The sequence below is a fragment of the Myodes glareolus genome, chromosome 25 (assembly GCF_982192425.1).
Source record: "Myodes glareolus chromosome 25, mMyoGla1.1, whole genome shotgun sequence".
NCBI lineage: Eukaryota > Metazoa > Chordata > Mammalia > Rodentia > Cricetidae > Myodes > Myodes glareolus.
This window is the reverse complement of record NC_142050.1, coordinates 15,703,715-15,775,803: the sequence shown is the minus strand read 5'-3', so window position 1 is coordinate 15,775,803 and position 72,089 is coordinate 15,703,715. Positions and strand designations below refer to the sequence as shown.

General features: G+C 39.8%; 1 protein-coding gene and 1 long non-coding RNA gene across 2 annotated transcripts in view; one reads left to right on the top strand and one right to left on the bottom strand.

The window, feature by feature from the left end:
* Nucleotides 1-15,177: 15,177 nt before the first annotated feature.
* On the bottom strand, nucleotides 15,178-55,738 carry Capza2 (capping actin protein of muscle Z-line subunit alpha 2). Its single transcript, XM_085683707.2, has 10 exons — nucleotides 55,581-55,738; nucleotides 39,145-39,208; nucleotides 38,326-38,377; nucleotides 34,482-34,545; nucleotides 31,254-31,460; nucleotides 30,497-30,576; nucleotides 27,306-27,384; nucleotides 24,916-24,987; nucleotides 16,907-16,969; nucleotides 15,178-16,673 (listed from the first exon to the last, which is right to left on the bottom strand). Exons 1-10 carry the CDS (start codon nucleotides 55,617-55,619, stop codon nucleotides 16,533-16,535), a joined length of 861 nt encoding a protein of 286 aa, XP_085539833.1. The 5' UTR covers nucleotides 55,620-55,738; the 3' UTR covers nucleotides 15,178-16,532.
* A 13,322-nt stretch (nucleotides 55,739-69,060) lies between these two features.
* The window catches only part of LOC146889708 (uncharacterized), a 5,262-nt gene continuing 2,233 nt past the window's right edge, over nucleotides 69,061-72,089 (top strand). The window contains exon 1 of the long non-coding RNA XR_014999963.2: nucleotides 69,061-69,224. This is a non-coding gene — a long non-coding RNA (uncharacterized LOC146889708). The remainder of the gene's footprint in view (nucleotides 69,225-72,089) is intronic.

Here is a 72,089-nt window from a genome sequence, read left to right as displayed (position 1 = left end):
TGAGCAGAGTGCATTGCCAGCACGGCACATCCTGTGGAAGCTGACCTTTGCTCTCCGGTCTCCCTCTTTTCCCTAATGGTCCATGGACATCCCCTGTGCGGTGCTCCCCTTCACAGCACCGTGCTCTCGTGGTTAAAGAGCATCCGGTCTGTGTGACCACAGTCTCTTTCTTGGGAACTCTGGTTATCATCTTAATCTCCCCAGTCCCTCAACTTGACTCCAGTGCGAGGCTTCTGCTAGTCTTAGACTCCATAGCTCCAAAGGGCTCAACTCATTTGATTCCCAGCCTCCACTGTCTGTCACTGTTCCTCGTGTTTAGTGTTTTGAGAATTGTTGTTTGAAATGTATTTTGTTGTTCTGGGTGTAAGGGTAAATGAAGTAGAGGTCCATCAGAATACTCCTAAAACAACAGTGATACAGCTGACAAGTGATACAGTGCAAGGCTGGTCAAGCAGCATAGTGACGTAAGACCGTAGGCGGCCACCATGCGTGACCACCTGAGCGCAACCCCAAGAACCAACATGCAGAACCCACTCCCACAAATTGCCCCCTGCCTTCTTACACGCACTGTGACACATATGCACATACATGCATGTACACACACATAGACACATGAATGCACACACAGGCACCCGAGCACACATTTAGACAGAAAGTGCAAGGAATTTTCAAGAGAGAAAGTCACACTTAGAAAGCTTGAGGGGGTTTGCATTAGTCACTTTCCTATTGTTATAGGCCTGGCACCCCAGCAACATCTGAGAGCTCATATTTCCATCCACAAACAAGAAGAGCTAGTTCAAAATGGTGTGAGCCTTGAAACCTGAAAGCCCGCCCCCAATGACAGATTTCCTCCTGCGAGGTCACACCTTCTAGTCCCCAGATAGTCACCAATGGAGACCAGGCATTCAAATGCACAAAGCTTACAGGGAACCACACACTCAAACCGCCACAGGTGTGCTGGTTGTTTTTTCTGAACTTGATACAGGCTGGAGTCATCTAGGAAGAGGAAACCTCAATTGAGGAACTGACTACCAGATTGCCCTATATGTGTCTCTGTGGGACTTTTCTAGTTCTCTCTTTTTAAAATACTTATTTATTATGTATAATATGAATGTCTGCATGCCAGAAGAGGGCACCAGATCTCAGTACATCAGGGCATTAGATGTTTGATAGTTACTGGGAATTGAACTCAGGACCTCTGGAAGAACAGGCAGGGCTCTTAACCTCTGAGCCAACTCTCCAGCCCCTTTATTTCTCTTTGTACTTAAAATTTTATCGTAAAGAATCTTTTCAAATAAGTTAGGAAGGTAGTGCACGCCTTTAATCCCAACACTCTGAAGGCAGAGGCAAGTGGATCTCTGTGAGTTCAAGGCCAGCCTGGTCTACAAAGTGAGTTCCAGGACAGCCAGAGTTGTTACACAGAGAAACCCTATCTGGAAAAATAAAAAAATTAAACACTCGAATAAAAAGCTTTACTTGGAAATACTAGCCAGACTCCAGGTCTGTACTTCTCCATGCACATCTGTGTAGTTAGGGCATACATCCTGAAAAAATGCAGCTTCACACTGGGTTTTCCACTTTTACTGTCAATTACATTTTTATATATTTATACCCCTTACTAATGATGGAGGGAAGCCCACTGTGGGTGGTAAGGAGCAAGCTGAGCAAGCCATAGAAAACAAACCAGTAAGCCGGCATCCTCTGCTTCAGTTCCAGGTCTCCAGGTTCCTGTCGTGAAGTCCTTCTGTGCTTTCTCCGGGTGATGGACTGCAACCTGTAAGCCAAATAAACTGTTTCCTCTCTGAGCTGCTCTTGGTCAGCCTTTAATCACAGCAGCAGAAAGCAAACTAAGACAAGAGGACAGACAGCCTTTGTATCAGGGCACAAGGCATAGGGGGGGATCTGAACTTGAAGACAGGGACAGAGAAAGGGGAAGGCTAAGCACAGAGGCAAATAAGACAAGGGAAATGGTGCAAGAGAATGAGCCTTGCCTGGGAAGTCTATTCTATTAAGTAGAATTCACGACTTAAGCAAGTGTTGCTACTGAACAAATGGCTAACAAGACAGCTCCCGGGAAAACTAGTTGTGATTCACGACTGGACACTGCATCATGGTGGAGGAAGCATGGTGGCAGCAGCTCTCAGCAGTGGTAGCAGGATCTCAGGCAGCTTGGAAATACCCAGAAGGGTCAGGAAACTATAAAGCTCAAGGCCAGCCCCATTGTGACCGACTTCTTCCAGCTGGACCCCACCTTGTAAAGGTCACAGAGCCTTCTAAACCAGCAGTCAGGTAGGGATCTACTGTACAGACACACGATCTTCTGGGGGATATTTTGCATCCAAATTATAACAGAAGTATTCATCTTTTCTGCATGAAATGATCTATTTTTATATTTTGCTATAATTTGGATTTGATTTGATTATGTCCAAGGGTCCATTGTAGGAAAGCTTGAACCTAAGGAAGCCCTATTGTGAGGTGTGATGGAACCTTCAAGAGGCAAGATTAGTAGAAACTGTTTTTTAAAGTAATTCCTAGAAGAACCTACCTTAATTCCTTTTTGAAAGATTTATTTTATTTTTGTTTGTGTCTGTTTATGTTTGTTTGTATGTGGGCACACGCATTCATGCTATCATGTGTGTTCATGTGTTTATACATGTGCGTGCATGTACTTACAGGAGTCAGAAGAGAGTATTGGATCCCTTGGGGCTGGAGTTATAAATTACTCAATGTGGTTGCTGGAAAACAAACCCCAGCCCTCTGCAAGGGCAGCAAGGCCCCTTAACCACTGAGCAATCTATCCACTCCCTGACTTGGTTCTTACAAGTTATTGTAAGAGACAAAGACCTGCCTTTCTCCACTGTAAGGTTCCTGTGTTTTCATTTAATCACTCTCAGAGGCATCTTCACATCAAGCCATCTGCCATGAGACCCTTGCTAGAGACAGTACCACAAGGTCCAGACTTCTCTTCTCTACAGTTGTGAGCCTCCTAGACTCAACTATTTTGTTATAGCAAAAAAAAAAAAAATGCTAATACACATTTTAAACAACAACCATTTATAATTTACTTACTTTATATGATGTAATTATACTGTTTTCCGTTCCAGATGGTTCATTTATTCTTCAGGATATGTTTGTTGAGTACAGTTTAGAAGTCTATGTGCATGAGCTACACTGATGAATAAAACAAAGACCCCTGCCCGGTGGAGCCTACAACTTAGGACACGTGGGCAATAGGAGGATGAAGGGAAGGGGCAAAACGACAGTAACCATGATACAGACAGGTCCTTCCTAGGTGTCTTCATTGTGTTCAAAGAAAATCTCTACCTTTATTTTGAAATAATATAAAGATTTAACTTTCCAAATGACTTGCACATATCCTGCTTCTTTCCTTCTTTAGATTTATTATTTTATGGGTGTGAGTATTTTGCTTGCACAGATGTATGTGTGCCATGTGCACGCCTCGTGCCCAAGGAGACCAGAAGATGGCATCAGACTCCCTAGAACTAGAGTTACAGTTAGCTGTGAGCTGCCATGTGGGTGCTGAGAAGCCAACCTTTGTCCTCTGCAAAATAGCAAGTGCTCTTAACCACTGAGCCATCTCTCCAACCCAAGCCTGTTTCTTATTTAGTCATGGCATGCCCTGAATGTCCAGACTTTCTTTTTTAACTTAAATGTTTTAATTTTTGAGAATCTCATATATGAGTACTATATTTACATCATTTCTACCGCTCTCTCTCCTCCAATTCCTCCTGTGTTCCCCAACACCCTCTGAAAGTATGGATTTCTTCAATTATTGTTAAATATATATACACATCCATCCACCCATACATACATATACATACACATACATACCTACACACACACACATATACATACATGCATAAACACAACCCACTGAATCCACTTAATGTTGCTTGTATGTTCATGTGCTTAGGACTGACCATTCGTGATTAGATAATCTATCAGGGGTTGTCATAGTATAAGACAGTTTCTCATTCTCTCAGCAGCCACTAATTGCCTGTACCTTTTCAACTAGGGATGGGGCCTTGGGAGGGTGCCGCATCCATGTTGGGATGTACACTGGTATTGCCAGTGTGTTAGTGTTATTTAGCCAACGATATTGTTGAGATTTCATGAATACAGCGTTCCTGTCATGTCTAGAGGACTCTGTCTCAAAGGTCCTCTGGATCTTATAATTTCCTGCCCCTTTGTCCATCACATTCTCTTAGGTATAGAGGTAGTACTGAAAATGTCTCCAGTGGGGATGGGCACCCTACTGTCAGTTGTTCTCAGCATCTGACAAAGGCTGTCTAGTTTGTTTTCTCACACACTTCTCACTTCCTGGCTCTTGTTCTGTTTTGTCTGTTTGTTCTGTTTGTCTCTTGCCCAGGCCAACCTCCAACTTTCTTCTTTCTTTTTTATTTATTTGTTTTTTGAAACAAGGTTTCTCTGTAGCTTTGGAGCCTGTCCTGGAGCTGCTCTGTAGACCAGGCTGGCCTTGAATTCACAGAGGTTCACCTGCCTCTGCTTCCTGAGTGCTGGGATTAAAGGCGTGCGCCACCACCACTGCCCTGCTTAGCCTCCAACCTGCCATGTAGCTAGGAATATGAACTCACTGATCCTCCAGCCTCAGCTCCCTGGTGTTGGAGTACTAGTGTGCATCACCATGGACTGTCTTATGCTTGGCTGGGAACTAGCTCTGTGGGAGCTAGGCCAGTGCTTTGTCAATTGCGTCACACCCTCAACCCTTGCTGACATTGTGTGGTTGACAAGTACAGCACACGTCTCTTCTTCAGCTAACAAAAAGACCCCTGCTGTGCAAACGCTCCTGTCTTCCCACCCGTTTGGAGCCCAAAGAAACCCGGAAAAGTCTTGCCAAGTAAGTAAACCTTGCTGAAAATTTCACAGTAGAAATGCGCTAAATTTTCTCCCTTAAAATATTTGAGAATGACTCAGACTAGGAAGATTGAATACGAAGCCCATGAGACCCAAACTTGTGAGAAGGTGAGTGGGTATTGTAAGAGTAAAACAAAAACGGGGAAGAAAGGAAGACAGGAGGGAGGTAACGTACTTACATGAATGCATTTTTCTGATGAGAGGGATGGTAAGTTCCCAAACGTGAATTAACTTCAAAGCAGGTAAGAACCTATTTTCAAACTTTCTACAAATATTTGTAGAGGTATTGCTAGGTATTTCCACATCCGCATGACCTTCTCTTCGAGTGCTGTGGAAAAAAAGCCTTTGTGCTGATCAGCAGCCAAGTTACAACAGGCTCAGTTATTCGGCAAGGATATGTACAGGACCTCATGGCAGGGTGTCCCAGTCAGCCGAACTCACATCCGATCAGCCTGGAATGGGGACAGCGACACCTGCTGGCAAGTCTCGAGAATTGCACCGTATTCATTTTCCTGCTGGACTTTTTCAGAATCAGCTCATCATCCCACTCAAATACATGTTTATAATCACAAACTGCTTTCCCTTTAATGCAGAACTTTGAAACACTTAGTGAAGCCCTGAACGGCATCTTTAGCAACAGAATCTTCAAAAAATAAAATTAATAGGTAAAAGGCAGAAGAGAAAAAGTGTGAAACCCCTAAGGGGTTCAGTGAATACTCTGTAGAATATTGTTTTGGTTACTGTTCTATTGCTAAAAAGCCCTCATGACCATGAAAACTGTTATTAAAAAAAGCATTTCATTGGGATCAGCTTGCTGCTTTGGAGGGTTAGTTCATGATGGCCGGAAAGAGACAGACATGGCACTGAAGGAGTAGTTTAGATCTTTATTCCCTAATCTGTGGGCAACAGGCAGAGAGAGAAAGAGAGGGAGGGAGGCAGGGAGGGATAGTGAGAGAGAGAGAGAGAGAGAGAGAGAGAGAGAGAGAGAGAGAGAGAGACTGAGCCTGGTGTGGGCTTTTGAAACCTAAAGGCCTACCTCCAACAAAGCCACACCTCCTAATCCTTCCCAAACAGTCCCACTAACTGAAGACCAAGCATTCAAACATAGGAACTTATGAGGACCATTCTTTTTCAAACCACCACAAATACTTAAGACATTTTGTAATGGAAAATTTCAATGTGGCCCCCCAAATGACTCAGCGAGGAAAGGTGCTTGTCACCAAAAGTCATGACCCGAGGTTAATTCCCCAAAACCACCTGGAGAAAGAACAGACTCCAGCAAGACTTCCTCTGACCACATTCCTGTAGTCTCTCTTTCACTAGCAAAATCATTTTTAAAATATATTTTTTATTTTTGAGAGTATAGTTATATCATTTCTTCCTTCCCTTTCCTCTCTGCAAACCCTTCCGTATACTTCCTCTTGCTCTTTATTTCAAATTAATGCCCTCTGTTTTCATTGTTATTGCATGCAATATAGATAGATAGATAGATAGATAGATAGATAGATAGATAGATAGATAGATAGATTCTGAAATATAACTTGTTCAGTCTACGTCTATTACATGTCTGTATGTTTTCAAGCCTGGATAGCCAAATTGGTGTGCTCTTCCCTGGGGAAGCCTGTGTCTCCCACTCTCAGAACTCCTTAGCCACCTGTAGTTCTTGTGTAGGGTGAAGCCTCATGGTCTTTGGCCATCCGAGTTAGCACATTAGGGTGTCTGTTGTCCTTGTTGAGCCCATGCTTAGGCAGTCATGCTGGTGAGACTTTATGGTTGTAACTTCTAGAAGACCCTTTTTACTAGAAGACACTTTTTAAAAAAAAGAAATAGTAAAAGTCTTGAAAGAAGACAAAACCTTTTTCAATCTTTTTGTTTATATTTTTAAATGTTGTTATCGGAATAAAGCTTATTAGGTTTAAAATGTCCATCACGTGACTGAACTAGATCTTAAATTCCATTAGGTGGGTTTTTCATTTTTTCCTCTTAATTATCAGATGGGATGGGGTGAGGAGAGAGTGAGATTCTATTTTTAAGAATAGCTTAAGATACATAAGACGGGAAATTAAGGCCTGCCTGTTCCAAATCTAAGTAGATGGCTCAGCTGGTGGGAAACTTCAGAGAGGAAAAGACGAGGTTCAAATGCCACTTGTGCCAGAACCTTATGAGAGCAGAGAACATTAATTTCAGGCAGTCTGTGGGACACAACCTGGATATGATAGGCAATGATAAGGCTCTGACTGTGGGGGTGACCCCCAAAGCTGCCCCATGCTACCCCCACCTTCCTTACCCACCCTTAACCGGTACATAGCCACTCGTAGCTCTAAAGCAAATAGAAAGTGTCTCTGTTCTGCAAGGGGAGACAGATTTCAAAGGAGTTGATACCAGTTTGTGCCACAGAATACCCATCTGACCTCTGTGATACACCCTTCCTGACACACATTGATGGTGTGTTCACCCCCATCGCCCCCAAGACCCAGACTCAAAGTCTAAAATGCCTGGTGAGTACATGTCTCTTTACCAGGAAAATAAAAAGTGTTAATGTAGAAGTGAAAAGATGTTGTCTGCCCCCACACCATGCAGAGTAAAGGGAAGCTCCCTATGCCATTCCTGCCCAGATCACCGAAGAAGCAGCATGTGAGCTGACAGCTCAAAAAGGTACCAAGCCATATGGCTAACACACACAAGAATTATGGGTTACCATAAGATGTAAGAATTAGTTAACAAGAAGCCTGACCTAATGGGCCAATCAGTTTATAACCTAATGTAGATTCTGTGTGATTTTCTTTGGGACTTGCCAGTTGTGGGGTACCGGGTGGGACAAAACCCCAACAAGCCAGCTCTCAGGTTACAAAGGTGAAGGAATAGGATTACAATTCATAGTGAAATAAAATAGAAAGGGCATGACATCTGTGATGGTTTGAAAAGAAATGTCCCTGTTGGCTTATCTGAATGCTTTCACCAGCGAGTGGTACTGTTTGAAAGGATTAGAAGGGTTAGGAGGGGTGGCCTTGTTGGAGGAAGTGTGTCATTGGGGGTGGATTTTTAGGTTTTAAAAGCCCTTGTCAAGCTCAGTCCGTCCCTCCTCCTCTCCCTCTCTCTCTCTATCTCTGCCTCTCTCCCTCCTGATCAGGAAGTAACTCTCAGCCACTGCTCCAGGGCTGTGTGTGCCACAATGCCCCCTGCCCCAATGATAATGGACAACCCCTCTGAAAATGTAAGCAAGCTCCCTTTGAAATGTTTCCTCTTAGAATAGCTGACTTGGTCCTGGTGTCTCTCCACAGCAACCGACAGTGGCGAAGAAAACACATTGGTTGGTCCTGCCGGGGTGCAGGAGGAGAGGAAGCAGGACCCACTGCACAGCAGGATTTATGGTTGACAGTTAATGGGATAGTTCAAAACAGATGGCAGGGAGGATTTTAAATGTAAATGTTCCCAGAACAGAGAAATGATGTTTGAAATGACAGACATGCCTGTTACCCTAATTCGAACATGACACATTATATACATGTCTCGAAATACCACACTGTATGCCAAATACATTCAATGGATACAAGCCAGTGAAAACATAAAGAACCTGTGTCTTTAAGAAGTTTAGAGTCTCCCAACTCTGGCAATTGCAGCTCTTAGGGTCATAGAGCAGCTGTGCTCTGGGAAGAACTATCCCCAACTATCATGGACTCTCTGCTTTTAAAGTTCACTGTAGTTTATTTGTGTGATCCCACATCACAGCTTCCCCAGGCCAGTTCCCGTTTATATTTGGTATTTCAATATAATTATTTAAAGCTTTTTTCCTCTTAAACTTATTTTGTAATTGGGCAATAAATATGATAGTCACTTTGTTCCTGTATTCAATTCCCAAGGGACTGAATTTTACCAACAATCCCATGAACCTGTAAGAGGAATTCAAGTCTCAGATGAGACTGCAGCCCACAGACAGTCCCTTTATTTCGGTCTAGAAACACCACAAAGAGAAGATCCTGCTAACACCACACCCCTGGATCAATGGCGATGGATGTAAACTTGTGTCAGGACACTGGCCTTGAGGTCATTTGTTACACGGTAATAGGAAATGGAGACAACGGCCTTGGGTCCGAGCCGATGCTTACTGCATTCCCTTCAATATTATGTGTTATAGATGGTATCGCTTTGGATATGAAGCCTGGAGGTGAAGGAAGTGAGGGAATGAACAGTTCATTCAGCCTGGCTCAGTAGCTTCGGGGACACGTTTGGATCAGTGAAATTGGTATGTGACAATCCTTGAAAGATTTGATTTTACAAATTAAAATAAGTTTAGATGTTTCTTTGAACAATTCAGAGAGTGATCCAGAGATGACTTCCTATCTGCACAGAAATTAAAAGGTACCACTATGTGTGGCGATATTTTGTTTGTTTCTGATAAATAAAGCTTGCCTGGAGATCAGAGGGGGGAGCTAAGCCACTAGTTAACCATAGAGGACAGGCAGTGGTGGCCCACACCTTTAATCACAGCACTGGGGACACAGAGGCAGACAAATCTCTGTGAATTCAAGGCCACCCTGGGCTACACAATAACAATCCAGTAAAAGAGAATCAGCGAGGCAGTGGTGGCTCACTCTTTAATCCCAGCACTAGGGAGGTGGAGATAAGAGGGGTGGTGACAGGAACTCAGTGCATTCGGTCTGAGGACTTGGAGAGGTAGGAAACCCCATTCCATCTGAAGATTTAGGAGAGGTAGGATACCCCATTCGGTCTGAGGACTTGGAGGGGTAGGATACCCCATTGGGTCTGAGGATTTGGGAGAGGTAAGAAGAATCTTTAGTGGTTGCAGCTCTGCTTCTCTAATCTTTCAGCTTTCACCCTCAATATCTGACTCCGGGTTTTTATTAATAAAATTGAGCTACAATTGTGCCAATTTGTCTAGGGGCACAGGAGACACATGTATACAACCACTGGTAGACACAGCTTTTAGCTGGTGCCATGTTTTCTTGTCTGCAGGACCCCGCTTCTGTCCAAATGGCAGTGGCATAAGCAAGGAGTGTTTATTTCTCAGTTAGGTCCAATTAGCTCAAGACCGGCCTCAAATTAACAGAGATCCATCTGCCTCTGCTTCCCAAATGCTGGGATTAAAGGTGTGCGCCACCACCGCCTAGCGATGAGAATTTATGTCTTTTACATCAACTTCAGTTTTCTTTGTAAAGTGAGTATATATGAGCAGGGACTTTTTTCCTCACCATTTTTTCCCTTGCAATATTGGATCATAAGAACCACTAGTATTTTGTGGTCTATTTGCACTCAGAGATCTGCCTGTCTCTGCCTCCTGAGTGCTGGGATTAAAAGCATGCGCCATCAACCCTGGGTGTGTATTTGCAAAGAATTAGTCTTCCACTAGAGCTGAATTACTACCTAAGAGGGCGCCACTGCTGGGTGTTTTAGTGTTTGGGATTCAGGAGTCAAGCCCTCACATATGTCAAAGCTGTGTATTCATAATGTGTCTGCACATTCAGCTGGGAGTTAGCAGGTTAGCAACGAAAAACTTTGGGGTGCCTTAGCACTACTACACCCCCCTCCTTGTGACTAACTAATCACGGGTGCATTGGAGCTTTGAGTACTTTCCCTTGCCTTTGTAATCTTTCTTCCATAGACACAGGCCCTGGAACTGGGGTGAGACGACCTACAGGTGTTCCTGCACGTAATCACCATAGCATTGATTAATTAAAGTTAGCCAACCGATAAATGAACTAGTCAAAATGGTAGACAAGTGATTTCTGGACTTTCCCTTTGATTCTGTACCACCCTGTACCACCCCCTCCCTAATTCTGTGATTTTCCCTTTAAAAGAACCTGTAATAGACAAAGCCGGGGTCCTTCTCCTCTCGAGGCTGAGGGACCTCTGCCATGGCAGAATAAAAATTCCTCTTGCTATTGCATCAACCGTACTGAGAGTGTCTCTTGGGGCAACCTCCTCCTTGGTGGGTCTTTAGGGCCCAACAGCAACACATGATGCCCAAGAGGAAGGAGATAGCATGTGTTGCTTGCTCATAAAGACTTTTGGGGTATTCAGATTTGTTTAAGAACTGGATGTTTCAATCCTAGAGAACTTAGACAACAATGAGGACACTAAGAGAGACTTACATAGATCTAATCTACATGGGAAGTAGAAAAAGACAAGATCTCTTGAGTAAACGGGGAGCATGGGAACTTTGGGAGAAGGTTGAAGGGGGGAAGGAAAAGGCAGGGAGGGGAGCAGAGAAAAATGTAGGGTTCAATAAAAATCAATTTAAAAAAGGAAATATATAAACAGAAAAAAAAAAACACCAAAAAGCAAAAAACCTGGGTGTTGGAGGCCATGTTGGCTCCTGGGGTTATACAGATCAGGGCCGACTGTACTGCCTGGCACAATGGAGACGTCTGAGCCCAAGCCGTGGCTGGGGACCATTTGTCTATCCATGGCCCTGCCACAACCAGTCTGTGTTGAGGTTCGTGGCTCCTGCTGAACCACCACATGGGGCCAGGTTGGAGCCCTGGGACAACCTGCTGTTGGGCCCATCCAGATCTGAAAGGCCTGAACTGTCACCTGTGGCCATGGTGACATCCAGTCCCAAACTGCTGCCCATGACCATGTCTGGGTCCGCGGCCCAGCAGCAGCGGAAATCTGTGTGGATATCCGTTGCCTGTGTTACCACAGGGGTCTATGAGAATGCTGAAGTACAAGGGCCTGCTCTGTTCCCCTCGCAGGAGAGCCGACCTGAATCTCCTCAGCCTTGGGATTATAGACCCTGAGCGCTGCCTCCTGTCTGCCTAGGGAAAGCTCGCCCCACCCCAAATGGAAGAGCTGGCCTCACACTTGGAAGGGTTCACTCTACCAATCACCATAGCCTGGGAGAGTTGGCCCCGCTCCTCACCTGAGAACGGTGTCCCAGTTCCACGGACTGAACAGCTCAGCTGCTCTCTGGTTTGGTGCACTTAATTTCATATTTCGGAACGTTTATGGCATTCTCATATGAGAAACCTGTTACCTGTACTTGAATGTTTCACTAAGATCCCAGAGAATTCAGCCAAGTAGTGTACAAACCATCCTTTCCAGAGAAAGCCGCCCTCTGGCTATCTTCAAAAGCTACCTTTGCTGAAGCTTGGTGTTGTGCGCGCATACTAACCAGAAGCTGATACTGGGCGTTGTCTACCACTTTCCATTTTACTGAGGCGGGTCTCACTGGATCTGGAATGTCAATTCAGATAATCTGGTTGGCTACTTGGCCAATAGTTGGCCCTGTCTCTGCCTCTCAAGGATTAGGATTATAGGAGGCTGCCATGCCTGCCCAGATTTTTATGTGGATTCTTAGATTTGTGCATCAAGCAACAAACTTTTATTCAGCCATCTCCCCGCCCTCCTAATTTTTTGAGGTCTCTTACTAAACATGGAGCTCACTTACACAGACTGGTCAGAAAGCCCCATGGGGGTCCTCCTGTTTCACTGATGATACCTGGGCTCTTCTTTACTATTTTTTTTTTAATGTGATTGCTAAGTATCTCAATTCAGGTTCTTAAACTTGTGTATCATTCACTTTCAGTAAGGGAGCCACTTCCCAGCTCCAAACCCTTAATTATTATCTGTGGTCCATCTTCCTAAATGGGTTCCAAGTGTATCGAGATCCTCTTAACTGGCCAAAGACCAGCAGAGCCACTATTCCCTGCAGTGTGCCTTATAAGCACCAGCATCTCTGAGTATCTGTAATGTGCCAGAGGTCACAAAACATTAGGGATTCCATGGCCTTAAAAATGTCTCATGGTTGACTAACTCCAAGTATCTCTACATAGTTTGATTAATCTTGAATACTTAACATTAACCTCTACCTCTCTCCATTTTCATCCTGACATTAATTTTCTTAAGTCTAACTGGTCATTTTAATTGATAAATTAATTTTCATTCTTTAATAGGTAGCACTCAATCCTGGCTGGTCCTGCAATGCTTTTGCATAATGCTTGAAACATTGAAAGGGGCTGCCTTAAAAAAAAAAAAAAGTCTATTTCAAAAAGCCAGTCATGGCAGAGGGCACTATTTTAAGTCCAGCATTCGGGAGGCAAAGGAAGGCAGAGGCAAGCAGATCTCCAAGCTTGAGGCCAGTCTGGTAGACAGGATTGGGGGGGGGGGCAGTGCTAGACAGAGAAACCCTGTCTCAAAAACACCACGAGCACCACCAGGGGGCTGGAGAGGTTAAGATGGCTCAGAGGTTAAGAGCACTGGCTGCTCTTCCAGAGGCCCTGAGGTCAATTCCCAACAACCATGTGGTGGCTCAAAACCATTTGTAATTCGATCTGATTCCCTCTTCTGGCATGCAGACAGAACATTGCATACATAATAAATTAATTAATAAAAAAATACCACCACCAAAATCCAACAAAAACTTTCAATTTTAAGTCTCCAAATCTATTGGCTTCATATATTCATGATTATAGAATATTCTGTCTTTAAGTAATATTCCTTAGAGATGTCAGGGAACATGCTAACAGAAATACATGTCTTTACTGGGACATTTATACATGGATACATGATAAAGCTAGCTGCTGTGTATTCTGGGCTAAAGGTATCATTAACACCCAATGATTGGCAAGGGCACAAAATGGAAAATCAGTATATAAGACCTGTTGAAAGTTTCAAAACTTCCATTACTTCAAAACTTTCACTGTGGTTATCAAACACTGTTTTAAACTCAGAAACCACTCAGATCTTATATTGCTATCTATAGGTGTTCTTGATAAACTTTACTAAGAATTTTACTTTTTAAGAACACAAGCCAGAACTTTTTAAAGCTTTGTTTCTACGTTCATTTCCAAAATCTAAAATAAAGCCTCAGGAATTCATGTTATCACATACATGAGACAGAATTCATGTCTGAAGATGTGGCAGAAATACATTGCAAGTCTGAAGAATCTGTACAATCTGTGAAAATAGTGCTTGTGCCACACACCTAACAAGTTCTGGCTTCAATATCCACTGCTGTCCTTCCGCCCCAAATTCCATGGCTGCTTATGCCCCCCCCTGCTTCCCCAGCTACTCATTGCCTCTGCAGTACTTGTTAGTCACTAGCCCTCCTCTGTCTCAATTTTTAGCATTCTAGAGTAACCATGACTTATATACTGATAGTTAATTGTTTCATGGCCAGTGGTTCCCAATCTTCCTAATGCTGCGACCCTTTAATACAGTTCCCCAATGTTGCGATGACCCCCAACCAAAAAATTATTTTCATTGCTACTTCATAACTGTAATTCTGCTACTGTTAAGAATCATAATGTAAATATTTTTGGAGATAGAGGTTTGAGAACCACAGTTCTAGCCCGTGCTCCAAACAGCTGTGATTCATTGATGGTACTGTTTTCCTTATATTTTCTCTTGGGTCATTTCCTTGCTACATAGCTTAAATCCCAGACCGTCACCGCACCTTCCTCCTTTTCATTGGTGAGTCATGCAATCTTGGCAAAGCAAGCTCCTTGCTTAAATTCAGCTCATCGACTCTGCCTACACCCAGTGCTGCTTCACATCGATTCCTATCACCCCAAGGGACTTTTCAACTGGCAACTATTTCCCAGACTTGCTTTTCCATTCTTCCAATGTACAGCATTTATTTTGTTTTCTTTCAGTAACGGCTATCCATTTCCTATAAAATCTAAAACCAACCCCCCCCTGGCCAGCCTCCTGGGTCCAAACACCAAACTGGCTGGCCTAACCCTAATTCCACAAGGTAAAAACACCTCATGTCTCCCACCACACTGGCAGCCACTATCACTAACTTTGCCTCCTACTACACGGCCTTTAATGTTACCACCCATGTCCAAGTCAGCGTTTTCTTCCACCTGGACCACTGTAGTAGCTTCCTAAATCCATCGATTCTCCTGGCTCTCACGGAACATGTCAATTTCCTCAGCAAGTACCAGATGAGCCACTACAGCTCCCATGAAAACAATCCTCAAATTTTAGGTATTCCAAAGTTTCAATCTTCTTTCAAGTTAACAAAATATTCAGACTCTAAAATTGTACAATCACTATCTTGGTATGACTGAATTTTTGGAGGAATTTCATGTTTCACATGCCAATTTAAAAGGTTGTATATATTTTCAAAAATATATTCTAGACTCTAGAACAGAAAAATACAAAATAACTGGCTGCCATGGATATAAACCCATGTTAGTTCAATTCATACAACTTAGCAAATTTAAAAGCCAGAACAGAAAATTAATGTTATCAGTTCATTTTCCTTAGAAATCCTGATGTCCCAACTTAAAAACTAAAGAAAAAATTAGCCAAAACTGTGACAATGTCATATATTTGCAATGCTTTCGAAGCCCAACAGTAATTTTAAAAAGAAATTAAACATGCTCTCATTGAATTTTTAAAAATCTATACAATTCAAGCTAATGAAATATTTTATTATACATAGTAAAAGTGGCTTTTTTTTAAAAAAAAAAAAACATTTTCAGGCCCAGATGTCTGCAGGAGTACATGAGGAATGGATTCCACTCGAGTATAAGCAGCAAACTACTGAATGAAACCACAAATCCACCAACTCCTCATAGCAAATGCTAACATTCACCAAGGCTTGAACTCCTGTGGCGTCAGTGATATATTTTAAAGGATCACAAACATGCTCATGATGCATAGGAAGATGGAGAACCAAAGATGCAGCTGCACACCATGTGGACGCCCAAATTTCCTAACTTACAACTTGTTAAGAAGGACAATATACAAAGAAAGTATTTTAAAATAGTGTGTATGATTCACTGGCAAATGACGTTTTTACTCAAATAAATACCAAATTTTGCCATTTTAATGTCACAATGAAATTCAGTTTCAATCCAAGGGGAGGGAGAATCAACTGAGACATGGTCATGAGTTTAGGATTATATATATATTACAATCTGCCTTATAATACACTTGTGGCTTTGTGATAAAAATAACTCAGGGACATATGGAATTCAAGCTAATTTGCATAACTGTCACAAGAAAAAAAGCATTAAATGCATTTCTGAAATAAGTATTCTCATTTAATTTCAGAATCTCAAAACAGCAACAGACCTTGGCCTTGTTTTAAAAAAGTTTAGTTAGACACTAAGCTAGCTAAATAACCTTACTGCGAAGGTTTTAACATAACAGGTATAGAAAATGCTTTCCCTCTAATCTCAATCTGACATACGTGGAAGAGGTGGAAGGAAAAGGTAGACAATTTCTTTAGCAGCATACATGGCTAAGTCCATCAACCACCTTAACTAGAGTGTCTGTTACTGACCCCACTAAAAATACCTGGGCTAACATCAAAAGTTGCCCCTTTCATAAGCCAAAGACAATTTCAGGGTCCTGGTAATTAAAATACTTTTGAAATATTTCAAAACCCTTTAAACATAACCCAGAGGAATCACCTCTTCACTGTAAGGAAGGAGGAACAGAGTAAAAGACTCATACTAAACTCATTTCCAACTCTCAGAACAAAAGCAATGAAAACAATGGCGGATTAGCTAAGCTCTGTGCTCTAACCAAACTAGTCAATTACAGTGATTTAAGTGGCAACAGCCCATCTGACTGGGCAGCCTGACAGTTCAGAATACTTTTCGCAATAATTGTTTTTTTAACGTAAAGACACTAAAACAATCTGGTCATGCAACTTTCATTTATGCATTCTGCATCTCTTTGCCAATCTTGTAGCTAAGGATCTTGTTCCAGTCGATCTTAGTACGTGTAACTGGCAACTGTCGACGTAAGGCTTTGAAGGTAGTGTCCGACATCGTCTGGTAATTCTCACTGATGGCAGTCTACAAAACACAAAACCCCCAAACCCCAAAAAACAGCAGTTAGACATTTAAAGCAAACCAAAGAAGCAACTTCTTACAACATAGGGTGTTCTCAGAATAATATTAAGCAGTCCGTTTCACTGTCTAACAATGAATTAAAAACCCCAACATGGACGGACTTAAAAGCTGTTTTAAAGTAGCTATTGAATTTCAGAACCAGCCTCAGTGAACACAGATACTTTTGATAATCATACCTGGTATTCATTTTCTGCAGCTTCTACAATCTTTATAAATTCTTTTGCTGTTTGCACCTCATTCTGAAACAAAAGAAAATGTAAATAAAAACTGAACCGTTACTTTTTAATTTACTTGTTTTCCTTCACTGCTGGTCTTGAACTCAGGAATTTGTAGATGTTAGGCAAGCATACTACCTGCCACTAACCCACTATTTTTAAAGCCATGTTTAAGTTATTTAATAAATAGTGCAGATGAAGATTCTAACAAGCAAAGAAGATAACAATGTGGCTGGAGAGATGGCTCAGAGCTTAAAAGCTCTTGCTGCAGTCAGGCATGGCGGACACGCCTTTAATCCCAGCACTAGGAGGCAGAGGTGAATGGTTCTCTATTAAATTGAGGTCAGCCTGATCTACCTAGTGACAGAGATACATAGTGAGGCCCTGTTTAAAAAATAAGAATAAAAATAAAAAGAGGTCTTGTTACACAATCAGGAACAGCAGAGTTCTGGTCATAGGAACGAAGTCACAAGCTGGTTGTCCTACAAACATCCTCAATTCCAGCTCTAAGGGAGCAACAATTCTTCTGGAGTCCACACTCACACGCATATATACCTTCATGCAGAGATACACACACAAATACACACACTTAAAAAATTTATAAAATTGATTATACTCTATGTCCAAGGAGAACTAGGCAAAAATATTTTTAAAGGTCACAGAATACGACTAGTCTCAGTATTTTTAATTAAGTGATGTTTTAGTAATATACAGAAGAAAAATCCAATTACAACATGTTATAGATTCCTAGTTAATCATGTTTGCCTAAATATTTATTGTGCAATATTTACCATGACTTTTAAAACCCTAACAATTAAGAAGAGCATTTTTAAAACTGAAGTACATTTATTCTAAATATTTTCAAAAACAAATTTTATCATGTAAATATATGGTTGTGCTTGTTTTTCTAATAGTGACACAAAGCAGGCTTGAAGGACAATGAAAATGACTCACTTGGTCATAATCAACAGCTTATAAAACCAGCAACTGAATCTGGAGGATTCTACTACTGGTTTAAAAAAAGGAAGGGGTGAAGAGAGGGGATTAAGATTCTTATCTCTTAACACTGGAGACACAAAGTTCATAAAAAGATCAACTATCTAAATCCTTTAAGATTGTTAATTATCTGGAAGCTCTCTGTTAAACACAAACAAACAAAAGCACATACCAATATCCCCTCTATTAAGTATCAATGCAAATGGGCCTGTCAATCAACCAACAGAAAAACCTTGAAGAGAAGCTCTGTTCTAAAGACTTTAGAAATCCTATGAAGTCTACCCAAAATCTATGTCAGCACAACTGTCTATTGCCACTGTCCATTCATACCTACCCAGGGGTAAGTATGTCATGTCAGTCTCTTTCCCTAGAGAATCCTCCACTCTGCTCTGGAGTACACTATCCTGTCTCACTAGCTGACTGGAGTCCAGACAAAAATTCAGGTGGTAATAAAGTATCAATAGCTATCTATGTTTTTAAATGAAATATCACTGTCAAATTCTCTAATATAGTAATATGTGAATATGCTGTATTTATTTGTATACATGCACTTATATAACAATGAAAAAACATTAAAACCTCTTAAACACTTAGAACTACAATACAAGTGATGTCTGATTACTATGACTAATTCATGTAACACTAGCCTATGAGTTTTGCACAAGTTTTTTTGGGGGGGGAGTGGGGGTAGAGATTAGGGTTTCTTTGTATTGCCTTGTCTGTTCTGAAACTCACTCTCTAGACCAGGCTGGCCTTGAACTCACTGCGATTCACCTGCCTCTGTCTCCCAAATGCTGGGATTAGAGGTGTGTGCCACCATAGCCCGACTAGTTTTTGCACAAATCTTACAGTAATTTTCCATAATCTCAAACTACCCAATAATGTACCATGTATCTTTGTTATCAAACTCTCCAATGATGTAGCATGTCTTTGTTTTTTGATCAATATGATAATTGCAAATGGCAATTTCCCCAACTTCAAGGAAATAATATTTTTTTGGAGTATAGATAAGTTGATATGACTGGTAAAGTTTATAAAAGCATCAGCATTAAAAGTAGAAACTACCTAAACAATAAGAAAAAAACAAACAAACAAAAAGGAGTTAGGTCTGGTAACCACACTAGCAATTCCAACACAAGGTAGGCTGAGACAGGAGAATTTGGAGATAGAGGATAGCTCAGAATACACAAGAACCTGTATCAACAGATATTATTTTTCTTCTCTGGTAGCACCTGGCCTAAAAGAATCATAAATGGTTTTTTAAAGCTAATGCTTCTGTAAAATTAATACTAACACTACACTGGTACTTTAGTATATAAACACAAGTGTCTAAAGGAAAATGTCACTGTTAGTATCTTAGAAGTTAAAAAAATTCAGCAAGAAAATAGATGCAGTCAATTAAATGAACAGTGAAAGAACTCTGGGGAGAAATAAAAAACAAATGTAAAACTCTTCAATTTGAAGGAACTTAAAACATACAGTATGGTTTCAAAGTTAGGTACAGGGTCATGTACTTATCTCCATGACCTTGGTTTAGGCAGTAGTTTCTGTTACTATAACAAAAAGCACAAATGATAGAAGAGAAAATGAATACAGTAAGACTAAAGTTTTGTTTTGCAAATGACCTTAAATTGAAAGATTAAACACAGAAAAGTGAAAACATTTATAAATTACCTGATCCCAGACACACATCTAAAATATACATAAAATTTACAACTCAATAGCAAAAGCAGAAATAAGCAATTAAGAAATTGGCAATAGGGGCTGTTGTGGGATATTTGTACACAGTGTGAAAATGCATTGCTGTAATAAAAAGCTGAATGGTCAAAAGCTAGGCAGGAGGTATAGGCAGGACTTTCAGCACAGAGACAGGAAGTAGGAGGAAATAATCCAGGTTCAGGGAGATGTCAAGAGACATGGAGGGAGTCAACCATACAGAATGAAAGAAAGGTAAAAAGCCACAAGGCAAAGCAGAGATTACCGTAAATACTGTAAATGGGTTCCTTTAAGTTATAAGAGCTGGTGGAGCAAGTCTACGCTAAGGTCAAGTGTTCATAATCAGTAAGTCTCATGTTGTCATTTGGGAGCTGGCTTGTGGGACAGAGAAAGACTTGTTACAAATGACACCTAACAAGGGGCATACATTTCCACTTAAAACCTGAGAAAGCTTTAAAAAAAAAAAAAAGTTCCAGCCAGATAGTGGTGGCACACACCTTTAATCCCAGCACTCAGGACACAGATATAGGTGGATTTCTGTGAGACTTTGAGGCCAGTCTGGTCTGAAGAGCGAGTTCCAGGACCGGCTCCAAAGCTACAGAAATCCTACCTTGAAATAAGTTCTAAACACACAAAGTAAAATGCAGCTTCCTAGTTCTGCAGTCTCTCATGAGGGCCATGGTAGAGAAAGGTGTCTCCTGATAGTTTTCTGTCTGCTCATTCAGACAGAAAATGTTACAGAGATGCAGTAAAGCAGGCTCAAATAGAAAAAAATCTGCAGTTTAACGATGTGTATAGGTTTAAAAAAAGAAAAAGGGTATAGATAGTCATTAAAAAATAAATAGTTCAAAACTAATAAAGTCTTTAAAGAGAGAATAAATTTAAAAAAAGAGAACAAGAATACACCACACAAGGATGGAAATACTATAACAGGGAGTTTGGAGTGTATATGGTGCTTTATTGATTTTGGATGTTTTGAATGCTAATGAATAGAGAATGACAGCTGCTGAGAGACAATGGATTGTGGAAGGGACTGCTGAGTTAAATCAGCTTACATACTTGGCTTCAAAATGGAAGTCAGATAACGTGCTGCATTGGGGGAAAGGCTATGCCTTTGTTTACATAGGAAAAGAAAAAGTATGGTTCTCTTCAAAATTAGTAAAGATCAAATTTCATTGGAAGAGACCCCCTGAAGATCTTGGTTGGAGACATGAGGGAAAACGTCAAGAAAGACTGGTGCTGGGTAAACTGATCCCTCAACATGGAAACAGCTGAGACTGGATGATACATCATAAATCTTGTTGACTATAGAGTCCTCATGACTTATTATTACATGCCATCTTTTCATACGACATGGATAGAGGTTTGGTTATATAATCCAATGGACGTAAAAAGTTGACAGATGCCTTGTACCTGCTCAAAAATGGAACAAAAAAAATCATCTTTTAGCTGACTAGTGCACACCACACATTTCACACTTGTGTTAATAGCAGATATGTATGTTACCTTTAAAAGCTTATGTTTTCAGAAAGGAAAAAAGGACACCAATAAAGACAAGTTGCTCAGGTGATTTACCTTCTCAAAATGCCTTTCTTGAAGTTTCCTCAGAGTTCTGCATTCAGAACATTTCAAAGCTGCTAGCTGAGATGGTCCAGCATCACAGACTACTCTAGCCAGGACTTCAAATAAACCCACCATATAGAGACTGGACAACAAATGATACAGCTAGCTTTCCCAGGACTTGATCATTACCCCCAATTTTTTCAGGGTCCCCTAAAGATGTCACTCCCACCAGACAATAGGAAGCAGTCTACAGAACACAATGTCCACATCCCCAAGAGGTAGGGTGGGTGTTTTTGGTCATTCAGTGCATTAAGGATAATTGCCATTATTTTTGTGTGTGTGTGTGTGGGGGGGGCTGGTTACAAGTTGTTATTCATCATGGTCAGAAAAAGAACTAAATAAAGGAGATCAGATCCAGGGATCTCTTTCTGAAGGGAAAAATGGGGACTAGAGATAGGAATGATGGAATAAAAGAGTGGATTGTTGAGTCTATTTTTGAACAACCATTAGCTTCTCATATTTTACACTGGTATGGATTTTGTATACTGATGCAAATTTAAGTTTATTTAGTACTACTATATATATGTTTCTATTCTTGTCTAAGGTATTGTACCTATGCAGTTCATTTCAAAATATAATGTAAATTTCTAGTCCTTAAACGCTATTTAGAATAATTAAGCTTAGTAGTTTAGTCATCTATTACAATCAAACTTGAAGTCACACTAGATGTGTTCAAGGCCATACAGAGATATATTTTAGATAGGTAGATAGATGGCCTTCAAACACTTCAGAAACTTTAAGAATACGACATTTAAGATGTCTTAATAACATAAGGCTTTTCATGACAGTGAGACACATCTGTTCCCTGGAAACACCAATCTATTTCAAAAAAAGATGATGGGCATTGAAGAACCTTCATATGGAGTTTATATTTATTGTGGCAAAGTTAGCCAATGGGCAAGAAACTGCCCTTGCCTCGACTGCTGATGGTATGCTGTTCAAATTGGACAAGCAGGACACAAAAGTAGGCGACCGCCAAACTTTGCCAAGACAAGGTAGAGCAGTCCTTCAAAATCCCTGCTTCATAACAAAGTCTGTCAGATATTCTAGGACTGTAGGTCAAAGATGGATGACCCAATGTTGCAGAGGAACCTTGGGTGACTGTCCAGGCAGCCAGGTGTTTCTGTCATTTCTATAGTTTTGGAAATGTTTGCGTTGCACTTCCTGTTTACTCAGGTAATAAATCCTTTCCAGGTATCTGATAGAGTTGAAGAGGAGATAGTTAAAGTAACTGTTTTCTTTGTTACCAAAAAAAAGAAAGTTTCAGAAAAGAAACTTACATAAGAGACGTAAAGTTTACAGGGCTGACACACATAAAAGCTTAAGTTGTTTTTTGTGTTGGTATTATAAGTTAGGGTAACTTATAATAAAAAGTAAATTAGGTACAAAACTTGGATTGACTGATAGAACAGATAACGGAATATTTTCTCTAAATTTGCCAAATATAGATAGACTGACACTGTAAATATACTTCTTACTTGACAATTGTCCTTATTGTGTATAATTTTACCATATTAGAGTTAAAACTTTTCCTTTTTATTTAGACAAAAAAATGGGAGAAAATGTTGTGGGATATTTGTACACTGTGAAAATATATTGCTATGACTGATGTAATAAGAAGCTGAGCGGAGACCAATAGCTAGGCAGGAGGTACAGGCAGAACTTCTGACACAGAGTGAGGAAATAGGAGGAGATAATGGAGGTGCAGGGGGATACTAAGGAGATACAGAGGGAGTCAGACATGCAGAATGAAAGAAAGGTAAAAGGCTGTGAGGCAAAAACGTAGAATAATATAAATGGGTTAAATTATAAGAAAGAGCTAGTGGAACAAGTCTAAGCTAAGGCCAAGATTTTATAATTAGTAAATTTCTATGTCATTATTTGGGAGTTTGCTGGTGGGACAGAGAAAGACTCTTTACAAGGATCTGGAAAATGGCTCTGCTCAGCTATCCAGAGGACATGGATTCCAGTCCCAGCACACACATGGTGGCTCAACAACTATTTGTGTCTCCAGTTCTAGGGGACACAAAGCCCTCTTCTGGCCTCTGCAGGCACGATGTTCATATATTGTACATAGACAGACATATCAGCAAAACATACTTTCATATAAAACTAAACTATAAACAGAAAGAAATAGGCAATGGATCTGAACACACACCAATCCTTCCACCCTAAAAATGGCCAATAAAAACACAACAAAGATCAACCTAATTAACTATCAGGGAGATAGAAAGCCAGACTTGACACAAACTAGAGTCAACTGGGAAGAGAGAATGTCAACTGTGGAACTGCTTCTATCAGATGGGCCCCTGGACGTCTCTGGAGGCATTTTCTTGATTATCAAGCTTGATGTGGGAGAGACTGTCCACTGTGTGCAGTACCCTGGGCACATGAAAAGCAAGCTGGGGATGCCATAGAAGCAAGTCAGTAAAAGCAGCACTTCTTCATGGTCTGCTTTGGTTCCAGTTAATGCTCTGAGTTCCTGCCTTGAGTCTCTCAAGATGCTAGTGTGGTGGCTTGAATGAGAATGGATCCCAAGGCTCCTATTAGAATATTTGGTCACTAGTGGATGGCTGCTTGGGGAAGATTAGGAGGTATGTCCTTGCTAGAAGAAGCATACTACTGGGAGTGGGCACTGAGATTTCAAAGGACAGGTACCACTGTCAGTGTGCTTTCTGTTTCCTGTTTGTGCATCAAAAAGTGTGCGCTCAGCTTCTGTTCCAGGGCCATCCCTGCCTGCTGCCTCCTGTCATGAAGACGATGGAGCCCTACCCCTCTGTAACTACAAGTCCCAAATAAACTCTTCCATCTCTAAGTTGCCTCAGTCTTGGAGTTTTATTCCAGCCACAGAAAAGTGACTAAGACACAAAGCCTGGAAAGTACAAAATGAAATAGACTCTTTCCTCCTCAGGCTGCTTCTGGTCATGGTGCTTTGTCACAGGAGCCGATAGCTGAAGACAAACAACTGTAATCAAAAAGCCAAGTTTGAGAAAGGAAGGAGAAAATAAGGAGCCCTCAATTACTTCTAGTGGAACTAAAATGGTAGTTACTCTGGGAAACTATCAGGCAGTAATTCAAAATACTAAACATACCATATCAGTCAACAATTCCATTCCTATGTAAAATAAATTTTTTTAAAAGTCTACACAAAATAGTACATGGATATCCAAAACAAGCTAAAAAGCAGCAATGCCTATACTAACTGGAGGGCGAATGAAGGTGCAAACCCATACAATGGACTACTATTTGGAAACACAAGGGATTTAAAATGTACAGAAGACAAAGACCAAAACCATTAAACTGGAAAGAAGCCAATAACAAAAAAGATTATGAAAAGATTGTAGTTGTGTGAAATGTCCGTAACAGACAAATCCATCGTACCAGGAAGTAGACAGTAGCACCTGTTGCACAATCACAATAATCTCAAACTTTACACTTCAATAGCATGAATTCAAAGATATGAGAATTAACCCCAAAGTTGCCCAAAATGTACAGCATTGCAATTCCTCACCAACTGTAATCTACTTGAAATCTCTTTAATGTGAAGGAGAAATATCACTAAAAGTCAACGGTAAAGTTACTGTTTTACAGAAATATTAGGTTATTTTATGGTCAATTGGGAACTGATTACTTACAGACACTGTGAGGGAATCTTGTATATCTTTATGACTCACTAGCTGAACATTACCATCTTCATAATAATGAACCTGTTAGAGAAAGAAAATAAAGCAAGCATTATAGAAATATGGTTTTTAGGGCACTAACACTTACACCAACAGACCAGTTTCACCCCATGTTCACACTTTCCCAGTGGGCTTTAGACTGATAGAGACCTTTGAACTCCATCAGTCTTAAGTCCAGAAGGAGACTAAATATTCCTGCTATTATTTACAAATTCAACAATTGTCACAGAATATTTTACCTCAAAGCCACTCTACTGTTGTCCAAATCTGAATGTCTAAAACTGATCTCTTCTGGCTGGGGGTGGTAGCATACGCGTTTAATCCCAACACTTGGGAGGCAAAGGCCAAGGGACTTCTGTGAGTTCGAGACTAGCCTGGTCTACAGAAAGAATTCCAGGGCAGTCAAGAATGCACAGAGAACCTGTCTCAAAAAAAAGAATACAACAACAACAACAAACCCTAAAAACAACAAAACCAATGTTCTCCAAATATTGCTTCTTTGTATATTTTTTACCAATTACTTCCCCCAAATTTAGAATGAATTTACTCAATAAATATTAACTGACTCAATACTATAAATAGGCTATATAATATTGTAAATACATGGCCTTTAAAAAGACTTAGTTCCTAACTCTACAATACAATACAAGCAAGCACATTAGCAGATTCTCTCAAAGGAATAAAAAAGGCTTTGAGATAAATTATAGAATTGTGGCATTTTGTAACAGAACTACACAAAAAGCAGGAATAATGAAATAGCTGAAGATATAAATACACAGGTAACACATTAGTCAGCTTTGGGCCTTGCATGTCATAAATATTTCTAGTGTGGATAAAAAATGGTGTTAAACTTGAAAGGGACAAACACAGATTTAAAATTTTAAATTATCTCTGGTGAAGGCAATGGAAAAAACAGATCAGGAGATATAATGGTGGGGTTTGCATAAGAACAGTATAGGTACATATACTGAATGCTTGGACCTGAGTTAGTGGAACTGTTTGGGAAGGATCAGAAGGTGTGGCCTTCTTGGAAGAACTGTGTCTCTGGGGGCACTTTTCAAGGTTTTAATTTATTTAATTTTACTTTTGGTATTTCAAGACAGGGTTTCTCTATGTATCTCTGGCTGTCTTGGAATTTACTTTGTAGACTAGGCTGGCCTCAAATTCACAGAGATTTGCCTGCCTCTGCCTCCCCGTGCTACGATTAAAGGTGTGTGCCATTACCACCCAGCTCCTTTGAGGTTTTAAAGGCCTTCACTATTCCCAGTTAGCACCTTGTGCTGATGAATCAGGATGTAAACTCTTAGCTCTCTTAGTACCATGGTTGCCTGCTTACAGCCATGCTCTGCCATGAGGGTCATGGATTCACCCTCTGAAACTGTAAGCCCAAATAAATTCTTTCACCTGTAAATTGCCTTGGTCATGGTGTCTTTTCACAGCAATAGAAAAGTAAGAAAGACAGGGAGTAAACTAACAAAATAAACTTGCAGTACATGTTAAGTACTATGCTAAGCATTGAAAGTAGATTGGGACAAGCAGGTACAGCCAGCGGCATCATTTTTGAAAGTTATGTAATTGTCCAGGTAAGAGCTACTGAGGCCAAAGTGAAAGGGAAAACATTAACAACGACAACGGCTATGCAGAGTTCTTTGTGTCTAACTCTAAGCACTTTACACACGATCTAATTCCCAAACAATCTAAAAACATTTAAACTGTTTTCAACAGAGGGAAATAAGATGACATGTTTCAGTACTCTGATGCCTTTACAGTTTTAAGCATATAGCTAATTTTCACAATGGGCAATGCTGTGATGCGTGAACCCAAACAAAGATTAGCCAGCACATTTCTTTAATTTATATACAATATTAATATTCAAACACGCACTTACTTATATCAAACGTTCTATATAAATAATGAAATTTACATAATAACCAGAGTTCAGTTCTAGTGCATCTCAAACAAGAAGTTACTTAAAAGTCATATATAATATAGTAAGATATGTATATATTATTATGCTTCACCTAACTCCATTTATTTCAGATTACAGAAGAACACACTCAATTCAAATGCTTAACTGAACAAAGTGTATGAAGAGGAGACCAAATGGCAGCATCTAATTTTAGCCCTGTTTTAGAAACTGTCAGCTATCCTTGAGGACATTAAATGACTAGGGAACTAAATGACAGGTTATTTAAAAGACTTAAAGCACTGCTTGTTTTTTCCATTGCTCGAAAAGAAAATATCGAAAGGTTATGGTGTATTATGAAAGTATAAGCTGCTTAACCGTGCCTTAGTTCAGAACCTTCTAGGGATCCTTAAATAATAATCGCTGTATCTCATACCTGAATTTTCAAGATGCCAACCACCTGTGTGGTGGAAGGAGTGACTGTAAACTTCCACTCTGACCTCCAACGACCATTCCTTAAAAATAAAAACAGCAGCTGTAAATAAGGGTAAGGAAAATATTTTGAATCAATATTGTTTCAGGATTAAATTTAATGCTACAATGTGTAAGAGAATAGGAGAAAGACACTGGGCACAGATTTTATAACCACTGAAACATTCAAGAGATTCAAAGTTTAGTTTTAAGACACATTAAATCTTTGCCCAAGAAAAGACATACATAATAAATATAATTCACAATTCTAAAACTAAAGTTTAAAATATACTTTAAAACTAACATAAGAATTGTTTTAACATGTATATACATACGTATGTATGTATGTATGTATTTTGTGCATATGTGTATGTATTCATGTGCCACCTGATGCATGTGGAGATCAGAGGGAAACTTGGTGGTTCTCTTCCTCTATTATGTGGGTATAAGGAAACACATTTAAGAGCATCAGGCTTGGCAAACAGTTGCCTTTACCTGCTGAGTTGAAGTTTAAGAGTCTTAAACTACTTCTTTTTGTATGTTTGCATAGGGGAGATATATATGTATTCAGGCACATGTATGGACAAGAGGTCAACTTCCGATAATGCTTCTAAGGAAGCATCCACCTTGATTTCTGAGACACCGTCTCTCACTGACTCAGAGCTTACCAAGTATGCTAGGCTGGATTATTAGAGAACCCCAGAAGTCCATCAGTTTCCCCCTCCAATGCTCTGAGAAAGAACCGTCACCCCTACGGTGGGGATCAAACTCATATCCTCATGAAATATTAACTGAGTTATCTCCCAGTCTCTTAAAGTGATTTAAGAAGTAACTGAACTTTTGAAGGATCATGGGTTATCTCCAAACACAATGGAGTTGTTTTACATTTTCCAAATGACACAAAGTAACAACAAAGAATAAGTTAGATTTTGTTAACTGGAAAGAGTAAATACAGTTGTCTTTTCCAACATTAGGTTTAAGATTTCACACAAATGGCAGGACTTTCAAAAGGGTTTTTGGTACAGGTATACAAAATAACACATTCACAGTAGAAAATTAATAACACACAATTAACCAATTGTGCATTACTCTTTTCATTCTATTTTTCTGACACTCTTTGCACAGAAATCTTCTTTAGACACGTTTTCTTTGTATACTAATAACATTTATTATGCTTTTCTGAGTTTTTTTTAAAAGTTTCTATTAATGGATCATTATATGGCCATTCACCATAAAATTACTTCTGGTTTTTTACTCCAGGAGAAGCATCTATTTAATGACAAAATCCTCATATCTATAATCAATACACATCATCTGAAAACTATTAAGGCAGCAAAAGATAATATAATGAAAAACATGTTTCCACATTCAAAGAAGCTTGGCTGCAAAAATCTAAATCTCATCATTTTTGTTTCACATTTCCAAAATAAGTTATTTCTTTTATTAAGACATTACACCAAGAAAGCACTGAGCCCTAAATACATGCATTACTCTGAGAATATACATATACTGCCTCAGACCATGCGAAGAAAAATAGAAATTTAACTCACCACAATCTGAGAATAATTTCAAAATGTTCTTCAAAAAGTATTACTGCACTGAGTAACAACACCCTTTCCTCAACAGAGTAAATGGCCATCATGTCTTAGACTTAACTAAGTCTATAGCCCTCTTTTATTCTGTAATTGCAAATGTGTGCTCCTTCAACTATATTTATTAAGTTCCTAAATACTGCCATACATGAGGAAACGAACGTGAAGATTTAAAGTGAAGTGTCACAAATTCTTCAGACCCCTCTTCTTCTGTTTTGTCTCTTTGTTTTAAAACAGGGTCTTCACCGTGCACAGGTGGTCCTTAATCCTGCAATCCTTGTGCCCTGGCCTGAGTGCTGGGACTATAGCTGTCCACTACCAAGTCCAGCCTAAAATTTATTTTTTTCTACAAAGTGAAAATCATTTTTAGCTTCAAAGATACAGTATTCACTGTGATAACTTACAAAAGGGGTCAGTATGTAAAATGAAATAATGAAAATAGAAAACTCCAGAGATTTAATTCATTTCCTATATAGTAAAGCTCAAAGGAGTTTTACTTTTGAAAGCTAGTAATAAGTTCCCAATAGATTTATAAATAAAGATTACTAAGAATTTTTATTTAATAGCTCAAGCTCAACAGTTGACTTTATTTCCTGGCACAAAAATATAAATAATAACTTTCTAAAGATTCACTAGTTTAGGGTTATGGAGAAAAGACAGAGAACCTCTGTATGTTATCATCCTTAGGAAGCTGTAGTCTGTCATTTAGGCATATATTTAGATATGGATGATGGATCTGCATTCCTCCAAATATTTTTGATTAACCTTTATGGAACCTGATATTTATTTCTGACATGACTTAATAATAGAGCAGCGGCCCTGGGTTAGGACCCAAGCTGGTCTAACTGGGGACACTGACACTTGTAACTTTACCCTAAAGAGTATCCCCAAACAACTTGGTTAATGAATCAAAACTCAACATACTTGAAAGGTAAACAATATTTTCATCATATTCACTCTGATATTCATAATGTATTAACAAAAAGGGGTGCAAAACTAAGATTTCATTCCATTTTTAATACACAATCTCAGAAAAAATTCAATTTCCAAACACCTGATTAATAGGGAAAATAAATGTGGATACAAACTGTTGTGTACACAGTTATAAAGCATGATTGTAACTTCTTACATTTCCAACAAAATCATGCCCACAAAAAATATCTAACCTAAAAGTCCCCAAGTTTAAAGCCCTTAGGTCTTGTTTTTTTGTTTTAACATTTCTGTTCTCTCTCCTGAGTAAGGCTCACACAGAGCACCCTGTTCTTAGCATGGGCAGACGGCCCTACCACCTGGTCAGTTTGCAAGCATACCTGCTCACAGAGGTTGCCCCCTGTTCCTGTCCCAACTCGTTCTGCTCTCCTATACTCTGTGATGAATGTCATCAGATTTATTGCATTTCAAATAACTGGGATTATCATTATGAAGCAAGTTATCTTTCAAATTCTCAAACAGCAGTAGTTTTTCCCTATCAAGTTTCTATCACTTTTGGTCACACACAGAGTAGAGTCTGATTTACATGGAATATAAACAACGTTAAAATTAAGTACACAAAACGTTAACTTACCAAAAGTTTTTTGCTTGGAACTGATGGCTTTCTATGCATGCAATAATGGTCTGTTGCCCATCTATTTTTTTGCCATACACCTATTGGCAAAGAAAACAAGAACAGTGAGTTTACTTAGGGCCACAAATGCCTAACTTTAAGCATCTATAAGGTACTGTAGAAAGTGGGTATAAACCATGATGTATAGTCGTTTTAGCTTAGATGCCTAAACTCTATTCACATTAAATGTCTGAAAGATTCCGAGTGGGGGATTGTGCAGGATCTTATTTGCATTTCTAAAGATCACTATGGCTATGGGGAAGACCAAACTCGGGGGCTAAAGAATCTATCTGAATACAGCAATCCTAGGAAAGTTCAAAAACAAAAGACATTCAGATTTCAAGTCAATAAACAAATAACATTAAAACGGGAAACTAAACTATAAAATACTTGAAATAATTCCACTTCCAAACTTTTTATTTGTTCTAAGAGTTCTGTAACCAAATTAAAAGTTCATTCAGGCTGATGAGACATGAACAGAAGACTACAGAGAGTGCCACCATTTTCTTTAATCCAGTGTCTGAACCGAATTTAATCTCAATTTAACTGAACTGAATTTAATGCAAAATTATTCTATCATTTGAGAATATAGTTTTAGAAAGATAAACATTCTTTGAAGAAAAAGTTAGAACTTATAGCTGTTAGCTCTATGCATTACTGTAAATTTCAGGGAATTACACAAACTGTCTCCTATGTGTTAGGAACAGAAGGGACTCACAGTGCAGACCCCATTCGGGTAATGTTCTTTCACGTAAGCTCGCAGTGCAGTCTCTACCGACGTTCTCCACGATTCAATCGCATTTTCTGCTTCATATGGCCTTGGATCAGTTGCTTCTTTTCTTAAATGATCAAATTTGAAACAAATTCTGTTTTTTGGATCCAAAAACTTTCCATTTCCCAAATCTCCATGTTCTGTTATCAACACCTTTAATTTTCAAATGAAATTAGGAAAACAATATTAACATGGATACACAGTCACAAACTTAAGCCCCATTCTGAAACCATACAATTATACTGTAAGCAACTGCTTTAACTATGTTGTGCAAGTATATTCTTTTAAAAGAGTAGGCCACAGAGATACCAGGGATATTATTCTCAATCAGTGTACATTAGAGCTTCTTTCACTACAATTTTTGGATTCTAAGAGGGGAACTTGCTATCCAGTCACCCATCTATTCCCCTACCCACACAATGAACCACAGTTTACTATTTCTGAGAGCAGGCCCAAGCTCCTAAATACCAAGACCCTGTCAATCAGACGGTTTCAATCCAGCAAGACAGCTCTCCAGTCCTGATCTGTTTGGTGCCCACATTCTTTCTGTTCTCCAGCATGTGCTTTTGTTTCTTATAAACTAATCACTACTACTAATTTCCAAAACTTTAAAATATAGTTTATACATTTATGCACATTTAAAAATACATGAACAACCCTTTTATTCTGTGTCTTACTTAAAACAAAACAAAGCCCTTTTCTCCTGTAGTTGTACCAGTCTGTGACAGGACTTTCCCGTCCCTTTGATGTAAGTCATGCTGACAACATAGGATCTAGCTTTTCTAAATTTTTGTGGTAATAAATGTATGTTAGATAAATATGTACACACATGGTTTGTGGGTCAGTTTTCAAAGAATGATAAAAATACATATATAAACATAAACCTTTTTATGCATCTTGTTGGGCTGGCCCAGACACTTGGGCCAAGATGAAAATCATCTAAAATACCAAGATGGATGACCATGTGGAACCCAGTCTCATTGGTGAGAGGGAAACTGAAAATTCTATACTTTCCCCCGAGTCTGCAGATCCCTTGCCTCCTCAGAACTTAACCACAGTCTCCTGCTATCCTAAATGGCCAGAGGAAAACCCACCACTCAAACTCCGTGCAGTTTCTTTTCCTTAATGCTGTCCGGCTACATTCCTGCCCAATGAAAAGCACCCTATAAAACCTCAAACTCATTTGTCCTTCTCCTGGGGACAGCCTGGCAGTTCACAGATTGAATGAATAAAGCTTTGCCTTTTGGCTATAATACGGCTCTGATGGTCCTGTTCTTCTGTTAAGCCACTTAGACCTGGACTCTTTCTCAACACAAACACCTAAAGTTGCTTAAATTCTACCAGCTATCTTTCACCATCCTCTTTAATGGTTGCATAATATCCCATAGTGTTAACATAATTTAATCCACCAATCCATTACTGGTATGTCATTTTTTTATTTACAAGTGTTTTCAAGCATTTTCTTTTCTAGAGAAGGGCAAAACACCATTAAAAATGGTGAAGTATTGTTGTAAATGCTTAACACTGTTCTTATTTACAATACCTTTTAAACTTTAAATTTTAAAATTTTATTCATTTGTTTATTTGGTTCGAGATAGGGTTTTTCTGTGTAACCCTGGCTGTCCTAGAACTCATCCTGTAGATCAGAATGGCCTCTAACTCAGAGATTCTGCTGGGATTAAAAGCATACACCACCAACACCCAGCTAACTTTTTAAACTTTAGCTGACAAACAGCAATTATATTAAGATAATTTTTTGTTTGTTTTTGTTCTTTCAGAGACAGGGTTTCTGTGTTCACAACTCTGACTGTCTTGAAACTCGCTAGATCAGGGTAACCTCAAACTCAGAGATCCACCCCTTCTGAGGTCTGGGATTAAAGCCATGTGCCACCATGCCTAGCTTAGAGGACAGCTTTGAGACTCTGGCCACTCATTCCACTATGGATTCTAGGGGTCAAAATCCAGTTATCAATCTTGCACAGCAAGTGCTTTTACCCATGAAGTCACCTCACTGGCCACTGTTCGTTACAATCTTTAAAAGTTCTTAAAACTACACTCAATGTATGAAATTAGTATACACTACTTTTTAAGACATTTTTTGGTTTGAAGTACTGAAATTATGCTAGCTTGTTAAAATGACTTTAGAAGACAGTATATATTTTAAAAAGATGCATTTTCTAATGTAATAAATGTTCTTCTATGGATTTATCTAAAGACAATCATTGTCAATGTTACCAAGAATACAAAGACAATCAATGTAGTATTGCTTGTAAAGGTAACCAATTTAAAAGAAAAAATCCAACGGACCAAAATCTCTGAAGAAATGAATATAGCATAAAACATATTTTAAATTATGTGTATGTATGTTTGTCTGTCTGTTCATGTGAGTGTAGATGCTGATGGAGACCAAAAGAGGGCAGCAGATCCTCTGAAGCAGAAGATACAGATAGCTGTGACCTGTCTGAAGTGGCTGCTGGGAATCAAACTTGGGTCCTCTACAAGAGAACCCAGCCCTCCTCACTTCCCATCTACCTCTCTACTCACATTCGTGCAGAGCTACGTACGTTACCTTTTAGTTACAAGTAATCTGTCTCGTCTTACAGTTCTCCCCTTGAACCACAAAACTTAAGTTATATAACAATGTCCCAAAGAAGCAACCAAAGACTCTTTCCAATCTTTTCTCTTGTATTGTCCCCATGAGTTGATGCAAACCATGTAATTATGACTCAATAGAATCACAAGTCACTGACTATGACCGCTCTAAAGAACAACAACAAAAAATGGTAATGACTTTTTGTGGGTTTTGTTTTAGAAAAGAGAATACAAAAAGACTTGTAGATATAATCCAACTATTTTCTAGGAACGTTACTATTTCATGGTTTTGAATGTAAAGTTATTCAATGTAGCTCAGTCTATCTTGGTACTCACTAAGTAACTCAAGCTGTCCTTGAAGTACTAGCAATCCTACTGTATCTCAGTCTCATGAAAGCTAGAACAGGTGTAAGACATTACAGCTGGGTTAATGCTAAAAGTGATTTTCTGATAAATGAGCATTTCAACTATTCTGCCAGTAAATGCCTATGATTAAAATATTATACCATCTAATAATTCTTTCAGGATACACTTTTATAACTAAAACAAAAAGCAGTGTGATTTGTATTTTATGGCACATACCTGATCTTCATAGCCTTCAACTTTTACCGGTGTAAACTGGTCCAAGTTATACTGTGCAAATGCACTAAAAAAGAAAAAGTCCAATTATTCAACACCATACTAATATTTTTCAAAATCAACTGACAGTAAATCTATACTGTACATGTTAAGGTTAATAAAGCTGTAACTCTCTTATCTACAGCTAAACTATAGATATGGTTGTTTAAAAAAAAACAAGCAATGATATGCAGCTTTTAACTTAGCAAAATAAACTACAACCAGCATATATAAGTAGCCACTTATTAAAAGAACCTGGAAGCAATGACCACCAATTTTTAATGTACATATACAATTATTTAAGAAATTAGTCTACAGACTAGGTACTGTGATAATCACAGTTTCTATTGAGAAAAGTCTTATAGTTGAATACAAGAGAGAATAAATGCCTAATGAGAACACCTAGCCATAGCAAAAAATAGAAAGAAATATTCAAGAATTACCAATGCATTTTCAAGGAATTACAGTATCAAGGCAAAAGTAAAAACAGTAACAAAAATACCCCTAGAATAATCTCATCAATGTGATACTAAGAAATTAGGCAGGCTCTATCTTCTAGAAGGAGATGGCTCAGGGTAAAAGGGTTTACTGCACATACATAAGAACCTGCATTCAAATATCTAGGAACCACGTAAAGACACAGCATGGTCTGCAATCTGGTGCTGGGAGACAGAAAGGGGCTGATCCCAGGGGTTCACTGGACGGCAAGCCTAACCAAAAGGGTGAGGTTCAGGTTCAGTGCAACACCCTGTCTCAGAACATAAGGTGGAGAGCAAGAGAGAAAGAGACCCCATGTCAATCTCAGGCTACACAAACACACATGGGCAATTACATTTAAATATATATACATGCACACACATAACAAAAAGAGAGGGAAGGGAGAAGAGAGGGGATAATAGGAAGGGAAAAAAAGAACGTTTTAATTAGAGGGACTTGTAGGAAGAAAGGCTAGAAAAGGTCCAGTGTCAAAGAAAGCACCTAGCAGGTGCTCACTGGTATTTACTGAGTTACACTGGAAGGTCTTTTAGATTGTCTATTATCATTATGCTTGCTTGTGATGGCAGAAGGAGGTGTGTCATGCTGTATGTATGGAGGTGACAACTCTATGGAGTTTGTCCTCTCCTACCACCTGGACACGGGGTCAGGAGATTGAACTTGGGTCATCAGGCTTGCACAGATGGGCAGGAAGCACTATTACTCACTGAACCCTCTCACCAAACCCTGGAAGGTATCGAGGCTAGAAGAATTACTTTGAGAGACAAAACATAGTAACAGTTGTGCCTCTAAAGTCTAATGTGGCAGCGGTGCATACAACAAATCATGCAGTGTGGTGAGTAGATAACAGAAAAGCTGCAAGGCTATCAAAAAGCCTACAGTACAAACTTAGCCACGAAATGGTGGAGATATAGATGAAGGCCTCTTTTATAACTTAATAATAATGTATTTATGTGATAATTATGTAACGTGTGTAGGAAAGACTCAAAGTATGGAAAATTATATATAGAACTGCAACAGCATTGTTAAAATGATACTACTGTATATCTAGGAAATTGTCTCCACTTAACAGAACACTATTGAGAGTTTTAAACTTTAAGACTATATCTATTATAGGAGAGTAATAAATACAAAGACACCAAAGTAAAATTAAATTGCCATCTCTTGAAGGTCCCAACATAGAAGGAAGCAAACAAAGACTTGCTTTCAACTTTCTAACACATCAGCAATATTCCTAAGAATAGTCTGAATGTGGTCAGACTGTCAGAATTCGTATATGCAATGTCCACAAAAGGTTCATGTTCCACAGCTGGTGTGGCTACTGTGGGAGGCTGTGCAAGTCTGAGGAAGCGAGGACTAGGCTTGGGGAAGTAGGTTACCGGGTCATGGCTCCCAAAGTTATACTCATTCCCTGGTTCTGGTCTTGCTCTTTGCTTGCTGGTCCTTTGAATGGCCTCAGTTATAAGCTCCTGCCACCATGATTTCTGTATCATCATTTACTGGAACTCTCCAAAACCATAAGCTAAGTTGCTTATATCAGCTTTGTTATCACCGCAATGCAACCGTAACGAAGACACTCACTCACCCTTGAATTAGTTACTTCAAAGCTAAATTTGTAAATTCAATCACTTAGAGTTTAGCATTAAGTTTTTCTAATAAAATCTGTATTTTAAAACATATAGGCTGGGCGGTGGTGGTGCTGCACACCTTTAATCCCAGAACTTGGGAGGCAGAGGCAGGCAGACTGTTGTGAATTCTAGGCTAGCCTGGTCTACAAAGTGAGTTCTGGGACAGCTAGGGCTGTGACACACAGAAACTCTGTCTTGAAAAACCAAAACCAACCAACCAACCAACCAAATAAATAAATGAATACTTTAAGAAATGTAAATAGCAATTTAGTAGCAGGAGAACCTAAAGCCTTTTACTGCCCATAGTATCAAATCTCACTTATCTTTAACCTGGAGGCAGGAGTAGGAATAAGAGCAAACTGGAAAAACTAAAGTATGTGATAGGTTTTTATCTAAAACACTTAAAACAAATAAATGGTACAGTACAGTGCAAAAGGTACTCATAGTAGAGCAATCAGAATATATAATTTTTTTCCAATCCTATTATTAGCTAGTAAGAACTTCATTTACCTTATAAAACCAAGTTTGTTCTAGATGACTTCCAAAGTCCCTTCCAAAATAAGTACCTTATTCAGCATTTCAGAATCAGCCAAGGCTGATTATCAGCTTAGGGAGATAGCTCAGTAGTTAAGAGCATACACTGAACTTGAAGTAGTTTCTAGTACCCACGCTGGGCAGCTCACAACTGCCTCTAACTACAGTTCCAAGCGATTCAATATCCTCATCTGTCTTGTGTGGGAATCAGCAAGCACATGCACACACTAACATGCAAGCACAATCTTTTTTTCAAAATAGAAAGTGTTCTTTCTTTGGGTTCTGAAGGCCTCTGATATGTTTCTAGTATTCTACTTTATTTCATATGGTCTTATACTGGACATGCTGAATCTGATGAAAAAAATTCCTACAAGGCTTACTGATTTCATAATGGTGAATCCTGATATTCCTCTGTCTGCTGAATACGAGTATTGGGAGGTATTTCAAAGTGTTCTAGATTTAATATAACAGGCTCTTTCAGTGAGTCAGATTTTACTTGGACAGATAATGAAATTTTGGCTTTACTGAGGCATCAACTCTATCCACTCAAAAAAAAAAATAGCCCTGCTTTGTCCCCTTACAAAAAGACGGAGAAAGAAAGGGAGAAACAGAGAGAGAGAGAGAGAGAGAGAGAGAGAGAGAGAGAGAGAGAGAGACTAGAAAAGATGAAGCCACATCTTGTCTAAGTAAGGGAAGAAAACAGCACATGTAGGAAAGAGATACCTGCCCCAGAGAACCGGCGTGGGAACACAGGAAGCATTTGGTGATGCTGCCTAAACTTAGGCTCTACAAGCTCTGAAAAAATTTCTAATAGCAAGTGACAATCATTTCTTTAGAGAAAAGCTTACATTGAGATTTTAAAAGATATGCATGTTGTGTAACATGTACATAGTATATATGAGCGATGTTACATAGTATGTAAGACAGTGGCAAACACACAAAGAGAACTTTATTTCATATTTGTTCCTAACTACCCCTGTGACTTCTGAGTCTAATATACACATACATGTAAATGTGAATATTTATATAAGTAGTTGTGCAAACTTTACTGTATTTCAGAAACTCTATGTCAAGAACTAGACCTTCACTGTCACCTTTACAACATCTTTTCTTTCCCAGTCACTTTAACTATGGAAACATAAAATACTTACTGTGCTGCTCCTTCCCTGAGAAGATTATCATTATTAAGCAATAATCGAACATCTGAAAAACAATATTATGTTTTATATATTATTATTTTCTGTATGAATATTGCAAGGAGTACAGCTTGTTTTATTGAAGCATTAAAACTTCTTATACACATAAGATCAAAATAGTCTAATGACCAAACTATCCACAAATATGCACCACGGTACTTAAAAAGCAAAAGATTTTGATTAGGTAACAGAAAAGGAAATAAAAAAAGGTCAGTTTAAAGAGTTGCTGTAGGCAGATGCACAGCATCTCCAAGGAATTAAAGATAAACTGCAGCAGAAAATGGCCTGAAAATTCCCAGAAAATACTTAGGATCATGTTTCTTAGTTTGACAACACATTCACAGATTTCAAATGAGTTTGGCTTATAGAAAACATAATTACAGTTTGTGAGCAAGGGGCACCAACAAGCCTTCTGTCCTTTTATAATGTCGTAAGGAACAGATAAATACTCCCATTTTTATTGACTTTCAGTAGGTTTCATTTCCTGATAAAGAAAGCTCTGAAAAGGAAGACTATATCAAGCCTTAACATTACAAATTAAGCATATTATGGGGGTTCAAATGATTCAGCCGAAAAATTACTTGCTGTGGTAGTCTGACAACCTGAGCTAGATCCTCAGAACCCACGGTGGAAGAAACTAATTCACGTAAAATTGTTCTTTGACCTCTACCTACCTACCTACCTACCTACCTACCTACCTACCTACCTACCCACCCACCCACCCCCCCCCCCACACACACACGTAGTAAGGTTTTAAAGATTTTAATGACTTACCATTAAAAACCTCATTAAATTCTCCTGGAGGGGCATGAATGATGAATTTTGCTGCTATACGTACCTAAGACAGAAATGAAGACATAAATAACATGGTATATTTTGCTAAAAAAACAAAATCCAAAAATCAATATTATATAAATTTCAAAATTCTTTAAAGGCTATAACATTTCTACAAACACAAGTTTGTTATTACTGATTTAGTCATTTAATATAATTACTTCAGGCCAAATAAAGGTAAAATATCTAATTTAATACAGCTAAGAATTTAAAGTTGTCTACAGATAAACATTTTCATACAATTTTACTTCTTTTAAAACAAATAAAGAACTCTTAAAGAAGTCCATATGTGAGAAAAGATGAAATTAGGTAGGTACACTGATTTAACTCAAAACTAAATAAATATAGGAAAACACTCCAAAATATGAATATCCTGGATGCTGAGAAACTTCTGATCCTAAGCATTTAGAATCTTTACCCAGATAGGCAACTTTATCAGCAAACCTATTCATGACTATACAAAGTACTCTTACGATTTAACAGGCGAAAACAAACAGAACAAAAAACTAAGCAAAAACATGTGAATGGATACTTCATCAATAGGATACGCACAAGACATGCACATATATGAAAAAGCAAGCTCGGTTTTCTTCATCAGAAAATGGATAAGAAATCAGGAACTATTACCCCATGCAAAACAGAAAGAGTAAGATAAAAAGATCGCTGGAGTGGGTTGAAGACAACTGCAGCTCCCTACAATACTTATAAGAATGTAAAGCTGTACGACAAATATAAAAAACATTTGGCACTTTTAATAAAGTTAGGCAAATACCCTAAAAGACAAAACTATCATGCCAAATTATTACCCCACATACAAAAGCAACTTACAGTCACATCAAAACTTATTCAAAATTATTCAAAACTGGAAATAATTTACAGCTCAAACATCCACTGGACAAACAAACTGTGGTACATCTATATAATGTAATTACTTAGCCATAAAAAAGAACTATAGATATATGAAACAACTTGAATTAATTCTAAAGTACTGCACTGGATTGAAAAGAGAAACTCAAAAGGTTCGTGATACTCTTTAAGACTTTTTGCATACAATATTCAACCTTAGTACATATGCTCTTGCACATCCAATAAGCCCATTTTATGTTAAAATATTTTTAAGTATTTAATTAATCTTACCCATCAAACCGCACAGCACGTCCAGCACAGTACACTATAGTGTTCAGTGTTCAGTGTTCAGTTTACTACCTCTGTGGTTAATTGGGAAATAGGAATCAGTCTTAGAAGCACAGAGGTTGTAATACCACAAATTCCTAGCCCTAGATTCAAAATCTGAACCAGGGTTTTCACTGAGCTCGTACTGCCCTTGCACCTCAAAGGTAAAAAATTGGGAGCAGTATCATCTCAAGCAGGGTCGTCTCTACAGCAAAGGAGTTTGGGACAGGGTGGGAAAGAGAATGAATAAAGGAAAGGAAGAAAATGAGGGCATTTGAATAATGCCAGATGGTGGTAGTGGGTTTATAACTTTCTACACATGTTAAAGGTCTTTCAAGTAAAGGAGTATACTGTTATTGCATGTCCATTTTGAAAATAAAAATATATTTCTTCATTTAAGAGTTATCACTAAAAGGCACATTATGTAAGCAGGATGTGTCTGTGAAATTTCCTCCTAAATATTTATATCCATCCATCAGTAAGTACTGCTATCAGTTTTGGTCAGAGAAGCTTTATTTTTGTTTTTTGTGTTTTGTTGTGTTTTTGCTGGGGATGGCTGTTACAGCAGAGATTCATAGGTGTCCAAAGTGCTGAGAGTTACTGTTGGATGCACTGCTCTAAATGGGACATCTGTACCACTCCCTTCAGACTCAGAGAATATTGAAGATGGGACAGTCGGATGTAAGAGTGGAGTGTTGTAGATCACTGTCTTCCAGGCATGCCTGGTCACTATACTCAGAAGTCTCAAGTAGCTGTGACACCTGCCAAGAGCTACATAAACCTGGGTACACAAACATTCCTTCATATATGGAAAGAGAAGCTAATGAGGGCTCAGTCTTCCCTGTGTATCTGTGGGTTCTTAATGACTGCCGGGGGAAGAAGCATTGTCTTCAGTGATGCAGCCTCCAGTAAATTGTCCAAGCTCCTGCCCCTCACCCATAATCATGCAAGGAGTGGTCTGTCTCGCTGACTTTGGAAAGCAGTGAAGTGGGGTTTACTACATGTAGGCCAAGCAAAAGAAGCATGCTTCAAGTGGGAGAGGCAGCTACGAAAAGCCTCTTGTAATTTCAAGATTCAAGGATGGTACCACACAAGGTAGAAACTACTTGATTACTGGTAGAGCTGCTTAGCCTTGAGACCCAATTCATTAAAATGACAGGGACAAGGTGTATGTATCCTAAGGAAGCTGGATGAGGAGTTAATGCTCACTTTCCTGAGAAATATAGGAGAGGGGAAGGATAGACACTATATGCACATGTGTGAGCACGCGCGCGCACACACACAGCATTTCTCACCTGCTAGTCCTAGGCAGAAAAAAAAAAACTGGACAAAACGTGCAGCCTTGGGGCTGAAGAGATGGCTCAGAGGTTAAAAGCACTGACTGCTCTTCCAGAGGTCCTGAATTCAATTCTCAGCAACCACATGGTGGCTCACAACCATCTATAATGAGATTTGGTGCCCTCTTCTGGCATACATGGAAGGAATGTTGTATAAAAAAAGTGCAGCCTTAGTATAAGAAGAAATTGTTTTCCCTGATACCCTTTAGGGGCACACAATACAGTTCCTCCTCCTCCTCAGGCTAGAAGAATTATCTCCAGGTGCCCCTACAAGGCATACAAAGGTTCTTAAGTCCTTGACCTAACTTCTGCCAAATTAAGCAATTGGTAGGTTGCCACATGCAACACACTGTCACCGGCAACCACCCCTTTATTAAAAATATATATATATATATATAAACCAATTTCCTTCATATATTGAGATACATTGCACATAATCAAAAGCAGTTCCTAAAGACTTTATGAATGTACAAACAGTCAAGCAGACAGCAGAATTCTATCACTGTATAAACTTACTTCACATCTCCCCGCACACACACACACACACAGAGACGGGGGGGGGGAGAGAAACTGACTACTAGTCTGAGTTATAACCCCCCCACCAAAAAAAACACCGATGCTAAGTCTTGGTCTTTTCTGTTTATTTGAGACCTAGCTGAAGGGCTGTCTACCACAACACCCTTTCTAAGCAGCACTGCCAAAATCCTGTGCTCTATCCCTGTGCCTTATTCATCCCTCTTTGCCCTGTACTCAGAACTGTTTTGAGGGCTCTTTCCCCAGGAACCGTGTTCAGTGCAGACCACTACTTTGGGCATCTTTTATCTTAAACCTCTAGTATCATGCTAAGATCGGTAAACAGCCCATAAATACTGTCTGGTTAGATGGATACATGTTAATTGAACCTAACATTTATGAAATGCTCAAAAATTATAATGGAGAATTCCCAAGGCTTCAGCTTAGCAATACCTAAGGAATGCAAATTAACTGTTAGGGGTTTTCTAAGGAAACAGGATACAGATAGATACAGATTCTTATTAACTGGGAATAAAGGGAACCAGATTCTGGGGGAAGATTTTATTCCATGGTAAAACCCATTTTTTTTGTATGCTGTGGTGTTCTGAATGAAGCATGTCCCCCACAAGATCACGTATTTGAATAATCGATCCCCTTCTGGTGGCACCATTAGGAGGTAAGATCTTGCTATAGGAAGTATATCATAGGCTTTGAAACATATAACCACACCCCGATCCCTCTGTGATAAGCCAGTTTCCTGCTCCTGCTGCCCTGCCCTAGCCCTCTGAAATCATAAGCCAAAAGAAACCTTTTCTTCCTCAAGTTTCCTTTGGTCACCACAGCAACAGAAAAGTAACAAATATACCTGCTAGCCTAAAAATGAAGAAAAGGGGAAGAAAAGGCAAGGGCAATGCTGACTACTGTGCTGTGTCTGCTAAGCTCTATTATGACACTGGAACTGTTTAACCTCCTCCCTCCCCAGGGAAAGAGCTGTCAGGAAGCATTAAAATGTAAGTCTTAGATAAGACCACAGTTAACAACTGAAAAATGCATGTTAAAAAATAATCATATATTTATTTTATAAGCTTAAGACTTGAAGTCGCTTTTTAACATTCTTAATGACATGTTACATACAGAGCTGTCAGAATTAAAATACTAATATCAAGTAGAAAATATTTTAATGATACAAATTAGTAGCTAAGATTTTAAATGTTTTGTTGTTTCTAAACAAAGGTATATACCTCTCAGAATTTGTCAATTTTATTTTAGTTTTTACTGTGAAAGAAAAAGTGATTTAATTTTTTTGTTCAACAGACTTACTTTCTTCTTTTATTGTACTATGTAACCAAAAGACAGTAAGAGCCTTCTCTTCCATCCAAACTGAATGGTAGCCCTAAAGAGAAGCAGCAGGACCAGGAGGCCAGGGTAGAAGACAAAGGCTCAAATTCTTCTACCTGGATTATACATCTAAGCCCGAAACATTTAAATCTGGACTTTGTGAAATTTCTTAACTTTACATTTGGATTTCTCAAATGATAAAGTAACAAAAATGTGTCTACTACAATGAAAGAAAATACCATCTTCCCAAGATAAATTGTTAGTTCAGATAAGCAAGCAAAACACCCATACCCATATGATACAAAACAACAACAAAATTACTGTACTAGTGAGATAGTGCAGCAGGTAAAGGTCCTTGCTGAACAATGGTGACTGTTACAAGAGCAACCACCAGCTCTCTGATTCTGAGGTCCATTCCACAGAAGAATATTTATACCTAGCAATGTAAATCCAGCCAAAAACCCAAGGGCAAAGAAGTCTGAGGCCCTAGTGGAAACTTACACTACTGTATAGCTAAAGTGACATGACCCCAAACTGCCTTCTAAATATTTATGTTTATACGCAGAGACAAATTGTTCTCAAGCATTAATTAAAGAAGCCTTACTTTGCAGTAAGTGGAAGCAAACGCTGAGACCCATGCCTGTAGAAGATGCTGAGAAAAAAGGATGGCCGTGGAAGGGGGTGGGGTAATGTAAGAGTTGGAAGAGAGGGAGAGGCCCTTGGAATGCTGTCTTCTCAGTACAACACAGCTTTGAATCATGAACTAACAGCAGCCGTGCCTACTGGCTAAACCTGCCCAACAATCAGCTTCAGATGGGGAAGGGGATCATGGGTCCTCAGCATGGCTGAACTGCTGCAATCTACCAGATTCTGGAAGAGGAGAGACATACTACCCAACTGTGTATACACTGGTGAGTCTACCAGGCTCTAATAGAAAGTTCCAAACCCAAGATCATACAGATGGCTCTAGTCAAATTCTGTGGGACATGAGACACAAAGAGGGGACAGATATTGGAGCTGGGGAGAGAATAACCAGTATGCAATATATACACATATGAAAATGCACACAACAAAATTTATAGAAGCAACAAGCACAAAAAACTGCTAAGTTTCCAAGTCCTCTTCTAAAATCCTCCAAATCTCCCACAGATTTACTTAGGAATACAATAAAGAACAGAGAAAGATTATGCCTGTGCACTCCCTTGTCTGGATACTTTGAAAGCTGCCTGTCAAACAGCAGACACTTTAATACAGGTTACCTCTGTCCCAAACCTGGCATTTAGCAGTCACTTTGTGTTGAAAAAAAAATCTAGAAATACTAATGAACTCTCATTTATTTAGAATGGCCAGATGTTTCAGTATGAATATGAAATGCTCCCCACAGGCTCATGTTTTAGCCCTGGTTGCTCTCTGTGGGATTCTGGAAAAGTGACTGAATCCTCTCCCTCAAGATTAATCAGTTAATTAATCACCCAATGGAAACATGGTCTGATGTTATTACTGGGAGGTGGGGGTCTAGCTGGAAGGTTTCTAGGAGAGAATATATGGAGGCTATATTTTGCCCTGGTCTCTTCAGCATTTCCTTTTTTCCTGCTTCCTGTCTACAGTGAGGGAAATGAGAGTCTCTGCCACATGACAGAGCTGGCTAGTAAATGTCATCACTCATGCTCCAATGGCAGTACCTGGTGCTGCAGCTGCCAAAGGGTCACCCATGTTCCCATAAGCAACACCAATAAACTCAGATACACCAAGCTACATTTGGGTGCAACTGTTTCACTGCTTCGTTGTCTGTGTTCTATCTGGATTGAACAGACATTTGTCTATGTCCTTCCCAAGAAAAGTCATGAAACAACAGGTGTTAGTATAATATTAGCATTTTTAAACATTTGTTTATTGTGTATGTGTGTGCGTGTATGTACACACCATAAAGCACATGTGGGGGTGCAGAACAGCTTTCAGGAGTCAGTTCTTTCCTTCCACTGTGGATTCTTGAGTTCAAGCAGTTATGAGAGTTGGCAAAAACTGTATTTACCTGGTGAGCCACCTCACCAGTCTTAGGGTCAGTATTCTCAAAAATACTCTCGAGTGTAGACATTTCACACTACATGTTAGCTTGTGTCCTACAGGTTATGAAGATGGTTTATGTCTATGTACGCCTGTCATTTTCTATATACCAATACTCCTTCCCATTTTACTAGTCAGACTCTGTTCAAACACCAAGTGACAGAACACAAAAAGAGAAAGCTAGAATCCAATCCAACTCCACGGGACCCATGCGCAGTTGGCTTTTTATTAAAACCAGCACAAAAGTTTTTTTTTTTTAAAAAAAAAAGTCCCATAAACCTAAATTTGGTTAATTTATTATTTTTGGTGCTGGCAATTAAACTTAAGGCCTCAAGTATTCTGTTATTGAGTTCCCAGATCATAAATGTCAATCATTAAAAAGTGAAACATAAGATGAGGTATTTTTCAACTTTTATAAAAACCTGACCACTAGATAAAATAATTTATCTTTGACAATACCTTTAGTATTGTTTTTGTTCTTCAGTTATGAAAATAAAAGACCACAGCTGTTTATGGAACTGCTTTCCAACAGAGCATAATCTTTCAATGATTATTCTGGGAACAAAAGAAATCTCTTGTTAGACAACTACCTGTTAGAAACAGCCATTCAAGTGCCTTCAAAGATACCTTGAACTCTCGCACCTAAACACGCTTATTTCTGTTAAAATACTATTTTTAACAAGAATTTATTCAATTTATTAAACAAGAATAGTATTTCTTGATAAAATACTAGCACTGATATTTCATTCTGTACCCCATCTCATAGTCAATCAACAAATGTTTCTTGTTCAAATCCAATCCCCCTTTCTCTAACTTCATTCCAGTGAGATCTGACCACCCAGTTTCTAGACTGTTAAGACATTCTGCCTCTAGTTTCACCCTTCTTTGGTGCAGAATAATCTTTCTGTACACTGTGAATATGTATTATTCTTGCTGGTTAATAAAAAGCTGACAGGTCACTCACAGAGGACTCTGGGAGGAAGAAGAGAGGAGTCCGAGGAGACACCAGGGAGCCGTCAAGGAAGCAAGACATATAGAAAATGAGGTAACAAGCCATAAGCCATGTGGCAAAGCATAGATAAGAAATATGGGCTAATTTAAATCTGAGAGTTAGGTAGTAACAAGCCAGAGTTATCAGCCGAGCATTTAATACTAAGTGATTAAGCCTCTGAGTGAGTATTTGAGAACGGCTGAGGGAAAGAAACAGCCCACCTACACTTCTTCAATATTAGTTTGCCATCTTGCCAGTGGACCAATATTTTTCAATATATTCATTTTTTTCCTATTTTAAAAAAAAAAATCAACGAATGTGCTGCGGGAGCTACTTTTGCTCCTTTAGCCAACAGACTTTGAGATACCAGCCCACTAGGGAGTGGTATCTTTTGCTTTAAAAAAGCGGCGGCAGCCCTCAGCTCTCTCTTTCTTGCTTCAGATTCCGCTTCCGGCTATCAGTCGCCTTTCCTGGCAGTGCAGGAGGCTTTTGTCTAGGACGGTGATCTGTAAGTTTTTTCCCTTTAAATAAATAACCGTTTTATTAACCATAATTCCAAGTTGGTGTGGGATTGTTTTGTGACTTACTTCATTAGAATGGGTCCACTTTCAATAAGTAAAATCAAGTTCTTAGGGTAACATGTATGGTGGCATGATGGCAAATTCGACTTTTAAAATAAGATGTATGTATTACCGTGAACATAAATTTTTTACTTTTTATACTTCTTTCTTTTGCACTCAATCAAGATTTATTTTACTTTTGTCAGCTAACTTTAGCCCTTTTGATGAGAACTCCATTTCCTGCTAAACATAGGAAGCAATACACGTAGGCTTGTGAACACATAAACCCACAAAAAGACCACCACACCAGGTAGGGGGCCACATAAAGGTTAAGCAGGGGCTCTGGGAGTGATGCCTGATTCAGGAGGGATAACTGTCTTGTTCAATAACTCTGATGTTTGGTAGGTAACTGAAGCCTATTATTTAGAGATACACAGGAAGTGTGTCTGTTCTCTGTGATTAAGGCAGAAGTTTGGCTCAGACTTCTGTGGGAGCAGAGTAAGGAGACTAGTTTACCCAGTTCATGACATAAATGGTAAAGACTCAATTTAGGCCTTAATGCATTTTGCCACTTTATAAAAACTATTTAAAATTGTTTCTAAAAGTTGTCTATACTTTATTGACAGTTATGAGTAAAATAATAATAAAAATCTTTTCTGAACTTCAAGTCATTTAAATGGCATAAAACCAAATGATTATTACTGTATGTTTATGAACTAAATCATTTTAATGAGCATAGTTAAGGGGAGTACTGCAGGCTAAATTTCCCTTAATAATAATTGAGACCACATATGGTAAAGTACCTGGGATATACAGACTCAATTTTTCCTTTTCTTTCCTTTCTTGGTTTTTTGAGACACAGTTTCTCTGTGTAGCCCTGGCTATCCTGGAACTCAAAGAAATCCACCTGCCTCTGCCTCCTGGGTGCTCCTAGGATTAAAGGCGTGCGCCACGACCGCCCACCCAGATAATTCAATTGTTTCTTGCTACAGTACTGGGCACAGCTCTTCTTTCTAAAGTTTCTTTACATCTGATATGAACACTCTGCTGGTTACAGAATATGATTTCAAGGACTGCACTTCACCTTTTCTGTTTTCTCTTCCTCTTATCCTTCAAACCAAATATAGGTTCATTATTCCTAATCCAAAAGTCCAAAATTTAAACATTCTAAAATAGTATTTTTTGAGTACTAACAACACAAAGGAAAATTTTATTTCATGTACAAACTTGTTAAAAACATTGTCTAACAGGGCTGGAGGGATAGTAAGTAGAGCAGTTAAGAGCGCATTAATGCCCTTGTAGCAGATCAGAGTGGTGTGGGACAATGCTCTGCATTCTGTCAATTATATTTTAAATAAATGCTGATTGGCCAGTAGCCAGGCAGGAAGTATAGGCAGGACAACCAGACAAGAAGTAGAGGCGGATCAATGAGAACAGGAGAATTCTGGGGAGAATGAAGCCCATTCCTCTGCAGTCCTGACCCAGCCACAGAAGAAGCAAGACGTGACTGCCTTGCTAAATAAGGCACTGAGCCACGTGGCTGACATAGACAAGAATAATGGGCTAATATAAGCTGTAAGAGTTAATAAGAAGCCTGAGCTAATGGGCCAATCAGTTTATAACTAATGTAGACCTCTGTGTGATTTCTTTGGGACTTAACAACTGCGGGAACAGGGCAGGACAGAAAACTCAGTCAACAGATCAATCTCCCGCACCCACATCAGGTGGCTTACTGCTTGTAACTCCACTTCTGGGAGTCTGACTCCTACTGACCTCCATGAGCCCTTGCATGTACATGGTACATATAAACTCATGCAGGCTCATACACATAGACATAATATTTTAAAAATATGTATTATATAAGAGGCTGGAGAGATAGCAGTCTGTAAAACAGGGCATGGGTTCCATCTCCAGGACCCATATAAAAAGCCAGACTTTATGATGCAGCACTGGGACAGTGCAGGACAGAGGCTCTGAGAATTCCTGGTTAGTAAGCACAGCACAAGTATCAGTGAGAAACCCTGTTTGAAAACAAGATTGATGTCTGCTAAGGAATAAGTGATACCCCAGATTTATTTCTTGGGCACGCACGCATGTAATTATGTATGTATATATGTATAAAATTACTTTCAAGCTATATGGACAAGGTACAATCAAACAAATGCATTTCATTATCAGAACTGGATCCGTAAACGAAGATACCTCATTATCTATGTACAAATACTCCAAAATCTAAGCTCCTCTGGTACTATGCATTTTAAGTAAGGGACAAAGAACCTGTATTTGATGAATAAATGAATATGGAGCTAGCTGTCAAAAGTTATTTTTGTGAATTTCCAACAGAAACACTGTGAACTAAAATATGCAATAAAAGCCATCATCAGAGAAGCTTCCTCCTGTAGCAGATGGGTACAAATTTAGAGACCCACAGCCAGACATTGCCCAGAGGGAGACCTTAAAACAGCCCTAAATATCTCCATCGAATCCCTCTCCTTAAAGCTCAAGGAACCCTGAGGAAGAGGAGGCAGAAAGAGTGTACCAGCCAGAAGAAATGGAGGACACCAAGAAATCAAGGCCCTCTAAATCAACATGACCAAAACTCCTATGAACTCAGAGACTGAAGAACCTAGAAAGGTCTGCACTAAGTTTTTATGTGATCCTGAGGATGCAAACTAGTGGATCTGTTTCTTGTGCCTTCTCTAGGGCTCTTTTCCTTATTTGGTTTGCCCAGTTCTGATGTGTTAGCTTTTGTTTTATTTTATTATTATTCCTTAGAAACCTGTTTGTTTACTAATGAGAGACAGAAAGGGAGGGAACCCAGATGGGAGGGGAGGTAGGAAGGATCTGGGAGGAGTAGAGAAAGGGGAAACTGGAAATCAGGATATATTATGTGGGTGTGGGGGGAAATCTATTTTCAATAAAAGAAAAAGATGTCAACAAAACAAAGTTCTTAGCTATTACATTAATGGTTAAATTAAAATAAAAATCATATATCTAACTTTCAAAATAAATTTGTGAAACTGAGGGCCGAGGCTGGAGATATCTAAGTTTAAGACCATGGTTAAGTTTGCTCTTGCAGAGGTCCTGGATTCAATTCCCAACAAACTCACAACAATACATAACTCCAGTTCCTGGGATCTATCTGAAGCCTTCTTCTAAACTTTGAGATTCAGACACACTCGTGGTGTACATACATACACAAAATATTCATCTACATAAAGTAAATCTTTAAAAAAACACCTAAATCAATATATAAAACAAACATAATAAGTTCGCAAAATTCTTTGTTTTGTATCTTAGACAACCGCAGAACAAGTTATGAGTGGTTCCAAGAAGGTAAGACCCCATTTTCTTTGATAAGCATGAATCTCTTGTGGTAAGTACGGCTTCAGTAATTGATCCAGCTTTAAATCAAAGTATGAATCCTAAGTATAAACCACAGGTCAAATTCTGTTGTTATGCTTTTTAATCTTAAAAAAAATTGTAATCTGCTATTTTTGGACCTGTGATTTTATACTGATATGCCATTTTATTTAAAATGGCTCCCAAATGCCCTGAAATATACTATAAACTTTTCTCATTGTGTGAACTGTAAAAAATTCCTATTATAGCTGATATGAAAAATTCCTGCTTGAAGTAGATATTAGTTCCACAGAATGAAATTAGAAATGAATACTTTCCAAAATAGCTTATTGGTTAAGCCAGTTATTAACTTTACATTATGATAAGATATAGCAGCCCATGTTATTTGTATAAACACAAGACTTCTGAAACCAGTTCCACTTGTAGGAGGGGAAAATATTTTAGTTGCTTATATATAAATCATATTTAGCATTTGAACTTCAGACACCTGTACCTTAACTCTTTAAAAACCAATGGCGATACTTAGGAATGAAAATTTGCTGGTTTTCCACAGCAAAACCTGGGGTTATATGCTTTTACTCTTCACAATACAGGCTTCCCCTCAATTCTGTGATGTATAGATTATTCATTCATTCACCCACTGAACATTTAATCACAAGCAGAGATGACATTATTTCTGTACTAAGGGATTCTAAAAGCAAAGGAAAGAAAGGACAAACAAAGGATTGAATAAAAGTGTACTTAATACCAACAATGTGTTATTGAGTTCAAGGGAAATTAAATGAGCCAGATGATCTGAGCAAAGAGTAAAATTCCTTTTTTCTCAAATGATTCAATCTTATTTTATGTTCATTGTTGTTTTGCCTACATGTAAGCCTGTGTTGAGGGTGTTGGTTATCCTGGAATCGGGGCAGTTGTGAGCTGCCATGTGGGTGCTAGGAATTGAACACAGGTCCTCTGGGACAGCAGTCAGTGCTCTTAACCACTGAGCCATTTCTCAATCCCTCTATACAATTTTTATCTTTTAAAACATGGTAAAGACCTGGGAGTAGCTAAAGACTACTGGTAAAGAGAATAAAAAGCCATAGGTATGTTTTAACTATATGCATTATTTATATTTTCAACTATGTCCTCAAAGTTCAGGGGAACTAAGGCCAAGAGATAAACTTACTCAAGATGTTAGAAAAGGACCAGCACACATGAGAAGTGCCACAGTCACTGAAGGAGAAAACGACAAGGTCTCTAGGTAGTCCAGGATGGCTTAGACCCTGAGTGCCGGGGTCAGAGAGGCATATCACCACACCAAGCATTAGGCACTGGTATTTTTAGAGAATATAGAAAAGCATAGATACAAGCAACCAGAGGGATTAATCTAGAAACTACAAGAAAAGCTTGCCCATAGCAAATACAGCAGAAGGGAAAGACCAGCTAAGGCACAATTTCTAGCTCTTTTAACTTTAACTTTTATTTCTTTCCTAACTGTTGTTACTGACCTAACTGTACTGCTTAAATAGTGAAATTTTGTTACAAACTGATAATCTTGTCAACCCAGAGATTGTAAACTAAATACTAAAATAAATTATGTTTTATGAACAAGAAATAAATTATTGTATAAGGCATTTTTGATCATGACCACAGTGGTGAGAAAATGTGGGCTTAAGATACAGGGCAAGCAGAAAAAAATTAGCAAAACATATCCCTAAAATATAGGACCTAAGTGACTATAACAATGGAAAAAGAGAAATAAATTGGAGATGGCTGGAGATGTGGCTTAGATGGGAGAACTGCTTGGCTAGCATACACAAAGTCCTGCCTTCATCCCCAGCACTAAACCCAGAAGTAGACTGCACACTTGCAACCCTAGCAGTAAGGTAACGTGAAGTAGTAGGAGCAGAAATTCAAGATCATGCTCATTCTCCTGCACAGTTCCAGGCTACCCAAAGCCCAGTACCAAAAGCTGAAGCTACAGAAGTGGACTACTGTTAGCACTGGAGAAGCTGGAGTCCAGGAAGAAAACACTCAACAATTACCTCTTCCATCAGGAGAGTTTGGGATGGTTCTCTTTATTTGAGCTCTACATCACAGCATCATATAATTTCATATACTTTCAAATTCACAAAAGTGCTTTACTATACAACAAATGATCCAAGAAAGAAAAACATAAAAACTCTTTTTGGCTTGGAGTTTCTTTAACTATGTAAAATTTACAGGGTCACACTACAACAAACTAATGGCTTTAAGGGACTTCGCTGTCTTTTCAGCTACATTTGCTTCCTACTAATACTGTAGCCAAAAGAAATAAGGTCATAAAATCACAATACATACAAAAAAAGCAACTGTACATGATTTTAAAAGGAAACCTAATGTCCTAGATATTTTTCCTTTTTGTTTGTTTTGTTGAGACAGGGTGACTATCCTGGAACTCAAATGAGGCTACTGAAACTTGGGGTACTCCTGTTCCTCACGCCCAGCCTCTCGGGTTCTGGGATTACAGGTATGCACCACAGCAGCTGCTAATCTCTTTTTGTAGGCTGGCCTCAGAACTAGAGATCCTCCAGCCTGAGCCTCCTCAGTACTTAGATTACAAATCTGTTCTACCACAGCCAGCTTTGATTCATCTCTAAAATGCCTCCTTTCATGGGGCAAATAAGAAACTACACAGCAGAAGCATAAAAATGTTCACATGTTAAATAAAAACAAGCTGGATTAAAAATGACAAAACCCCAAGCCTACCAGTTAGCCTTTACGTTAAGTATAAACACAAATTTATAACCTGACACTACAAAGAGCCACTGCTTTCTTTAAAAAAATAAACTGTCGACAAATTCAAAACCAACTTCAAGGGAACATAATGCCATTTAATGCAGGCAAACCTTGGATTCTGACACACTGCAGTTTAAATTTCACCTCTGCCACTCCCTCCCCATGTAAGCTACAAAAAACTTTTAGAACCTTAATTTACTTACAAGTAAACAGTAATAATGAAACCATCTACCTCAAACTTAAGTTAAAAAAGAAAATGCAACATATTTGTCTTATGTAGTACGCACATACAAAGTACAGCATTATATACATCATGGTACCACCCCTTCTGTAGGACCAGAAGCCTAGAATACAAACAACTAAAGTGTAAAAGTGTTTCAGACTCCCTCCTGAACGCACAGGCAAAGAAACAACGACAAAGAAGCATGATTTAAGTACTAGTCTTCAAATATCACCTTTAAGTCCTCTATTTCTGATCCTACATGAAACATCCTCCTCCTAAGATAGTAAACATGTACTGGGAAACTAAAGGGACGAGAATGCTAAAATTTCGAATTATTGGTTATTTAAATTTAACCTAAAAGTTTGGCCTCTGTTTTATTAAATTAAAACATGTTGTTATAAAACCTGTATGTAAAATTACAACAGAATATTCTTACTCAAGTCACAAAAATTATGCTAAATTTAAAATTAGAATTCTCATTCATTTGTCCCAACATTATACCAGTAGATGATCTTACACAGTATTCTGTGAAACTTAGTGCCCTGAGTATCAAGAACAGGGAATCTTACTGCTTCATTTGAAAATTTCAGGCGTTTCCAACAACATGGTCCCTCTATTAACTCCCGCACCCAGTATTCTCTCCTTGGCTATCTTTCTAGCCACCAGAGCTACTAATAATCATACAAAAGTAAACAAAACATTTAAGAAATCCCTTTCAAAACTGTAACATTTAATTTTACATGCACGGCACTGTTATTTTCAATTAGCAACTTAAAACTAGTCAATGTTGCACATGTAAACACCGCACAGCAACTTTTAGGGATTACGGCAAAGGATGCTGCTGTCCCAGTTTTGTTCATTTAGCATCACTTTCACCAGGGAGCACAAAAGAAAAACATTTTCAAAAACAAAATGAGGCCGACTTCTGGACAATCATAAGGATCAGGAGACAGAACTCTAATTTTGGGTGCAACACCACAGTCTAAAAATAGAGGGTCCCAACTGAAAATATCCCTTAGAGTTCCTTTGCCACCCAGCTAGAACTGAGTATGTGTCCCACATGGACGTGCTGACTTACAAAACCAGGCACTAAGAGCGGACATTTCCAAAGTGCACCACACTCAGATGTCAGTCAAGTTTGAAAAGCGCCATGAGTCTTTTCTAGGAAATACTCAAAATTAACAGAGTCCTCACATTCCTTGCCCCCAGGTATTTAGTTTCCACAGTCGCCAAACAAAACAAAACAAAAAAACAACAACAGAAAAAAAAAACGGGCAAAAGTTCAGTGATCGGATTTTGCATTACAAATGTGAGAACTTGAGCCGTGCATCGGGTCCCATTGCTGTCACAGCATTTAACACACAGTCAAAGGAGTTGCACCCGCTCTGCTCTCCCTCCACAGAGTTGGTCCTATCAGGAAGATGGGATGTCACCAAATCTGCCCCAAGGGGAGTAGCAACCAAGTTGAGCAGAAAACAACTATGGGGGGAGGTGTCTTTGTGAACAATACTGCCTTCCGGGGAACATGGGAACAGCAATTTTAAAAAAAAAGGTAATAATGAGAAAAATAATAAAAGAAAAAGACGGCACACGGAGGGGAGGGCAAAGGGGCGGGATGTGGAGACTGCGTCCTCCAGAGGGAAGGAAACACCCTGAAGAACCAGGAAGCACTTCGCGTCGGGGAGGAGAAACTGCAGGGAAAAGTGAGGGTCGGCTGAGCCGTTCCCCCCTCCCGCCCGCCCGCCTCCCGGTGACAGCCCCAGGCAGGCGGCGCCACACAGCCCTCGACCGGCCCCGCGCCGGGACCCCCAGGCCCGGCTCCCGCCGCCTCCGCTCCGCCCCCGCCCGCCGGGCTCCGCTTCCTATTTTCGGAGCACACACCCTACAAGGAACGGAGCGACCGGGCCTCGCTCGGCGGGCGGGCGGGCGGACCCCCGCTCGGGAAGCAGAGGCGTGCGGCCCACCACCGGAGCCCGCCCGGGGCTCACTCCGGCCCTCGCGCCGCGGCCCTCGCTTCCGGCCGCCCTGCTCCTCCCCGCCGCGGCGCCTACCTTCTCCTCATCGGACAGCTGCTCCTCCAGATCCGCCATCTTCCTTCTGGCGACAAACTGTGGCGCTGGTGGCGGCGGCGGCCACCTGACTTCCCCCTTTCCGTGCGGTCTTCCGCGCCGCGCGCCCCCGCCAAGGGAGGGGCCCGCCGCCCAGGCCGCCGCGCACGCGCCCCTCGGCTCCGCCCCTCCGGATTCAGGCCACTGCGCACACGCCCGGGAGCTCCGCCTCCCCAGCCTAGGCCACCGCGCACGCGCCCCGGAGCTCCGCCGCCCGCTCTTGAGCGCAGGCCGGAGCCCGGCTGTGCGCCTGCGCGGCGCCTCCGAAGCCGGATTGCTATGGTGTCTTCTATCCATCTTTGGTGTCTTTTCTACCCAATCAACGATGACCATATGGACCCAGTTGGCGACGAGTACACTCTGAGCCCATGACTTTGTTCCCACCAAATCCTGAACGTTGCCAGCGGAATTGTGAAAAGCTGTACCAGCGAAACATTTTTAAATATTAGGAAAAAAACCCCAAACCTGTTCATTAAAATAGCTTACACAATCCAGTCCACAATTGGAAGATGACTTTTGATATTTTCATTTATTCGTCCAACAAATATTTATTGGTCTTTCATGGTAGGAAGACCTCTGTGTTAGTACTTAGGAGTAAATAATGTAGAAAAAAAACACAAAACAAAACAAAAACCCAGAGAAGATACTCTTTAAGCTCAACTCTATTAATTAAACACTGAGTTATGGCAGGCAATGTACTCCTGGAAGGAAATAAAACGCTGTTGTTTTAACACTCTATCCTCACGAACTGACCAGCCAGAATGCATGCAGGCCACCCAGGAAAATTTTCAATAGCACACAGCCAATTTTTAAGGTAAATGAAGGTAAATACCCCATGAAAGATTTGAGACCTTCTAAAAACATTATTCATTCTTTTCCATGTTTACTGGATGTCTCTTATTTTTATTTGCAAAATCTGACAACTCTACTACTAAAGCTTCAAGTTTACAAAAAAAAAGTAAAGATGTAGTCAAAGCTGGCACAGGAAGAAGACAGAAATCTTACTAAATTGAGTTGCTAGTTCCGTGGACCTGAGTGAACCAGAGAATCTGTACTTTTTACACAGACCCAGATAAGAGGAGAGCCACTTGTCTGAAAGCTACACTTTGCTTAGCCAGGACTTGGAGTTTAACTGGGAGTTAAGAGTTTAATAATTAGAAAGTGAGAAATTATTGAACGCATTTGAACAGTGACATGACATGAACAGAAATGTCTTCAGCAGTATCAGTCTGAGAGCTGCATGGGAATGACAGTCAATGTTATTTCCTGTCAAGAGTTCTAATAGCTGTTTGGGTCCAAGCACACTATTCATTAAGTGAATTACTAAAGTGTTCGTTTGCAGAGAGCAGGGAGAGGAAGTAAGCCGACCTGTTCGGGAAACAGCAGGTATCCCGTTGAAGAGAAACCTGTGCGCGCCATGAAAGGGAATGAAGTACCATGTCTGGCCAAGGACCGTAAGAGCTACAAATCAATACCATTTCCTCTTTTATAGTTTCTCCGTTCGTGCCTCGCTTATCACTCCCTGCAACTGCGCGTGCTTAAGTACTACTGTCCCTCCAGACCAAGGTGCCAATCATTTATCCAGGGTTGCATAGCTCAGACATGACTGAAATCTAGACATTTTATTCAACATCGCAAATTATTTCCGCTGTAAGATCCTTTGCCCTAATGCCTCGACGCTGCCCACAGAATAAAACTTAATGGAGGTGTTCTCTCCAGAGACCCAGTTCAGAGCATCTGCCTCAACAACAGCATCTCTGGGATTCAGGAGTTTCCTTCTTGCGTTGTTCTTGTTTACTTGGCGTGCTGGGTCTCACGCAGCGAGTACGCAGTAAATTTTGCTTAGTTAACTTCCTATCAGCCCTCCTCCTTAGAAGCCTCACCCAATTCTTATAATGTTTTGCAATAATTTGAATATGCAATAATCAGAGTATATTTGTAGTTGTGGCTTTGGTGACATTTTTACATATGGTTCCCTCAGTAATTCAAAGAGCAATCAATTACATAAAATGTTGGATAGTCCCTATGGTAATCTAATACTGCCTCTTGATACAGCTAAAGGGAACTACAGAATTCAGGTAGCCTGTATCTAGGGGACATTTCAGTAGGTATAAATACGAGCTGATTGTAGGACTGCAAGGATGAATGTGCTAGGATCCTTGCCTCTGTTGCTTGGTAAGGAAGACACAAGCAAACATTCCTTACACAGTTCTACCCACAGGAGAATTTCTGCTCCCTTGCTTTCTTCTTAAAATAAATTTTATTTCTTCTTTGAGAATATTGGGACGATATATTTTCATCTCATTCATTCCCCTCCCCCATCTCCTCCCAGATCCTCCCCTTCCAGAAATTTCCTATCTAGTTTCCAAACTCACATCTCTTACTTGTTAGTGGTTTACACCATGACTTTCCCAAACTTCCCTAGACCTCACTTTTAAATCTACTTTAATGTATATATATATACATTATATATGTATATATATAATATAATATATATATATATTAGGTGCATTAGTGTTTTGCCTGCATGTTTGTGTGTGAGGATGATTCCAGATCCCCTAAAACTGGGGTTACAGACTATTGTGAGCTGCCATGTGGGTGCTGGAAATTGAACCTGGGTCCTCTGAAAGAGCAGCCAATGCTCTTAACTACTGAGCTGTCTCTCCAATAGTACATTTTCTGAAGTGACTTATTTGCTTTTTCATCTAATTTCCTGTAGATATGCCCAAAGTCTATAGCTGTATTTTAAGTTTATCATGAAGGTTGATGAGATGGCTCAGTAGGCAAAGATGTTTGGCAACAAGTCCGATGACCTGAATCAGATCGCCAGAACCCACCCAATGAAATGAGCTAACCAATTTCTCCAAGTTGTCTTCCACCTCCTGTGCTCTGGCATGCACCTCCCACCAAACAAACAAATGTTAAGCTTACTGTGAATAAAGGTTACCTAATTCACAGAATCACAATCTTGGAGACCACTGTTGTGTAGCAGTTTCTGTCGAGATTAAAGTCCTGTGTCCAAGTCTATGGTAGTTAGCTTGTGTGTTGACAGGGGTTATTTACAGGAATATGATCGAAGAATCACTGCTAGGAGGATGGCAGCTGCATTAGGAAAAGAACCAACAACATGACAGCATGGGTAATGACTCCCCAAGGTAGCACTCCAAGGTTTTTCCTTGTGATTTGTAGACAGCTGACACCTTAAGGGTCTCCTTTCTCCACCTGTATATAACTGCTTATATAACTTTTAGTTTCAAGAACAAAATTTGTGAGTTTTGTTTACTTCTTGAACCTTGTAAATTTTATTACTTCCTAAGTTTTCATATGATTCCTCTTGGAAGAGAAGGTTTCGATTCTGAGACTATAGTTACACAACGGACATCCTCATTGAATCTTGTAGTTAGAGAAAGGTTTTTTTCTTCTAGATTCCTGTGTGAACTTTTCTGTTGACTTTTGTCATATGCCAGGGCTGAGACATTCAGATTTATAGTTATTAACTTCTAGGTTGTTATCTCTGTTCAGCTTCAGTTAATCTTGGAAAATTCATTCTGAAAACTTTCATTTTTTTTTTTCATTTGTGACTGGGGCTATTAATGGTCTCTCCCTCAGAGGGCTGTTGCGTGGATTTAATGAGATCACAGGCAGTGTGCTTAGCATGCAGGCCAGGCATTAATAAAGGTCTTAATGATGTAGTTATTATCATCATAATACCATTCTGCTTTTTGAAGGCCATGGGCTATGTCTTAATTAGCTTCTGGCATATTTAGTATCTGGCAGAGAAGAGCGTGAAGAGAAGTTTTGTTGGAATGCAAATGAAGTCATTCATTTCACATACGTGAGGGAGAGTTTACCACATTGTCCTCCCAGTCAAATGGTGACTTAGAAAGTCCTAAAATGTAGCTTGGGGAGCCCAGAACTAGAGAGCAAACAATTCTTCTAGAGACCACCAAATTATCCACGTAATAACACATATTCAGCTGCCACTTAACTAATTCAGTAATTGGTTTTATTTTTACTCTTTAATTCCCCTGCCACTGTAAATTTAAGTCTTCAGTGTTGCCGTGTGTTCTAAATGAAGCACAGAGGATGGGCCATCCCTAATGTGATGCTTTAGGGCAAATCAAGAAAGTATTAAAGCTTATACTTATTCCTTATAATTTGGAGTGTTAATACAGGATACGTCAGGCATACAAAAAAACATAGTTTGCTCCTTCCATACCCCATTCCCGTTCCTCTTCCAACAAACAGCCATGTGGTGGTTTAAAAGAAAATGGCCCCCAAAGGGAGTGGCACTGTTGGGAGGTGTGGCCTTGTTGGAGAAGGTGTGGTCTTGTTGCAGTAAGTGTGGCACTGCGGAGGAGGGCTTTGAGGTCTTATATGTGCTCAAGGCACGCCCTGTGAGACAGTCTACTTCCTGTTACCTGCATATATATCAACATATAACAGTTACCTCTCTAGCACCCTGTCTGCTTGCATGCCGCCCTATCTCTGAACTGTACACCTGTCACCACAATCAGATATTTTTTTGTGTAAGAGTTACCGTGGTCGTGGTGTGTCATCACAGCAATAGAAACTCTAACTAAGACAGACCACTAACCCATAATCCCATGCTTATCATTCATATACATTCTCATCCTTTTCCATTCTGTTTTTCTCTCTGATTTCTATATAATATAGTCCTTTAAAATGTATCTATAGAATGACTATCATTTTTGATAGAGTTTTATAAATAACATGAGTAGAGAACACAAGACAAATTACTGACAAAACATAAAACAAGCACTTGGGAGGCAGAGGCAGGTGAATCTTTGTGAGTTCGAGGCCAGCCTGGTCTACAAGAGCTAGTTCCAGGACAGGTTCCAAAGGTACAGAGAAACCCTGTCTCAAAAGATCAAAATAAATAAATAAATAAATAAAACAAGATAAGCAAAAATAACATTAAAGACACTAGGATTACAGACATGCTACCACACACATATATTATTTTTTTAAATGGCTTCTGTTAAGCCGTTTTTATTTATTTTTATTTTATTTTATTTATTTATTTTATTATGTATACAGTGTTCTGTCTGTCTGTCTGTACGCCTGCAGGCCAGAAAGAGGGCACCAGACCTCATTACAGATGGTTGTGAACCACCATGTGGTTGCAGGACCTTTGGAGCATTAGGCAATGCTCTTAACTGCTGAGCCATCTCTCCAGCCCTATTTTCTTTACATGGTTTGGGGATTCCAAACTTAGGTCCTCCTTCTGTGTAAAAAGCACTTAACTCACTGAGCCATCTCCCCAGCCTGAGATCAATAACTTTTAAAAATTTTATCTAGACTCATTAATAGCAATATAGCAGAAAACAAGGTTGTCCTTTGTCTGTCCACAAGGCCACACCTGCCTCCAAGGCGACAAGTCCAAGGAATTGTAGTAGTATCTGCCCAAATTACTTCCTCTTGATTCCTTGGGAGTTCCGCAGTGACTCCATTAACACAAGTATTCCCACGACAGCATTCTCCTTACAATTGAACTTACTGCCCACGGCAGCCGCTCTTTAATGGTGTGTGGCCCACTATAGCTCTGATCTGTTTCTGACATGTAGGGCTGTGAGTTGTCACTTCATTGCCTGCTGTCGCACGAACACTGTTGTGGACTGTGTGGCAGAGTGTTGAGTCTCATGCAGGTTTCTTCTATGAGTCTGATAACAGCTATGGTGGACGCTGTAAACGCTCTCTCCGGATAGCCTCTGAAGACTTCTTAGGATTTCCTCCTTCCCCTCACGGTAGCTGTCATTTTTGGAAAGATTGCGCTTGTGCTCGTGGGCTGTGAAACACAGAACTGGGAATTTGGCTCCATGGATACTCCGCGTTAGATCTTCACCAAAAGCTGTCAGAAAACCCTCACATCAAAATCAAACCAATCCCAGCAGCCTTGCTTCAGAACAGGACAACTCAGGAGGTATAATTTACACTATTGAAACACTAGTCAAAAGAAGATATAAATTCACAAATTCTAATGTCTGAATGTATTTCTTAATCTGCTACATTGTGTAGCTACCAAGGTTTCTTCCCTTCTCTCCTGGCGATTCGCAGGGCCGTGTGACCTCCGGCTCCCTGGAGACTCTGCACTAGCTCTGGCTTGAGGGGATAACTTAGCAAGAACCTGGTTCTCTTTGTTATGGTGATTCCACTTGTATTCAAAGTTTTAGCAGTGGGCCCGTAGCCTGGCTCCCCAGCTGATCCTGCTCCAGGTGCCGAGAAAGACTTTAATCTTCTCCTGGATGGGAGGAGGCCTTGCATTTTCGATCCTTCTAGCCCACTGGTATAAATATCCGACTTGAGTTTAATAAAGTTGCCATTTACTCTGGTAAATGAGCAAAGGTCTCTTTTGTGTGTGTCTCTTTTTCAACCCTCAGGACAATCATCCATTCTCGTGGGCCCGAGTTCGGGAAAGCACGCAGCCTGAACCGGGTGTGGGTATCCATTGGAAAGTGCCGACTCTTACAACATTGTATACCTTATGACTGAAATGTGAACTTAAGACAGATCACAAGAAAATAGTTAGTATTTCTGTTTATCAATTTTAATTATGCAGTTCTTTTTCATTTGTACAAAGTAATAGGTTTCTTTATGGTATTTTTTATATAAACTTAGTTTTAGTTGATTCTCTCCCCCCTTTAAATCTAGATCATAACACACAGACACAAATAAAAGTGTTCATGTGACCAAAGACAGACAAAAGATAAGTGTTGAGGTGGCAATTTACATGAGCTCCAGTTTCAACCACTTTTTAGGTAAGCTGACTTATTTTAGGAAATGGCTTATTAATTTATTAGGTCAGTCTACAAAGTAATTTCACCATGGGTTTTGTACACAGTGAAATAATGGGTTCCGCTATGGCGTATACATATCTGTATGTCGCTTTGTTCTTATTTGTCACTGTCTCATTGTCTTACCCCATCCATCCAGTTTCTACCTTTTCAAAAAGGTATCATTCTTCGTCAAATTCATATATGTATATATTTCTGTTGTCCCCTCCCCCATTATGATTTCTCATCCCCTGCTGACTCCCACCAAACCCCTGCTCCCCAACTCCTGCTTTCACATCATCTTGTTCTTTTTTGTTGTTGTTGTTTGCTGAGCACTGAGTCTACCAAGGGTTACACACATAATCACCAGGGAGGGGTTCTTCACTGTCAATTTGCCTCTTTGTTAGTGAGCCTTAGCCTTTAAAGGTTGAGTCCTCTCTCCAGCCCATCTCCAGAGCACAAACAACTTAATAATTGCTTTACCACTGGGGGGCAGGGAGAAGGCCTCCCATCATCCCAACAACCATTAATTGCCAATAGTTCCATAGAGAGGATGGAACCTTATGAGCCTCTCCTTGCTCCATGATCGAAGATTGCTGGGTGCCTTGTGCACATAACCGCTGGATGCTTTGTGCACATAACCGCTGGATGCTTTGTGCACATAACCGCTGGATGCTTTGTGCACATAACCACACTTCAGCTTTCCTATGCTTGTCACATATGCGTTTTCTTCAAGAATATGCCTTTTTATACCTTTGATCCAGTTTTTCATCTGTGTTGCACTCCTACTGGTTGAGTTTCAGGCCTAGTTTTAAAACTGTAGTTCTAGCAATTCTTTTGTTTCCTAGTACAATTCTATAAATATAATTTGTTGATGGTCGTTATTTCATAATCAGTTTAATAACTCTGCATTGCCCGGCATGCTTTAGGCAGATTCCTCCTGTCTCTGGCCATTCCTTCCTCAGTGCTAGAGGAAGTTGGTGGCTTTCATTTTCACTTCTCTTGTAGATGTGATAGTGAGAGAGGAAGAAAGGAGAAGAAACTTGCATATTTATAAACTTTAAGACACCTTTCACTTAAGACATTCTAATCTTCTGAGTAGACAAAATGCTAAATGCATTTGTGTAATTGTAGTGAAAAAAAAATAAAAGAAGTTATGAAACGCATGCTGCTGCCGCATTAAACACCTTAAATCAAGACAACAGCACCACAGAACTGAATTATTTAGAAGTTGTGTGCATAATGGGAACTGTTTTGGAAAGCAAAATGGTGGTTGACCTGGAATAGCTCAGAAGAATCCACTGTAGTTCAGATTTGTATGCTAAGCAAGCAGGAAGCTGTAACAGATCTGAGAGAGGAACAAAAGACTGATGTTCAAATCTCAGAGGAGAGGCTACATTTCATAAAACTGACTCCTCATTTGGCTATGCTTGTTTTCACGTGGAAAGTCCCAGTTTCAGCTAAACAGGGAGTTGTGGGGAAACAGGGATTCTATTTTATGTCTTTAGAAAATACACACACAGTTTTCTTTTTTGTTGTTGTTGGGTTTTTTTTGTTTTTGTTTTTGTTTTTGTCTTTTGGCAAATTCAGAATTGTTTTCACTGGTATCAGAAGACTGCCGGGAGAGGCAAAAGGCCTTCTTCTCCAGGCTCTGTCTGGTGGGGTTGAAGAGGGCCAGGCATCTGTGGGTGTAGAGAGTTACCACGAAGGGCGATGTGCAGCTTCCCTTCCTGCTCTTTTTGGTAGCTCACCAAAAAAGGAAACTGGGGTTCTCAGGCTGAGTAAGCAATACTACAGGCAAGACTTAGGGTTAGAGCAAGGTCTTGTACCACTGTACACAGAATTTTGAACATCCAGAAAGCTTTAACTCTGGTTCAAGCACATCCTAGGAACCTAAAAATCCATGTCCAAATGAGAGAGAGATGTCCGGACCCATGTCCAAGTGGTAGGATGAAGTAGTAGGACATTGGCAGTAGGACAGTTGCTTGAGCAACTGTGAGAGCGGCCCTCAGTCACATTTAGTTTGATTTTTGAATAAGTTTTTTTTTTGGACACGGATGTAGCTCAGTGGAAGAGATGGTGCTTGGCATGCATGAAGTTCTGAGTTCTAGCTCCTGCTCTGAAGATATTACAGGAGAAATAGACAGGAAAATGAGATATATGAGAGGAGATGGTAGCCAGAGGACACAACTTTGGGCGGCCAGGGAAACAAAACCTTCTGGAGACTAGGACTGCTAGTTGGATATCTCAGTTGAGGCCTGATGAATGACTGAACCAGCCAATTGATGCGCCCTGGAGCATGAGGATGTAAAGAAATGTAAAGGGAAGAAATATGTCTGGTTTTGGCTTATATCCAAAAACTATTAAATTTACTATGTTATTCTTTTCTCATAGCTTCCTGTATAAGTAGAAAGGTGAGTAGCTGTAGAACAGAGGTGCTATAGGGCGCTGTGGTTCCCACTTGTAAGCTCAGCACTTACGAAGCCCAGACAAATGGGTTGTGTTGAGTTTGAGGTTGGCCTGGACTGCATAGGAAGTATCAGGAGAAGCAGGACCTCCTACTGAGATCCTCTCTCAAAGCAACAACAACAGAGTGATAAATGTTGGAGAAAAAGCACAGTTCAGTTTACATACTAAAACATACAATAAGGTCATATGTGGCTATCATCACCAATGTTCAGTATTTTTTTTCTTATGTCTCATTTGACTTAACTTTGTGAATGGAAGTTACTAGAAAGAACACTGAACCTTCTGTTCAACTAAGAATTTCAATGATTGTGGGGAAACTGGAATAGTACAAGCCCAGAACCTAAATGTAATTTATCTTCAGCTATCAGTAGGCCCTTTAATAGCCATTTCTTGCCCATCTCTGTGCCTGACTCATCTTTGGGACCATTAGGTAAATCCTTGAAAATATACAAATACAACATTAGCTTCTACCAACCAAAGAACTAAGACTGTAGTTGAACAGTATCAAGGGCCTATAGCAGAGATTCCTCTGGTTTCTGGAACCTGCCCACCTAATGTTTCCAACAACATATCTGAAAAGTGCTTTAGTCTGTGATTTTCTTGCTTTTCTTCCTATAAAACTTGTTGGGACTGCTATTATATTGGAATATTGTGCTTGGGAACCCCTGAATCTGTTTCCAGGCCATGGTCACTCACATTTGGCCCCAGAATAAATTAACTCTCACTTTCTTTGAGGAAAACGTTGTGTTTTGCGTCGACAATTTCTAACAAGCAGTTTGGACAAGTTTCTTCCTTCTTCCAAATACTATTTTCCCACGTTGTTTCCTCTGATAAGAAACAGTAGCTGGCTAAGACCAGCTGTTTCTTGATCGGATGTATCTCAGAACTACACATGTGAGCAGGGCCTGTCTTAGAGTTAGGGTTTCCATTGCTGTGAAAAGACACCGTGACCATAGCAACCCTTACAAAGGAAAACATTTAACTGGGGTTGGCTTGCAGTTCAGTTTAGTCCTATATCATCATGATGGGAAGCATGGTGGCATGTAGGCAGACATGGTGCTGGAGAAGGAGCTGAGAGTTCTTTCTACACCTTGATCTACAGGCAACAGGACGTGAACTGACGTGAGCTCTCTGACCTCAAATCCCACCCACTCACAGTGACACATTTCCTCCAACAAAGCCACACCGCCAACAAGGACACACCTCCTAATAGTGTCACCCACTATGGACCAAGTGTTGAACACATGAGTCTATGAGGGCCATTCTTATTCAAACCACCACAGCGCCTTGTTCAATAGGACCCTTTGGTGCTGGGTAGGGGTCAGGTACCTACTACAGTCTGATGCTCTCCGTATGATCTCAGTGTAGTGACCTTAGCATCTTATTCAGCATCTGTGGTCTTCAAATTATTGAGCAAATCACTAGCTGCAAGAGATATTGTCACTACTCTAGAAATAAAGTATTTGCTAAGCAAATGAGAGCAACATGTTCTCGGAGTCTCCCCTTGGCAGTTCACTAGTAACGCTGGCACACGAAAGACCTTGACAGACACGAAAGTGAATACATTTTGTCTAATAACAAGGCTATTTTTGTTTACCAAGTATTTAATAGAATCATTTGTGACCGGGAAATGCTTTTCTTAGTTTTTCCAAAAAAGTTATTTTCCATAAATGGTAGCATGCAAAGCATTGATCTAGAAAATTGATATATACATATATGTACTGTTGAAATGTCCTTTTACATAGATTTATATAGATTCTATTAAATGTAATAGTTAGGCAAAAGGCATCTTCACCCCATAACTGGTCCCAAACAACCTCTCCAATGCAGCTGTCCCCCTGTCTCAGTCTTGCGTGGTGTCTCTTAAATTTCCAGCTCTAGGATGAGTGTGAGTGTTGTGGATGTCTGTGCACTGTGTGAAGGTGTGTTCCTGGATTGGTGTAGTAAAAAGCAGATCAGCTGGTAGCGGGGCAGGATGTATATGCAGGATTTCCAGAGAGAGAAAAGAGGAGGAGGAGGAATCTCTGCAGGAGGACGATGCCAGGAAGCATGGCGATGAAACAGGAAGTGCAAAATGGAAGAGAGCTAACGTCACATAATAGAATGTAAATTAATAAAAATGGTTAATTTAAGCTATAATAGCTTGTTAGGAACAAGCTTAAAGATATAGGCAATTTCACAATAAGAAATAGGAAGTTTCTGAGTCATTATTTGGGAGCTAGTGGGAGAGAGAAAGACTCATTACATGTGTCCATATTTCTAGCTGGCTCTAAACGTTTCTATGTGGATGTCATAGGCTTAATTTCAGAGCAGAAAACACAATTATCTTGTGGATTCTTACCATGTGTTTCTTTTTCTCTAGACTTTCCCATGGAGTTGATGGTTGCTACAGTCCTGATATTTCATCAGACCTTCAAACTCTGTTCAAAAATAGTTTTTCCTTCTCTTCTTTTAACATATGACCTTACTTTACAGCTCAGGCTGGCCTGAACTCACTGTGTAGCCCACACTGGGCTCAAAGTCTTGACATCCTCTTGCCTCAGCCTTCTGAGTTCAGGGATTACAAACGTAGGCCACCATGCCTGGCTCTGGGTCTACTGTTAACGGCCATAATTTGTCCCAGCTTCAGTGAAGATCATCTCTATGGTCTTGACTGGAATTTCTCCTTCATGGAGTCTCTCTTACCACATCTTACTTTTCTTTTCTGCCAGGTTATTTAATAATCTATTGTTTCCTTGTGATTTATTGGACTAAGAAAGAAAAATTATTTTCTAGGGTCTACTAGTAACATGTCTCACTCACTGAGCAAATTTCTCCTTTACCTTTTTCCACCCTGAGCTCTCTGTTTATAGTTGACATGCTTTGTGATATTAAGTGTTCTTTAATTTCCCTCCCAGGCCTTCTGGGTCTCTGGGGAAGACTATTTAATCAGTTATTCTCAGGATTTAGTGAATGTTAGACTCTTCAGGAGCTAGATTCACCCTTAAAGTCTGATTCAGGATGGGTGAAGAATTGGAAATTCTGACAGTTCAGATATTGCTGCTGGTTAAGGAGCAGGGCCTTCTCCCAGCCCTGGATTTCCTAGCTTTGTGGTTGCTGCAACATTGCTCACACCACACTTTCTGGGATGAAGATACCCACTTCTGGGTGTGTACTGATGTCTCATGGCTAAATTATTCTCTGACACGTAGCTTTTTTTCCTTAAGTGTATGTGTGTGTAGTGTGGGTGAACGCATGTACGCGTGTTTGAATGTCTAAAGCTGATGACAGGTGTCTTCTCTGATGGTTTTCTACCTTATTCATCAAGGCAGGGTTTCTCAGTTGAGCTCAGAGCTCACCAGCTTACATGGCAGTTCCTGTGTCTCTTCCTTCAGATGGCTGGAATTCAAAGTGCGCCACCACGCACACCTGGCATTTATGTGGCTTCTGGGATCCAAACTCTAATCCTCATGCCGGTATGCCACCCACTCTAACCACCAAACCATCTCTTCAGGTGAGAGTTCTCCTTTTACATTCTCTGTGTAACTTGAACACAGATTGCATGATGAAAGGCTAAAACATCTCAAGTTCTGAAGAAGGTGCAATTATACCTCTTTTCGTCCAGATCACTAAAAGAGGATATCTATGGCCATAAATAAGTTTATGCTTATTTTTAAACATTTAATACTCACTGTTAGTTTCTGCCTTCTCTCAACAAAAATGTGCAAATCATCTATCTTGTATATAAATAGCTTTTGTTGATATGTAGTATTATTCTAATACAATGAACCTAATCATTCTCTTATTGAGAGACATTCGCGTTGTTTCTATTGCTAGATGTATGCATTGCTGATGTCTGCACACAGTACTGTCATTTTACTTTCCAGATAGCATTAGAAGATATCAGTCTTAATGAAGACGAAGTTGCCAGTTCATCTGATGGTTCACCTTTGCTCCATCCACTGTTTGAAAGTGTTTACTGACTCCAGATTCTAATATTGGCAATGACACTAAATTTCTCAGACTATTTTTCTCTAGGTGTTTCTTAATTGTTCTAAGCATTTATATATTTTCTTCTCAAGTATTTGGGGAGCTGAGACAAAAAAAAAGAGTTCTGTGAGTGCTTATTTTCACTTCCCGTTTCTAGTGGGGAGATTGAGTTCTAGCCTCTGGAAGGAGCAGTGTCTTAGTCAGGTTGGGCTGCTGTAACATAGCCTAGATTGCCTGTAAACAACAGAAATCGATTCCTTATCAGTCTGGATGCTGAACAATTCAAGATCAAGGTGCAGGAAGGTTCAAGTGTCTGGCAAAGGTTTCATAGCTCATGCCCTTACCTGGTGAAGTGGTAAGTCAGCTTTCTGGGATCTTTTTTATACAGGCACTAATACTGAGGACTCTACCTTCATTACCTGATCCTAATTTCAACCTACACTTAAAAACTACTACCTTAGGGGTGAAGGCTTGAACATATGAATTTGTAGGGAATATAAATATTCAGACCATACAAAAGCTCTTAGAATATCATCTCTACATCTTCTTTCCACCTCTCATCTGCCCTTGCTTCCATACCACCATTCCTCTGAAGTGGCTAACATACTATTGACCATGGAAACCAATGATAATCTTATTCTCTTTCTACCTACGACCTACAGTGTCTATCAGAAAGAGGAAGTCAGAACCCACCTGTCGCTCCTTATTTGATGTAGTTGCTCTATTTAGTTAGCTGATTAAACTGCAGGTTGGAAAACTTGTTTTGCCTGCAGATTCCTGGGTTCAGGCAACAGAAGGTTGAACGAGTATGAAAGTCAAAAATGACAAAGATTGAATTGGTTACTCACTGGAGTGCATGTGGCAAAACTGGCATGAGCAGAGAGTCAATGTATAGTAGGTTTTGAGTAAGTGTGGAGTTCAGGGATTGGTGGAGATGCAGAGACTTAAGAACTTTGATATCATCTATAGAAGTATGGTTGCATAGGTATGGGTATTAACTGATTGTTACTGTAGCCTGTGTATTAAACTAGCCGGCTTCCAGGAGAGACTGATAATGTGCCTGGAGAGATGGTTTAGCAGTTAAGAGTACTTGTTGCTCTTGCAGAGGACCTGGGATTTGTTCCCAGCATCCACATGCAGCTAACACCCATCAGGAACTCCAGTTCCAGAGGATCCAATGTCCTCCTCTGGCCTCCATGGGCATTGCACATGTGTGAGTTACATAAATGCATGTAAGCATACATATACATGCATAAAAATTAAAACAAAGTTTTAGAAACCAAGGCTGGTGCTGATTGGTTTATTCATAAAGATGATCACTGAAACCTACTGTGGATGGCATGATTGGGTTCCAACCTGGTTCTTATAAGCAGAGACTTTATTTTTGTTTCCTGGCCTCCCAGACCCCCAAAATCACAGAGAAACTATATTAATTACAATACTGTTTGGGTGATGACTCGGGCATATTTTTAGCTAGCTCTTATATCTTAAATTAACTCATTTCTATTATTTTATAGTTTACCACAAGCTGTGCAAGGTCCCAGCATCTTTCTCCTTCAACAGCTACATAGCATCTCCCTGACTCCACCTTCTTTCTCCCAGCATTCAGTTTAGTTTGCCCGCCTACCTCTATTCTTCCTTGCCATAGGACAAAATCGCTTCTTTATTAACCAATGGCAATAAAACATATTAATAGTATACAGAGGGGAATCCCACATCAGGTTCTGATTGTCATTTACAGCTTAAGACAATTTGGCCTACAGTAGGAGGTGTGGGAATTTCTGGTTTTCGTTTGGGGTGTTACATAACTTTTGCTGGGCAGGGAGATGTGAACAAACATGAATCAAATCCAGAGTGAGTATTGACAAGAGACCAAAGAAAGGATTTCTCCAGTGTGGTGAGCCATTTACACAGTGCAATGGGTGAGTCAGAGGCAGTTGTACCACGAAAAAGTCAATGGAAACATGGATACTGACTCATGAAAGCATCCTGCATGATTTGGCATATCTCAACTGGTCAAAGACTCTTTTTTTCCTTAATAGCTGCTACTGTTTATATAACCTTGGAAGGGGCCTTGAGAACCTTGGTTTAGGAGTAACCTGAAACCTTTGAAGTAAAAGTTCCTGGGCCTTGTAAAGGTTTTATTTACTTCCTGAGTCTTAAGGAGCCTCCCTCTACTAAGGGATGCCTTCATTAGGAAGAAATAGCTACTCAACAGGAGTAGAAGTAGCTACCCACAGGTTCTTTGTCATGGTTAGAGTGGAAATGGGCAATCTTACAGCAGGAGGAAATTGAGTTCCTTCGGTCTAGAGTATTTTCAATGTTTAAAAAGCAATCTAAGTACTGCTTTAAGAAAATATAACCTAATAATTAGTGCCCCTTCCTTTTTATCTAGGAGAGAGAGATGTAGATGCTTGCGTTGCGTTTTATACCTGATAATGACAGTTACGTGTTCTCTCTTGTCCTTGGCATTGCCCAATTCTGGCTCCACAGCCCACACAGCTCACTTTACTCTTGGTTGCCGACATGAATTCCTTAGCACAGTGCAGTCTCCTCGTCTTGAGCCTTGAGGGAAGAGAAGGTGGTGGTGCCAGTGGCTACTGTTTCTGACACATTGTTCCTTCAGCCTCTCTACCAGCCTTTCACCAATGAAACTTAGAATACAGGCAAGAAAGTGGAACCTTTGAAAGTCCGCGGGGAAGGTCACCATGGAGAGGAAGGCTCTCTAGAAAGGTCTTTTCTGGCTTCCTAGAGCTCCATATCTCCTCTTTCCCTGTTGTCTTCTCAGGGAAATCCCAGTTATCCGTAGGCATTGCTTTTGCTCTAAGATCTTTTTTCTTTAATCTGCACCCCTGGGTTCTCTACATCTGAATCATTTTGCTTAGTTCTACACTTGGCACACTTTAATAAGCCAGTATGGATGTAGAGGCTGCATTAAAAATAAATACAGATTCGAATTCAGTTGGTGTGAGGTGAGACTTGCAATTGAACCTTTTCGTCCAGCTCGAGACTGAGACCAGTCTGTGGATCTGTTACCGCAGTCCGAAGAGAAAGGGTCTGTGACGTTATCAATCAAAGAATTCAGCAGGAAAAATGGGAGGGCTGCTGACATGATTAAGTGGGTGACACTAAATGGGGATTTGGCACAAAAGAACGTCTGGGGTGGGCTTGGAGTCTGCATATTGGGCCTGCTTTGTGGTCCTTTCTTTACTGCTTGTTC

Excerpts from the sequence above, each read along its gene's own strand:
- Capza2 (XM_085683707.2), bottom strand. The coding sequence starts at position 55,619 with ATGGCGGATCTGGAGGAGCAGCTGTCCGATGAGGAGAAG. Across the intron at positions 39,209-55,580 it reads AGCTGTCCGATGAGGAGAAG|GTACGTATAGCAGCAAAATT; the intron begins GTAGGCGCCGCG and ends TTTCTGTCTTAG. Across the intron at positions 24,988-27,305 it reads TTGGCATCTTGAAAATTCAG|GTTCATTATTATGAAGATGG; the intron begins GTATGAGATACA and ends TTTCTCTAACAG.